Source organism: Oryza sativa, chromosome 1 (assembly GCF_034140825.1).
Source record: "Oryza sativa Japonica Group chromosome 1, ASM3414082v1".
Classification (NCBI taxonomy): domain Eukaryota; kingdom Viridiplantae; phylum Streptophyta; class Magnoliopsida; order Poales; family Poaceae; genus Oryza; species Oryza sativa.
This window is the reverse complement of record NC_089035.1, coordinates 5,128,455-5,200,000: the sequence shown is the minus strand read 5'-3', so window position 1 is coordinate 5,200,000 and position 71,546 is coordinate 5,128,455. Positions and strand designations below refer to the sequence as shown.

The window sequence follows — 71,546 nt, the reverse complement described above, 5'->3', positions numbered from 1 at the left end:
CCTGCCACCGTCGCCATCACCCGACGTACGTCCATGCTGCCAGCACCAGAGCCAATAGCATTCTCTAGGAAATCCAGACCCTACTGTCTTAAGGAAATCCAACCCATCCACCTCCACCCAGCATCTCCTGGCCTCGATTTTGAATCTGATGACTATTGGGTGTTTCTCTCTTATTTGATTCCTTGCACAAGGTTTTGTCTTAGCAACCGAGATGGCCATGACAAAGCTTGGAGATTCCCACAATGCAATGAGTGGTGGGCTGAGCACTTCCTGAAGTTGTGGACGGCTGGCGCAGTGCTATCTAGGACATCCAGTCGTGAAAGATAACACGGAGACAACGACACTGTTGAGAGAAAGGAGTGGGAGGCATTGTGCTCTTGCGTGACGGGAGAGGGAGCAGCGGGGGAGCGTCCAATTAAGTGGATCAACCATCCTTATTTATAAGGGTGTATAACGAGACAACTCAGGCTCGTCTCTTTTGAACTCATTGTCTTAACGAGCCAGCTCTGCTTGACTCGTTAACTTTAACAAGCTAAAGTCTAGCGCAATTCATCTTGCGAGCTGGCTGCTAGGCTAGTTAGGCTTGTGAACATATTTATCCCTCCTTTATAATTTCAAATTTATCATTTTGTCATATATAAATATAGTAACACACACTAACTAATAAAGAATTCACAATGTAATTAGATGACTAAATATTAGTTAATATAAGCACTAACAAGCTAATTGAGCAGTTCGCGAGCTATCTTGTTAAGCTCACAAGCTGAAAGCCTAATTTGATTTAACTCATTAAGACTACAAGTTCGAATCGATCTGAGCCAATCGTGCTCGCTACGAGTTGATCCGAGCCACAAGATTTGAGCTTTGTCTATCCACCCGTACTCATTTAGGACCTCCCATCTTGTTGTAGCTAGTATGGTAAAATTCCTCTTTTCTAATACTCTAGTATTTAGTTACTACTCTTGCTGTCTCGCGAACGTACCCACGTACTATTCCTCCCATGCGTCGGACAGCTGAGCTATCTGAGCACCTACCATCTCAGCTTTGACTGATGATATGCTTATGGCTCATGTGTGATGTTAATTAGGCCGCACATGACACAAACCCCATGGGCTACTACTTTTGCTTTTAGCCATGCATGTGATTTAATTAGGCTCCTAGCTAGTTGTGTGTTGCATGGTAGTTGGGTACTTCATTTGGTTGGACCGATGAGAGGAGAGGAGATCATATTTGTGACAATGATATATAGGATAGGGTGTGTGTACTAGTGTATGTGCAGCAGTAGAAAACTCGTCTTCTCTTCCAACGGACGGGTTAGCCTACCACGTCTATTGGGGGTGCAGTGTGAGTATATCACCATGTAATTACCATGGTCTACATGTTATTGTCTCGTGGATTATCAGGGGGACATTCTCACAACGTATCAACTAGAACAGTAGAACTAGAGATTCTTTTGCAATGATTTTGAGTGGAAAACCAACACGATAAAATCGCAGCTCTAGTTACACCGATACATCAATTCTGTCATGGAAGAAAGATTGTAAATAAGGGCATGCACACTGACAATTAGTAGTGAGCTCTTATAGTTTTTAGCAAAGTAAGTTTGCTCATATAAAAAAATATTGGAATTATAGTATGGAATAAAGTCCATATGAGGTGTAATTTATATGAAAATCACAAAGGAATGCCTCACAGGAAGAGAGACATGTGAACTTTTAGTATTACCTTACCTTACTCATTCTAGGAGAGATCTCTTTAAAATGGAAAGGGCTCTCCTAGTGACTTGAGCCATGTATAATGGAGAGAATTAGAGGAACACGTGTGTATGCGCTCACTCGCCTTACACCTACATTACGACTTATGGAGATCATGTGCAGGCATTCTAATCACACATCTTGATATTTCCATATGATTTGAGTTGTCGTCTCTACGCAATACATGCGCAAAACAAGATAAAGTTTGCCTCCTCCTCTGTATTACGCTATCGCTACTCTACATTTGGGCGCTGCACATCGATGTCGACACCTGATACTGCACGGCTTATCTAGTTTGGTTTTATGACTTTTGGGGATCGTGCATGTGTTCTAATCTCGCATTCTGATATCTCCATATGAACCGAGTCAACACCTATATGCAACACACACGAAAACAATCTAAAGTTTGCCTCCTCCTCTATATTGCGCTATCACTCCTCTACATTTGGGCGCTACATGTCGATGTCGACCCATGGTACTGCACGGCTTATCTGGTTTAGTTATGACTTATGGAGATCGTGCATGTCTTCTGATCACGCATCCTGATATCTCCATATGAACCGAGTCAACACCTCTATGCAACACACGCAAAAATAATTTAGGGTTTGCCTCCTCTCTGTATTGTGCTATTGCTCCTCTACGTTTGGACACATGCATTTAGTTCCATGCACGTAGTGCGAACTTGTTCTTTTTTTTTTGTGTGTGTGGGGGAGGGAGCGAACTCACGCGCCGTCACGTGTTCGTATCTTCGTTCAGCGGTGATGATATATTTTTATCAATTCTTTCCAACTTATATATTCATGTAAAATCGTTTAAAAATATATTTTTAATGTTTTTCAACATGCTCTAATGCTTGTTTACATACTTATATTTTTCCTGGCAATGTGATCAGTTCTGTGGCTGTCGTTCGATACTTTTTGCGTTGCTTCATCAAGATAATGAGCCATCCTATTCTATGTGGGCACACCGTGTACTTCTTCTTTCCGATAATGCTTACCATTAGCCGTCCGACACGGAAGAAAAAATCGGACGCCTCAATCCAAATGCATGGTAAGTCTGAACGTGCATGCAAGCATATTTTAAACTTAAAATGATTTTTTCTCTCAAACTATTTATCTAAATTTCAAACTAATTATATCGTTGGATTTGTTATAGTTAAATCTTTATAACAAGATTTCACATGACTATATTCTGATGACCTTTTTTTTACTTTTTAAATGTTGCACACATTGTTAATGTATGTTCCAACAAGTATTTATTAATGTTTCACTAATGCATTAGCAATGTTGCACATTATTTTTTATATGTTTCAGCAAAAAAAAATTTTATGTTTCAGCGATTACAATTCGATGCAAGCTAAATACAAAAATATTTTAACAAAATCAAATATTTGCAAATGTATTGTATCATATGATTTTTTTTCAATGTTTCACTAATTGGGACATAATGTTTCATGCAGTGATAATTACCGTTGCAGTCAATACTTTTTATATGTTGCATCTCTGGAATATTTTATGAACTAGGTTGACGCATCTGCACAAGTGGTGAAACTTTTTTTAGACGGTGCAACATAAGTTTGATTTTTTAATAAATATTTTTATCAAAATATATCCATGTGAGATCTTGTTATAAAGATCTAATTATGACGAATAAAATGGTGTAATAGATTATATATTGAACACATATTTTAGAAAAAGGAAAAGAGAGAGAAAGTAGAAAAATACATGCATGTGACATACGCCATGCATGCGCCACAAGCCAACATGCAAACGGCATACGATGCTCATCCTGACGAATGTGCCAGACGCCAAGGATGGGCGGGCGTCCGATATTTGATAAAATATCCAAAAATGCTTGAACCCGAGCGCCCGATCCGTGCGCCAAACAATCGGGTGATACCTCCACGCGCCGCGCTTCCCGCCCGTGCCCGCGCCCATGCATGTGTCCCCACCACTGCGTCGCTCCTGCCACGTGTCCCCACCACGCACAACGTTGCAACAAATCAACCACATATTTTGGAAATACTCTATTAAGGGAATTCGTTTTATTTGTTGTTTCACATAAAATGTTTCACCTAGTGTACTCACAATATTTCACTATGTATAGATCTAATGTTGTGGTGAACTGAAACATTCTTTCGCTATTTACTGAAACATTGTTTTTATATAAGGTGAAACAACGCCCGATTTAAACGACTAAAACATTTTCGATCTACTTAGTGAAACAATTCCGTTATACTTGGTGTAACATCGTGCACATTTAAAAATAATTCAATAATAAGCTAATTTTTTTTCGTTGGAATATATCCATGTGTGGTCTTGTTTTAAAGATTTAATTACAACGAATTTAATGGTACAATTAGATCATGATTTGGATTAATAATTTAAGAGAAAAAATAGTTTAAAGTTTGCTTACAAAACATTAACTATCCCTGTCACATATGCAATTCTGTGCGCGGGAAAAGTTGCATGCATGCAGCTGCCCGGGAGAAGTTTGCATCGAACAGTGACGACGCGCTATCAATGGTCGAGATTTAATCCCTCGATCCGATGGCTGGGACGAGCGTCCGATTTTTTTCTCCTGATCGGACGTCCGATCCGTAGGTCTCTCCTCTTCTTTCTCCCTGTAAAGAGACCGCAACAGCTTCTGTAATAGTGTTGGAAAGTCTTCTCTTAATATAGTCAACTGTCGTAGTTAACAGTTTAATACGATTGGTGGTGGGGGGGGGGCATTAGAGCAAGTGTAATAGTAGAGCTAATTATATAGATCCACATTAGAGTTAATATGTACAGTAGATGAGCTATACATATTTAATGCATTTATCTTGAAATATAGTAGCAAAATACTCAACCTTTGCTTTGGACAAAATAAAATATATTATAATATGTAATAGACAAAAGAATTATTGTGTAAGAGGTAATTTTTTCTGGGCCTGTATTCTTTTTCTAGGTTCAATAGGATTCTTAGTGGTTGGGGCTTTCAGTTATCTTGGTAAGAATATTATATCTGTACTTCCATCTCAACAAATTCTTTTTTTTCTACAGGGGGTCGTGATGTCTTTCTACGGAATCGCAGGCCTATTCATTAGTGCTTACTTGTGGTGCACTATTTTGTGGAATGTAGGCAGTGGTTATGACCGATTCGATAGAAAAGAGGGAGTATCACCTGTTTGCATTTTTGAATATATGGTATTCACGTGTTTTAACTAAATATTTAGATTGTTTCATAATATTAGAAAATATCATTGGTAAATTTGTAAAAACTATAAACCGTGGTGGAGTGCCAGATTTACTATCACCACCACTAGAGACTTTTAAATGAGTATATATACGTAGAGAGTTAGCTTTTATATGAAAGCTAATCATTTTAATTTTTCAAGTTCTATTCTCCGAATAACTTTATAATTGATTTAGGCTTAGTACTCCATATTAAACTTGAACTCATCATCGTCATGTCGGCTGACGACCCAGCAAAACTCCGGTCCAAAGCCGGAGGGCATCCGCGACGACGAACACGCACTTGTACTTGCTACTATAGCTCATTAGCTTGTACTCCCTGCAGGGCTACAAGTACGAACATTTGGTAAAATCCTTATCAAACACGACGAAAAATCTCTTCCCTCGAAGGCTCAAAAATCCTCGATCATTGCCTATGTGATTGGTCCAAGCATGAGATTGCTGATCGACTGTGTGGGTTAATATCGTAATCTTTATTTATGCGACTATTAATTCTTTCGAACTTTTAATGTTCTGGCAGATGAACAGATTAATGAGCATCAGTCAACCACGTGTGCATCTTTTGTGTAGCAGAGCAAAATCACTGAAATTTTTATATTTTGGTCCTTTTTGAAAACTTATTTTACAAATAGACCCCTGAAAAAACTTAAACCGGAAATGGTCCTTTTTGGGACGCCAGAGTGGCTGGCGCCGTACCCCAACATGGCGGCGCCAGCCACACTGGCGCCGTGCCCGTGCCACCGTGGCAGTAGGGCTGTCGTGAAGGTGCTGACTAGGCCGAAGGGGGCGCCAGCCAGAGTGGCGCCGCCCCTCATACCACGGCGCCAGCATGGCTGGCGCGCCCCCCCTCTGCGGGCCCCACCAACTTTCTCCCCCCCCCCAAAAATTTTCGCCAAGTCTGTTCTGTCTCCGGGCAACGGCTGGCGCCCCCCCAGACCGCGGCGCCACGGTGGCTGGCGCCGCCCTCCTCCCCCAATCGAAGCCCTTCTGCCTCCGGGCCTCGGCTGGCGCCGCCCTCATGGACCACGGCGCCAGGGTAGCTGGCGCCGCCCTCCCCCCAGCCCGAAACCCTTCTGCCTCGCGGCACTGGCTGGCGCCGCCCTCCTCAACCGCGGCGCCAGGGTGGTTGGCGCCGCCCTCTGCCTCCCTGCAAATTGAAGATCCATATTGCACAAATGTACCAATTCACAGTTCGCAATTCAAATCACAATTCACAGATTCGTACAGACTAAAACTAGTTCCAATTGCACAAATCACAATGCCAAAAGTCCATCACATAGTCCTCACATAGTCCATCACATATTCCACACATCAAACAATGCCAAAAGTCCATCACATATCCCACACATCAAACAATGCCAAAAGTCCATCACATATCCCACACATCAAACAATGCCAAAAGTCCATCCTATATTTCACACATGAAACAATGTCAAAAGTCCATCACATAGTCCTCACATAGTCCATCACATTTTATATCACATAGTGCACCACATATGTCATACTACCAACCAATAGATTAACTTCATACAAATCACTTCTTCCGTTGGCGCCGAATTGCTTGCGAGCCCGGAGTGTACCTACATTTGAAAATCCAATGTTTAAAACATTTTAAAAACAAAATAAGGGAAATCAAATAACATTTGAGAATGGTAAGCTCATTTTACCTCTTTTTCGCTGCCCGAGTGGATCGCAAGTTGTATTGCGTGGGTTGCGTCCCCTGAGGCGCGTCGGGAAGCTGCGACATGTCTATCTCCTCGGCGTCTGGTGCGACGTAGTCCTCATCCTCCTCGTCCTCGTCGTCACTAGGTGGAGCCGGCGCCTTCCCCTTTCCCCTCCCTTGCGGAATGCGTGACGACGACGAGCCACCAACTCCTTCACGCTCTTCTATTCTGATGGAGTGTCGAGCGGTACTTGGACGCGCGGATTGAGGTAGTGGTGGTGGTAGTCTCCGCGGTTGGTACACGTCGTCTAATCCAACCGACCTGCAACCTAATCTTGCTGCAAGTTTCCGGCACCTTTGACGAACTTTCTGCATTTCAAAAAAAAAAGAAGTTTGTTAGGCATAACTCAAGTAATGCAAAGTGCTAAATAAATTTTACCTCTAAAACAGTGCGGAGTGTGTTCTCCGTGTCCTCACCACCCCTCGGAGCTTGGAGGGCATGCCCCATTTCATTCACACTCCTGAGGAGCTCTCTCGACTGAAAGCGTGAGAAGATATATGTTAGGGTCTAGGGTGCAAATGGAAATAACTTTGACAAATGCAAGAAAATTTACGACTCTGTCTCTAAGTGGGGCGTGCTCCATTTGATATCCAACTCTAGTCCGGACATCATAGGGATTCCGCCCCTCATCGGAGTCGCGGTCATCCTCTATGTCGGCTTCCGTCCAAGTAGGGCGGAGGAACAATCTATATGTCCTATGCAGCTAATGAAGGTACTCTGAGAAAAGATGATTTTGGTGTATAGTCTCGATGTACCTGTCGTTCCTTCCGGCTGTCCTCCATTCATCAATGTATCTGTTATGCTCTAGCCCCTAGTCTTTCACCTTCTTTGTTCTCACCCTGTCATACCTAGACAAGTAGAAGGTGATGAAACAATAGTGAGCATCGACAAGGGTTAAATGGTACAAAATTGAACATTGACAATGAAAGCAAACAAAGATAAGAAATATTTACTTGCGTAATTCAACTCCAGTTGAGATGTCCTCAACCGGCCAGTCTTGTTTCTTCCCGAACTGTCGCATGACACGGTGCGGAAGATGGTACTCAACTGCCCAGAAACAAATCAATGGGCACTGGTACATGAATTAGTCAGAGTCTTGATTGCACATCGAGTTCAGGGTCAGGCTTGAAGTCTCATTTGTGTGGTATGGTAACCACTCAATCTGCAAAAGTTGAAGAGATGTCGTTGGTTAGTATCTCAATTAAAGAAGTAAATGTCTAACTAGAAGTGATATTGGAAGTACTTACATGTTGAGGCTGTAAGCAGTCCATCTCATTGACATAATGCTTGTATGCCACATCCCGGTGAGCATGTGCAGTGGCAGTACTCTCAAAAAGGTAGGCCACTCTCTTCTCCATGTCTGGCTCATTGTAGGGCCAAGGAGTGAAGCTTTGCCTCCACTTAGGCCTTCCAACCGGTAATCTTAACCACATCCACAGCTGAATCAATAGCACACAACCACTCATGTTGGATGATAGTGCCTGACGACAACAGGCCTCACAGAGTTGTCCATATGTCCATGCCAACACTGCTGAGCCCCAACTGAAACGGCCCAGATCACCAAGGTTGGCGACCAAAGGAATCCATATCGCCGAAGCAATGTCACCCCCAGCATTAGGAAACAGAACCCCTCCCAACAAGTGCAAGATGTATGCACGAGCATAACACTCAACACGCCATGGCTCAGCATCGTCGTCAAGATGTGAGAAGTTCTAACTCAGCCAAGACAGGGGTATTCCATTCTGCTTCTTCTTCCCCCCTTGCCCCTGCTCAATGTTCAGTGGAATGCCAAACAGCTGCTCCACTTGTGCACGCCATCCAGGAGTCTCTGTCCTGCCCGTCACGGCATGCCCCCGTAATGGGAGGGCCAAGATCATAGCCACATCCTGTAGAGTGATAGTCATCTCACCACTGGGGAGGTGGAAGCTATGTGTCTCAGGCCTCCATCTGTCCACAAGTGCTGTCAACGCAGGAGCGTTGAACACTGGCATTCCTCTGCTCACGACCAAGGCCACCCCGAGCAACCCGGCCGCCCTTAGGTACGGGATGTACCTATCGTCGAACACTGGGGGGCATGAGCTCTAACTCGGAGCGGTTGAAGTACCTGCATTAGCAATTGTAAATCAATTAGTTAATATAATGTCAAATACACGCTACCGATACTTATGTACAAGTGAATCAATGCCGATTCATACCCTCCCCGCCTCGATCGCAGCCCCGCGATGACGGGCCTCGTAGTACGCCTCCAAGGCTGGGTAAGTCGGCGGTTGTCCCTCCTCGGCCATCCTACATGAAAAAGTAATAAATTCACCGTTATTTACCTCCCTAACACTTATATTTTTTTTGGACTTCTTCTTTTTTGGACGCTTAGGACACTTAGTTTTCTTGTGACCCTCCTGGTGACACAACGAGCATCTATTTTGCACCGGCGCAGCATCAAGTTGAATGCATGAAGGTGGTTTCCTTCCAGAACCACCCAGACCCGAGTCCATTTCGTTCTTGAATCGTTTCGATCTCCTCTTCCCTATTTTTTTAATCTTCAAATTTGGGTCAGCAACAAATTCTTCACCATCGTACGATGGCCACTGTGTGGGGTCGAGGTATGGCTCAAAGCGACTTGCCCATGTGTTCACAACGGCTCTTGAAGAGAACTGATACGGCATTCGGTTGGGAGATTCCTCATCAATTGCATGAATTAGATAAACGTGGATAAGATGTGAGCAAGGCATATGGTAGAGCAATGGCCTTTGGCAAGAACATGAGTTCACCTCACCTTCAACTTTGAAAGCTCTTGCGCCAAATCTAACACCACCACGCGTTATACCACCCCTCTCTGTGACCTCGTATGTCTTTTTCTGCTTATCGAAACACCTTGCAGTGTGTTTGTTCACCTTACTTTTTTGCACCTTCATCTTACTATCAACCTTGGTGGACCAACGCTGCCCTACCTGGACTCGCTTCAAAGCTTCATCATGTCTGTTCACAAAGTAGTCATTGCACTTCATGAACGTAAATGATACTATGGCCGTCACTGGAAGCTTACGAACACCAACTAGCACGCTATTGAACTGTTCGGCCATGTTGGTTGTCATGTAACCCCACCGGCGGCCATTTCTATCGTATGCACGGGACCAATTATCTTTATCCAACAACTCATCTTCAAGCCATTTACGAGGACCTTCGGGAATACGCTGCCTTAGTGCCTCAACGCATCCCTCTCAAATATCCACTTCTCGTCAATCTGACATATCCTTAGGAGCTCTTTTGTCTGATGCTTGTCCGCACCGGCCTTGTGGAAATTAGCATTGAAGTGCCTCATGCACCATCGGTGGTGAACCGGTGGTAATCCTGGAACAGGAGTCCTCATGGCATTCATTATACCAGCATGTCGATCTGAGATAATACAAACCTCCCTATGCGGCCCAACCACAACCCGTCGGACAAGATCGATAAACCAGCACCAGTCTCGTGAATTCTCTTTCTCCACCAAGGCAAAAGCTAAAGGTACAAGTTGGTCCTCCGCATCAGCTGATAATGCAGTCATCAAGGCACCACCGTATTTCCCAGTTAGGAAGGTTGCATCTATAGCTAGTACTGGCCTACAATGCTTAAAAGCCTCAATGGAAGGACCAAAGCACCAGAATACACGCATAAAAATTTTCTTGGTCACTCCATCAACGTTGACAACCCTATCAAGATGAGTATCGATGTGGTAGACCATACTGGGATTCCTCTGCTTAATGGCTTGCAGCAAAGTGGGCAAACGGACATACGCTTCACCCCATTCACCGTAAATGAGCTTCATAGCCTCCTCTTGTGCCCTCCAAGCCTTGCCATACTTCACCCTATACTGGAAAACCTCAAATATATACAAAGCTAACGCAGAAGCAGAGAGTGTAGGTTGCAGTTTTATGGCATTGCATAACCTATTTGCTATGAACTTTGATGTCAGCTGCCGGTGGCTCCCTGAACCTTCGGCAGTAGCACAACTATGTTCCTTACCTACCCGTGATATCCTCCACGTGCCACTAGACCTCTTAGTTGCATGGACCTTCTATTTGCACCGTGGGTTTTCACATTTAACAGTGTACCTCCTATTTGCGGCAGAATTGACAACACGGTATGGACGATGGTGCACGATGGCGTACTCCTGGAGCCATAGCTTCAATGCGACCATGGATAGGAACTCTAAACCCTTTCTGAGACCATCCACCTGGAATGGTTCTGGCAACTGATTTAAGTTGATGCCGCCATCTAGTAGTGCACCATGGGCATGTGTTAGGTCTCTAAACTCAGGAATGTCTGGCTTCCTCCCAAACACCTTCTCAAACGCATGACATTCCTCTAATGCTAACTTGTCATTATTAGTAAGTGGAGGGAATGGACGGTCATCATCAGAGTCTTCAGCAAATTCAACATCATATTGCTCAACACTTGCCTCCTCATCAACATCATCTCTATTGACTTCTACTGAGACAGAATCGTGACCACCACTCAATTCGACATCAAAGTAATCATCTGGATTCACATATTGGCCTGCTACTTCTGTCGGGTATTCAGGGTTGCCTCCATACGACGACCAATGAACACTCGCCGACAAATGTTCACTTAGATCAAGCCTCTCTTGTACTAACTCCCTTTTCATCTCCCTCACTGCATCCACATCATCAGTACCGCAATGTCTCTTTGATGGTCCTGTCTCCCATAAATCATTTCCAAGCAAAGGTCTCTTCTTCTCTCCTTCCCCCTCCAAGTCTTCTTGTACCAACTCAGTCTTACTTGCACCCCCTCCACGACGAGAATAATATGTCACAAAATTCTTCTCAACGTAATGATAAGAAGGAGATTTGTTTAGATCCAAATTTTCTACAGTACGAACTAACTTTGATGCAAACACCTCTAGAGATCTAAACTGAGACTCTTTTACCAAATCAAAGTAAACTTCCCATTCCAACTGACCTATCACATTTAATATATACTTATGCCCTTGACCAACATCGTATCTCCCATAAAAACGAATCTCCACATATCCTCGGTCCATCCAAGAACTTCTTTCACTCGTGACCTTAGTTCATCTAGAGTTGGGTGGGTGGGAAACAAAATGGTCTTCAATGACATATCCTCAAACTCAACATGTGCACCAACATAAGGTTCCACCACTCTACCACCGTAGTAAACACGAACAAGTCTATCCATCTACACCAAAAAATCAAATGTAACTTTGCAACAAAAATTAAATCTTCATTACTAAACGTAGTCCAAACCGACATATTATAACCAATGCATAACTTAAATTGTCCCAAAGCTACTACTCCAAAAAAATATTTAATCCACCTGCAACTATCAACAAGTTTACTAGTGCATTACACATCGAAATATTACAAATACTCCGTCATACAACCCAACCTAGTTCTAGTTAACTATAATCAATTTATATAATGCAACCAAAATTTTCTCACCTTCATATAATTAATGGTTAAAAGTTTAACCTATAGACTATAGCATCAATTCCATCAAATTAAAATTACTTTCATACCTCAACCATAATTTTTCATCCATCCATCCATCCAAACCATCCAAAAATCAACATTACCACATATATGGTTAAAAAAATCGTGACACCAATGAGTACATTGCAAACATGTAGCACTACAACAAACCAATCCTAAGAACAAATGCTAAAAATCACAAATTCGGGTAAAAAAGGGGTTCTAGGGTTACCCACCGATCTACAAATTCAACCAATAAAAACAAAAAAAAAGAGGGGTGAATGAAGGAGTCTACCTTTCTCTTCGATTTCCACAAAAAAATCCCGCGAAAAACGAGTTCAAATGGAGTGGATTTGAGGTGGGGAGGTGAGAGGGAGAGAGAGGGGGAGAGCTGCTGCTGCTCAGCTCGGGTTGGTGCTTGGGCGAAAATGGGAGTGGGGAGGAGATAGGTGGTAGGGCCCACGGGGTTTAAGGGGTCGGCCCACAGAGGAGGGGCGCGCCAGCCATGCTGGCGCCGTGGTATGAGGGGCGGCGCCAGTGTGGCTGGCGCCCCCATTCTGCCCAGTCAGCACCTCCACGACAGCCCTAGTGCCACGGTGGCACGGGCACGGCGCCAGTGTGGCTGGCGCCGCCATGTTGGGGTACGGCGCCAGCCACTCTGGCGCCCCAAAAAGGACCATTTCCGGTTTAAGTTTTCCCAGGGGTCTATTTGTAAAATAAGTTTTCAAAAAGGACCAAAATGTAAAAATTTCAGAGCAAAATCAAGCATGCCACATTCCAGCCTCCCAAGGGAAAGTATATGTTAATAACTATATCTTAAATGAAAACTTAAAAACCTTTTATGTAAAAGTTTTTAAATAAGTCTTTAAAAAAATCAGACATGTTGGTAATACGTAAATAAATAACCTTACAAAGTTGCATGAACAAATTTAACTTCACTAATGAGTTACAAAATTAACAAATAACACTATTCATTTTTTTCTTTTTCTGCTATGTTTCTCAATTTTTCACAGATGAAGTTCAGTTTATCCTTAAAACTTTACATGGTTGTTCAATTTGTGAGATTTTTTTTTCCAAATCTTTTGAAAACTTTTATATCTTTGTTTGAAATGTAAAAATGAGAAACATAGAAGAAATAATGATATTTTTTAAAAAAAATAAAAAATAAAATCTCATAGATAGCTAAGGTAATAGTACTTTGACAACCATGCAAAGTTCCATGAATAAACTTAACTTTATTTTTGAGATATAAAATTTGAGAAACATAGTAGAAAAAGACAAAAATAGGAATATTGTTATTTGTTAATTTATATATCATTAATGAAGTTGATTTTGTTCATGCAACTTTGTAGGGTCGTTCATTTACATATTACCTACATGTGTGATTTTTTAAAGAATTTTTAAGAACTTTTATAAAAAAAAAATTCAAGTTTCCACCTAGGATGTGATTTCCACCATATACTTTCCCCATCAGGAATAACACTATATGTGCATCTTCGGTAAGTGTAAGAGCATCTCAAAGAGAATGGCCAAATGGCTCTCCAAGCTAAAATTTGGCAAGTATAAAGAAAAATGCCCTCCAACAGCCTCTCTATTCGGTTGGCTAAGCCGTATGGCTAGCCAAATCACAGCACTCACTGGCCAAACTTGGAGAGTCATTTCGGCTGGCCATCCATGGGCTCCACCACTCCTACCATCTCTCTCTGCCCAAATAGCAGAGGACCATGGCAGTGGTGGTGTTACAGTAGGCTTCCTTGTCGTTCGCCGCCGTCAGCTCTCGCCTTGTGTGCGTGGGATCTGTCGCCTGCCTCACGCGTGGGGAGCCACAGTTGCTTCGCCGCCCGCGCGTCGCCGCTGTCACCGCCCGCGCGCGCGCGAAGCCGCCGCCGCCGTCGCCCCCCGCCTCTCGCACACGGGGGAGCCACCGCAGCCGTCGCTGCTCGCACGCGCGGGGAGCCGCTACAGCCGTTGCTGCTCACCTCGTCGCCGCCCGCGCGAGGGGAAGCCGCCGCCGCCTGCCTGGCGTGCGGGGGGATCCGTCGCCGCCGCAGTCGATGGGCTGATGCGGGAGAAGAGAAAGAGAAAGAGGAGGAAGAAGAAGGCAATGGAGGTTGACATGGGTCCCTTTTTTATTTTGGAGATGTAAATAGAGAGACTATTGGAGTGAATACCTAGTTTGACTGCCCAAATCAGTTAGAGAGTTGGCTATAAGAGTATTTAAAGAGTCTAATTTAGAGATGCTGTTGGAGATGCTCTAACAGAGAAGAAGGGAAAACGGTTCAAGATCCTAAGAGGTCACCGAAAGATGTCCTCTAGGATTTGAGGTCTTACGAAATATCCTCCTGATCTCCAACAGATCAGACATGTCTCCATATAGTGAAAAACTTCGTGAAGGCCCAACCCGACCCATCAATCATAAAAGGAATAAGTCCATCTTACCTCACTCATCTCTTTCACTTCGCCGAATAACATCCCTCAACCGCAAAACCGGCTATAATACCTCCCCCATCTCCGTAAACCGGTGCAAATCGACTCCTCCGGTGGTTTTGAAAGCGGTTTATGCTGATATGGCAGGTTGACTTGGTCCGAATGTGCTGATGTGGCAGCCATGTCATTAAAGGGATTGAAGATAGAAGTGGGTCCCACATGTAAGTGACAAATGCTAAAACAAAACGGGGCCCCCTGTCAGCCCCATTTTTTTCTTATCTTCTTCCTCCTTTCTACCTTCTTCTTGCAGCCGCACGCACGGAGGCCGATTCGGCCGGCTTCATCCAACACTGGCGCCAGTTGATATGAGGTGGAAGTCGCTGACATGTGGGCCCCAATTGCCAACTCAGCGAGTCAACCGCGGTCTAGCATCCATGTCAGCAAATACTGCTTGCTAAACCACTAAAGGAGATAATTTGCACCGGTTTTTGAAGATGAGGGATTCATTATACCCGGTTTTGTGGTTGAGGGAGGCAATTCAATCAAGCGCAAGAGATGAGGGAGACAAAATGGACTTATTCCATCATAAAAATAATGTGGCATCTCTAGGCCCAGTCCATTACAGTTCTTCACCAATATTTATTTTCCTTTTTGTTTTTTATCCACCTAAGAAAGGGGGAAACTACATCCAATTCGAATCCGATAAGAAGAATCAAATCCATTGCGTGTAGAAATGGAGAGGAACGAATTCGCCGGAGATCTCTGGTTGTTGTTTCCCCGGACCAGCTGGTGCATTTCTCCCTGATGGGAAGAGAAGCCAGCTCGGTTACAAGCCATGGCTCCGCACCGGCGCGTCCGGCTTCTACACCGGAGCTCCTCGCATCCTCCTCCTTCAGTAACGGCAGCGACAAGGTTCTATAAATAATGCTTGTTTGCATTGTTTGTTGATATAGAGGTCGAAAATAATGCTTCCATTATCGTTGTCTAGGGAGTGGATTTTGATATCCCGAGGGGACGACTTCTCGTTGTTTGTACGTCACTCAAATAATTATGAAAAAAATTTAAAAAATATATTAATATGTTATGTTATATTATATTTAACTTCTACATTTCACAACGAGAAAAACATATTAAACTACAGCTTGTTAACATATATTCATATGTCAAATTTATTTTTTTTCCGTTGCGAGATGTAAAAGTTAAATTTAAACTTGTATGTTTATGGATTGATATATCACATGCTAATACATCTTCTTAATTTATTTTTCATAATTATTTAAGTGACATCCAAACAACGAGAAAGATTCCACATTAATTATCTAAAGCCTCAATCTCTACTCACTACTGGAGAAACCATCTTTGGTCAGTTGCCTAAAATCCACAATAATCCTGGTTTGAATTTTAACCGGGACTAAAGATGACTTTAGTCCCGGTTGAAAGAGCTGACATCACTTTTTACTCTTTAGTCCCGGTTGGTAAAATCAACCGGGACTAAAGATCATTTTTAGTCCCGGTTTAAAAGAAGACAGACTGTGTCAGACCCTTCTATTATCTTTAGTCCCGGTTGGTGATCCATTTTTAATCTCGGTTCCTTATAACAACCGGGAGAAAAAATGAAAACGAAAAAAAAATCGCAGAGCAAGCGCCGCGCCTCCTCGTCCTCTCGCGCGCACAGCCTTATCCTCTCATCTCTCCTCGTCTCCCTTCTTATCTTCTCCAATCTCCTCCCTTCTCAACTCCTCCTCTTCCCCCTTCCTCCCCTTCACCTCTCCTCCCCCTCCCTTGCGGGCGCGGCGCGCGGCGGACGGTGGATGCGGCCGCGGCGGCGCAGGCGGTGGCGTGCGACAGAAGCGGCCGCGGCAGCGGCCAGGCGGTGGTTGGGATGCGGCCTGGCGGAGGACAGCAGCCGGGTAGCGGAAGAGGCCGCGACGGCGGCCGGGCGGCAGCTAGGCGGCGGCCCGGTGGAGGGCGGCGGCCAGGCGGTGGCTGGGCTGTGGCCGCGGCGGCGCAGGCAGCGGCGTGCGGAAGAAGCAGCCGTGGCGGCGGCTAGGCTGCGGCCTGGTGGAGGGCGGCGGGCAGGCGACGGCGGCAGTGGAGGATTTGTTTATTTTTTGGATTTGTAATGAATTTGCTTTTGAGAATTTGTGATGTATTTGATCTGTGTGCGATGTAAATATGTGATGTATTTATGATGTTTGTATTTGAAGATGGTGGATTTGTAATTGATCGATTTGAGATTTAGAGATGATGTTCTGTTATGTGATTCTGGGGGATGTGGTGAAATCAATATTCAAAGTAGAAAACAATACAAGAAAAGAGAAACTACCAATCAGATCTGACTTCATCTTTAGTCCCGGTTGGTAAATGACTTTATTTTTAATCTCGGTTGGTGTTACTAACCGGGACTAAAAATCGATCTTTAGTACCGGGTATTTGAACCGGGACTAAAGATAGCGATTTTTAGTCCTGCATTCGTAGTCTCGATCGAAAAACTAAGACTACAGATGGTTATAAACCGGTAGTAAAAAGCCTTTCTCTGCTAGTGACTTGATCCGATCCTCTCTCTCTTCACCTCGCCGCCAGCCTCGGGTGGCGCCGCCGCCTCCTCTTCGTCGTTCTTGGCGACGACGGCGGGGCTGCTAACTAGCCGCGCCTCCAGCTCCCGGTTCTTCTCCTCCAGCTCCGACAGCTTTGACTCGAGAAACTTCACGTACTCCCTTGCTCCGATCAGTATCGACGACGTCTTGTCTTTCTGCCATTAAAATGGATCGAGAAATAATTTAAGCAAATATTAGTGAAGATCAATACTAATCAATTAATACGGAGTAGAAGAAAATGTTCATGAATATGCATGTATGCATATGCACGTGTATACGTTCGTGTATAAGCCAGCTATAAACATATTTCGAGGAGATAAAAGAGAAGAGAGAATGGTAGCGAGCTACAGATTTGTAGCTAACTTCAGCACGGACTCCAAGGTGCAAGTGTATATGACATGTGGGACCAGATATTAATTATATAGTATATGTTTATAATTAACTATTATATTAGTTGGCTATTAAGTTGGTTATAGATAATTTGAAGCCAGCAGTTGACTGTACTACTGTATTAAACTTGCTCTAATTAATAATTGTACCTAGCTTGGAGCCGGGAGGGAGGACGTACGGCCTGGACTGGAGGGCGACGAAGCTGCCGTTGAGCTTCTCCCGCCGCTTCCGCTCCGACATCGTGTGCTGCAGCTGGTTGCTGGACGGCGGCGGCCGCTGTCTGCTGGTATTAGCACTGGCGTACGCCTGTACATTGTTGCCGTGTGCATCTTGGTCAGCACCGATTCTATGGCTGTGTTTAGATCACACTAAAATTAAAAGTTTAATCGAAATTAAAACGATGTGACGGAAAAGTTAAAATTTTGTATGTGTAGGAAAGTTTTGATGTGATGGAAAAAGTTGAAGTTTAAAAAAAAAACTTTAGAACCAAACACGCTCTGGCCCTGTTTAGTTCCCCAAAAGTTTTCGCCAAAAACATCACATCGAATATTTAGACACATGTATGAAACATTAAATATAGATTAAAAGAAAAACCAATTGCACAGTTAGGGGGAAATTGCGAGACGAATCTTTTAAGTCTAATTAGTCTATGATTAGCCATAAGTGCTACAGTAATCCACATATGCTAATGACGGATTAATTAGGCTCAATAGATTCGTCTCGCGGTTTCCAGACGAGTTATGAAATTAGTTTTTTCATTCATATTCAAAAACCTTTTTTTGACATCCGGTTAAACATCCGATATTACCACCCAAAATTTTCATTTGGCAAAGTAAACGGGGCCTCTATCTATAGAACTGGCACCTAGCTATAATCTTTAAAATAAAAAAATGTGTCGCCGCCGTCTGGTGGAGCTCCGACAGGAAGATGACGCCGCTGACCGTGACGCCCGAGAAGGCGCCGCCAGCCTAGCTTCTTGCACTGTTCAACTCATTATTAATCGATTTTGCTATATATTTGTCGACAAATTTTCCCCTAAAAATTTGACAGGTGTAATTACAGTACAATCGTAATATAATTACACTGTAACTTGCATGTAATTACACTGTAACTATAGTGTAACTTGTATGTAACTTTCAAAAATCTATCCGTAATATGTTATTTCGGTAAATTGGAGGTCGTGGGAACAAATTCTTTCACATATGTGTGTGCTATGATTTATTTTCTTTCTCACCAAAATAAATCTTGTAATAGATCTAATGATTTAAAATTATGTGAAACTTACATATAAGTTACACTGTAGTTACATGCAAATTACAGTATAATTACATATAAGTTACAGTGTAATTACACTACGATTGTACTATAATTATATCTATTAAATTTTTAGAAGAAAATTTATCGATAAATGTATAGGTAGTCTCTTATTAATTAGCGTGCCTCTCCGGGCTTCTCCCCATCCCCATGTACGAGTACGACCACCTCCCGCCCCCGGCGCGGTGGCCATCCAAGCGAGAGCTCGAATCAACCGGTCCAAGAAGGAGGCGCCCCACACCAACTTTGTCAGCCCGCGCCGCTGGCTATGTCACCACCGGCCGTCTACATCTGCATCTCGTTATAGTGTAATTATGTGTGGATTACACTCTAGTTAATTACATAGTGTAGCATTTAGATTGTAATTTTTATTATTGTTCTATAGTATAATTTCTACTTATTGTTTATACATGTGCATCTCTCCCTGCTTCACACAATCCTGGTCTCCACAACCACATTGAAATAGTGTAGTAAGCCAAATGCGTCCTTGGCCCGAGGAACCGAGAAAGTTGCAGCTAAACACAAGAGTAATTAGTGTGCTCACGGATAACGAATCAACAGAGAACGTGCCAAAGAATCACATATCTCAAGATGGGATCTGATGGTAAAAAAAATCGTATGATACGGTGGAAAAAAATTCTGTCAAATGATTTATAGCAAAACCGATAAAATATTATAAATACCGGTTTTCCCTTTAAAACTGACACCTATAGTTAATTAAATATATCAGTTTTATATATTTTTATTCCGTGAAGGTTAGAGGTTTAAATGAGAGAACTTTTATGTTACAATATACTACAAGTATATACTAGCAGTATAAATGATAGAACGATATAGATTGTAGCTGCAATGGCTTCAACTGCGAGCTTCTTAGCCTCATGATTATGCGCTCTGCTTGCTGCCAACACACCCACCACCGCAGCTGCGCCTCCCGCTATACTTGGCCTCCCCGCCGTGCCGTCGTTGCCTACACACCGCCGCCGATGTTTGTCGTTCGGTCAATGCCATGGGTCGTCTCTCTGCTCCGGATAGATTAGGCATCTACGATCAATTTGACAATTAGAATGAAGATGAATCACGAATTACTAAATACCCCTTTAAATTTGGCAGGGAATTCCAAATGTGTCCTCATTTATAATGTTAGTATATACTATTAGTATATATATTGTACCGTAAAATTCTCTTAAATGAACCAACACCTATAAACCGATAATTATTAGAAGTGTTGTAGTAGTGCGTATTGGCTGAACGCGCCACCGATCGCTGGCAACTCCATCGCCGGTGACGGTGGCGGTGGCAGGCTAGCGGTGTAATGGTTGTGCTGGGGCTCGCTCGTTGCACACCAAGGGTGGTGGTAACGGCACCTGCGAGGAGACCTCCAGCTACTGGAATCCCGTCACCGCCACCACCGCCGACAAGGTCTTTGGGCTGTATGACCTATTAGGGAAGAGATTTGCTTCAGTCCAACAAAAAGTATCTCGAGGTACCAGTACCTCACGGTATCAAATCGTTTCCGATCGTTGGATTTAAGAATATCTATCTTGCCTAACTAGATCCAACGATCGAAAACGATTTGATACTGTGAGGTACCAGTACCTCGAGATACTTTTTATTGGACCGGAGTAAATCTCATTAGGGAAGCTACCGGCGGCGACAGCATGCATGGTGCGTCGACGAATGCATCAGGAGGTCGTCCACCATGGCGGCGCCGTACACCGCGGCACCGGCTCACCGCGGACTGATCATCGTCACATCATCCATGCTCAAGCTCATGCTGATCTGCATGTCATAATCCAAAACCCAACAAAGTTAATTCTACAATATATTTCTTTGATCTTATATGCATTGATTGTTCATGATCGAGCTAGTTAATCAATAAAAAAAATTGTGATATAAGCTTGCCTGGTTGAAATGGCGCTGAATCTGCGAGGAGCTGATGAACAGCCGCTCCTGCTGCTGCTCCCTTTGCTGAAACTCCCGGGGGCTGCAGCTGCAATAATAATATGCACGACAGAACAGAGGAATTCACAGACCATATATACATTATCGTCTCGATCAATCGTGATTTGTACAGTGGTGTAGAATTCCTTTACCAGTTTGACATCATGGTCCTTTACTTTTCAGAGAATCTTGTTATAATATTTGTGTCTGCTAGCTATGACTGACGACGAACGTTACAGTAGTATTAGTCAACTTTCACGCTTGATTCTTAATGTTGACCTGAAGTTACTAAAGTACCACGTTAATTAGCCCTCCATCATTATCGATCGGCCATCATGCAGACTTTTGGGGCTCGCAGGATCGTCAGCAGAGTGAAGTAATTAATTGAGGTGTCAAGGCTAATTAATTCAAGCCGTCAAGAACATTGCATGCCCACGTATTCGAATCAATTTGTTTGGAGAGCAGTTCAGTTTTTATTTAGTTAATTTATACCTTCTTAGAACCATATCTAATATGTTTGATGGTTGGCTTTTGAGGGTTGACAAGTTCAGTTCTCATCTGATCTATACCTTTCTAGAACCATATCTAATATGTTTGATGGTTGGCTTTTGACGGTTGACAAGAAAAAGAGTAAACTCATACTTGTAGGAGCATCTGCCATATGTTGGGCTCTGTGGTTGAGTAAAAATGATATGGTATTTGACAAATCACCATCTATCTCATATTTACAGGTAATTTTCAGAGCAACATATTGGCTCCGATGTTGGGTACAACTGCAAAAGTATGAAGATGATGGAGAGCTTATGAAGGTTGCATGTCTTAGGCTTGAGACGACAGTTATGTAACTTTCTGCAAAATATAGATGGAGATTTATAAATAGATTTGAATAAATGTGTACTCCTTATCTTGATTTGGTCTTTTATTTTGTTGGGTGTGTTTATTTTTATTTTGAACTACACTCTTCGTTAGAGTGATACTTTGCAAGGCCGGAATGTTTTATTCCATTATCTAAAAAAAGTATGAGTATGTGTATAAGGTTTTCCATTATCTTAGAGAGAAAAATGTGTACAATCATACCGTCAATAATGTACATGAAATTTCTTCTTTTCTTTTCTTTTTCTTTTTTCTGATCAACGAGGTGTGAGACAGCTTTGGCGTTTGACTTCAATAAGAAAATGTTTAATTAGTTAGTTAGTTATACCTTGAGCTGTAATGTTAGGTTTGCACTAGGAGGGCGGCCGCCGGAGCCGGCGCTGGTGCTCATCGCCACGAGGCTGGCGCCGTCGCCGATCTGCTCTCTCAGGCACTGCAGCGTCCGGAGCACAACGTCCGTCGTGCTCATGCCTCCGCCGCCGCCGCCGCGCAAGTCCACGTTGAGCGTGCAACAAGTCTCTTGATCTCCTCCTGTCGCCGCCGCAGCCGCCGCTCCGCTGCCGCCGCTCGTCGTCGTCACCTCGATCTCTACTAGGTCCTCTCGCTTCGTCTCGTCGCCGGCTTCCGCCGCCGCCGTCTCGCCTTTGTCGTTCTTGGCGGCGGGGCGGCTGGCTAGCCTCGCCTCCAGCTCCCGGTTCTTCTCCTCCAGCTCCGACAGCTTTGACTCGAGAGACTTTATGTGCTCTCTTGCCCTGATCAGTATCGACGCCTTGTCTTTCTGCCATTAAAAAAGAGAAATATTTTAAGCAAATAGTACGGTTTTTTTTTCGGTCAGATAATACTTGTCGTTTTGGATAAGCGTGAGATCAAACTTTAGAGTATTTAATTATGAATTATTTTTAAAATATTTATTTTTTAAATATGGTAACTATAGTAAATATATGTATATAGAGTAGTCTTAAAAAGTACTTTAATAAGGTTATATATTTGTTAACACTTTTATATATATTATAATGAAAAATAATGGTTAAAGTTGTTTATTTAAGATCGTGCCTTTTACAAAACAATAACCCATATTATGGAATTGCTACGTATCTGTCGACAGATTTTCTATTAAAAATCAGTCGATTTGTTGACCGCATGATTTACTTTGAGATACGTGCATGTGCCATTGAGTGAAAAAAAAAAGTCGCTAGAAAAGGGAATCAAACCCATGACGTCGGGATGCCACAACATGCACTCCACCAACTGAGCAAGCAGCGGACAACAGCTTTATGTCTATACTTAACATTTTTAAAACTTTCAATGCAGTTACACTACACCCACTCACACCATTGTTATACCACGATTAAAATGTAAGTGCACTACAGATACAATGTAATTTTTAAGTACATGCGGGTGTAGTTTTTGTTTTACATGTACGGATTTACTCATCGTTGTTTTGTTGCATTGTAGTTAACTTAATTGTTTGAGGTGTGATTTGATATTTTTGGGACTATATATACCGTTGTATTTTTCATAAAAGAAGTTTTACATTGCAAGTACCCAAAGTTACATATGTAATTTTAATGTATTTACACTGTAAGTTTTAAAATTACATATGTAAGTTGATGTAAATAGGTGTAAGTTGCTTGTTTTTCCTTTTCTTTTAGCATCATTGAAGTGATTAACGTCCGGTGACTGACGTACGTTGATATGTTTTCATTTGAACCGCACGTGGGGGTGGCTTGAAAATCCGACTAATTTTCTACGAAAAATCTGTCGAATGATTTTTAGTCTGTCTAAATATTATTAACCCGGAGAGAGTATTAGTCAAGGTGGTGAAGAAAATGTTCATAAAGAAGCTTTGCACATATATATATGCACGTGTAATACGTACAAACTAGCATGATGGCCCGCGCAGATTGCGCGGCTAGCATCATTATATTTTCTCTCATATAATAGCATATATGTTTTCTCATTATATTATTCAAATATATTAAAATAACAACATAATTTTAAATTTTGCAATAACTTTACAAAACTACTAATGTGTAATATTCATATTGCATTTTATATATGTGTTAGTTATTAATTATTTTTAAGATAAAATTTTAGTTATTTGTAAATTATATATATTCCTATATGGACTCTAGACTCGTCTTTTAATATTTCTTTTTTCTGTAAATTGTATTTCTATATAGACTATATGTTCTTCTTCTAATATTATTTATTTTTATTTCTGAAATTTTATTATTTCTAATTATATTTCTATGTGGACTCTAAACTCATCTTTCAATATTATTTAATTTTTAATTTCGAATTTTAGTTACTTCTAAATTGTATTCCTATATTAGCATTAAACTCTTCTTCCCATTTTTTCTTAATTTCGAATTCTTTTTTCTGTAAATTGTATTTCTATATAGACTATATGTTCTTCTTCTAATATTATTTATTTTTATTTCTGAAATTTTATTATTTCTAATTATATTTCTATGTGGACTCTAAACTCATCTTTCAATATTATTTAATTTTTAATTTCGAATTTTAGTTACTTCTAAATTGTATTCCTATATTAGCATTAAACTCTTCTTCCCATTTTTTCTTAATTTCGAATTTTAACTATTTGTAAATTGTATTTTTATACGGACTCTAAACTCTACTTTTAATTTTATTATGTTTATTCCAAATTTTAGTTAGTTTTAAGTTTCTATATAGACTCTATACTCTACTTCTAATATTCCTTATTTTTAATTCCGAATTTCAGTTATTTCCTAATTGTATTTCTACATGGACTCTATACTCTACTTCTAATATTCCTTATTTTTAATTCCGAATTTCAGTTATTTCCTAATTGTATTTCTATATGGACTCCGGTCTCCTCTTCTAATATTCCTTATTTTTTAATTCCGAATTTCAGCTATTTCCTAATTGTATTTCTATATGGACTCCGGTCTCCTCTTCTAATATTCCTTATTTTTTAATTCCGAATTTAAGCTATTTCTAAATTGTATTTCTATATGGACTCTGTTTTTTCTTTTTCTCCGATTAATGTGAGAATTTCTAGGCCATGAGAGCGAACGTGGAGGCTCCTTTTTCTATTCCTTTAATTATATAATAGATAGATGTACTGGAGTACGTATTAATTTTACCTTGGAGCCGGTAGGGAGGACGGCCTTGAGGGCGACGAAGCTGTCGTTGAGCTTCTCCCGCCGCTTCCGCTCCGAGATCATGTGCTGCAGCTGGTTGTCGGACGGCGGCGCCGGCGCCGCCTCGGCCGCCGCCGCCGCCGCCGCTTGCTGGTAGTAGTACTGGCGGCGGTACGTCGCCGCCACGTGCATGTTGGCGAGCACCGACATGGCCGTCTTGAACATCCTCTGCCCGCACGCTCCCGGCTTGGGTGGCCTCCTCGGGCGGAGGTGCCGCGCGTAGCGACTGAACGCGCCGCCGGTTGCCGCCGGCAACTCTGGCGCCGCCGCCGCCGAGCTCTCCGGGTTGCACGAGACGGAGGCGGAGCGGAAGGAGGCGGAGGAGGACGTCGTCGACGAGGAGTACTGGAAGCTGCCGGCACCGGCGTGGTGCGCCGACGAGGAAGCCATGAGGAGGTCGCCCACCATGGAGGCGCCGTCGTACACCGCCGACTCGTCATCCATGCCCATCTGCATGCTGATCTGCAAACCATATATACCTACCAAATTAGATTAATCCTATCATTTTGATTGATTTTATGCATTGTTGTTGATCGATCAGAGCAAATTAAGCTTGCCTGGTTGAGGTGTTGCTGAATCGGCGAGCTGACCAGCTGTTGCTGCTGCGGAAACTCTACTGGGCTGCAGCCGCAAGCACGAACTTAAGTAGGTAACTAACTGATCAGCCAAAACCACTCAAGAACAGACGATTTACAGAGATGATATTGTCGTTGATCGATCGTGTCATGCACGGTGATCATCTCATCAAGATGTTTTAATTCAACACATATATACCTGGCAGCGTAGCCGCACATGAAGCCGCTGTTGGCGCCGGTGGCGTTGGCGTTTGTGTAGCCATGGATCCAGCTGCTGCTATCCATGACTATATATGATCACCAGATCAGTTGCTCTGGCTAGCTCGATTGATCAAACTATATCTGGTTAAATTAGTTCCAGCTAGCTATGAGTTGCACAGTTGATGCGCTGCTTATCACTATACATTCATACTAGTAGTATTTATATAGTACAGCTAGTACGTTAAGATCGATCAGGAAATTAAAGGAAGCTAGTACAACACCGATGTGTTGTATAGAGTTGAAAAAAGTTAGAGATGCACGAGTGGTAGCTAGGTAGGGTGAGTCTGCAACTGATCTATCTAAACTATTTTAAATGACTCTAATACCACAAGCTAACATGTGGGGCTATAAATACAATGCTTTTGCTTTAGATATGATATTATATATCTAATCAACTAACTATATATGCTGTAAATTTGTAATTGCTTTTACTTTTGCTTTTACTTTTGTTTTTATCTCTTATAATATCTGTTGTAACGCACGGGTCTTTAGCTAGTGTATATATATATAGCCAACGACGAAGCCGCAGCAACAGGAGAGCAACAGATCGATCGATCAATTGACCAACACAATGACTTGTACTCCCTCCGTTATAAGTGTATATATATGTGTTTAGTTTCATTAACATCTATATGAATATGGACAATGTTAAAAAGTCTTATAATATGAAACGGAGGAAGTACTAACCAATTAATCCACGTGCTAATTAAGTTCGAAATTCCGGCCCGATCAGCATGCAGCTAAGCTAGCTTGCTGATGACTCTAACGAGTAAGAGTAGATTAATTAGTGACAAATTGGGAGATGAATTTTTGCCGAGCGAGAGGATATCTCCTATTTCTTGCATGTCACCTAGATTTAAGTCATATTTATTTTTTAAAAGAAATTAACTTTTATAAGTTGTAACAAAATAAACAAATTACTTCTAACTAATCCTTATGAGAATCTCTAGAAAACTTGGGTAAATATATCTTGATAATGACAAGTCATCATGGGTTACTCATTGTCAAGAGTACATTGCCTACCACTAAAAAAATAAATAGTCATAAATACGAGCACCAACATTATCAGTAGATACAGGTTTTATCAATAGGAACCTAATTAGTTGAGCTACACTTTCTACTTTACGAAATCATAAATATTTAGGTAACATAAAAGAAAAATCATTCCTCGAGGGAAAAAATATTTTATGGGCAAATTGCTAGCGAGTACGCACATCTCGAGACCAGCCAGTGGCCTGACTGCCGTAGGATGTACATCAATCGATTATAGGATCTTTTAAGTGCTCCTATGTACCCACTCCATTATATTTTAACTGTTGTTGTGGGTTTCTGTATTCGATATTTGACCGTCTATCTTATTTAAACTTTTCTTATGATTAGTATTTTTATTGTCATTAGATGATAAAATATAAATAGTGCTTTATGTATGACTTTTTTTAAATAAGATGGACAAAAATCTATGATTACATTTAAAATGGGACGAAGTATCAATGAAGGATGATGTAATGTAATATGATCAGTCCACGGTCAATTTGGTTTGGCTGGATGCATGCGAAAATGGAGAGAATTGAGCAGCTAGCGTCCGGAGACGGGAAGCTTTTGAATTAGACGACGGATCAGATATTCAATGAGAGAGATCTCACATCATCTTCGTCGACACTGCCTAGCTATATATAGCTATCCGGCCCCGTTCTAAATATTTGACAAAACTTTTGGATCATTGTGGTAGCTAGCTAACGAAAGATTGGAGAAATATTTCCAGTCTAGGTTGAATTTCCGGCGCAAATTTTAGAAAACAAATATGATGATCATGATGATGATGAAGAAGAATTAATTGATGATTAGCCAGTTGGTTGCTAATTAGCCGATTAATTCGTAAACCTAGTTAGAATAGCTTAATCTGCGCATTCACGCATCTTGATGATTCATTCATTTAATTTAGAATTCATTCGGAGAAGTTAAGATGAATGCATGGAGAGAATCTACAGTACTACATATATATTTGTTTGCTTGGGCGACGACACAAAGAGAGCAAATCAGATAATAATGAGTTTGTGCCAAGTTGTAATACATGATAACTAGCAAACAAAATTAGCGAACCAACTAACCAATCATATGAAATATTTTCTAACAAAAAAACCCATATGAGATACGTACTACTGTTTTCTTTCAAAAGAAAAGAATGTGAAACACGTGACTAGTAGTGCAAGCAGGATCCGGATCATCTACAGCAGAGGAGTATTGTTCATGTGAGAGAACAATGAATTAACACCATGAACAGTGCCGATTTACTGCGGTTACATGATCGAAAATATTGTAGCACACTGTTAAGTAGTACGATATCCGAAACTTCCGTTCTCGATCGGACGGTCTACAGTATTCCAGTATTCCTATTCCGCTGTACTATTCATCCTTTGCATTAGTACCTTCAATACAGAGGATCTGAATTTGTGCTAGCAACGTTATTATTGGAGAGACATGGGTCATAAGATCTCTTGATCGCATCCAACGGCCAAGATCGATCAGATTATTGGCCACATACCTACCTATTTTCCATATATAAAAGGTGTTTTACATTATCTTTAATGATTTGAATTTATTTAAGTTTAACTAAATTAATAGAGAGATAGAGCAATACTTATATTACACAATAGGCACCCCTATCTCTAGGCTTAGACTCTTTCAGAACACAAGATTGTAAAAACATATATAAATACTGGAATGCGAAAATCACAATAATAGAATATAGAAATACATGTATAATAAATAGAAAATTGAAAAACACATGAAACCAACCATAAAAAATAAAATAAAATAAAGAGGTTGGAGTGGATGATTTTCTTCTGTCACTGGAGTCTACAGGAAAGATAATATTTCTTAGGATTTTCAGTCACAGAATCCTTAGAAACTAGATGAAACCAAACGCATTGCCGCGGGAGCTTATACAATAATAGTAGAAATAACATGTAACATAGCTAGATGTCATAAGCTTAGAATTTTTTTTTATTTTTTGATCGATCATTAGAAAAGGCCATTAAGTTGATGTGGTTTATGATATTTTAAATAGTATATAGATTGATAATCCAAAAGTAAAAAAGTAAGGTGATGTGGCTTCATGAGAGAAAAAAATGAGGGAAATAATTTGGACTATAGATTAATAATCTAAAGGTTAGGAACAATTGAAGTGATAAGGTTTAATGAGAGAAGATAAAAGGCATTAACTAGTGGAGATGAACGGTACATGTATATAGAATATTGTAGAAAACGATAGGGAGATATATATTGAAATATTATGTAAATTATATGGGATGATGATTGAACATGCTTGTATTTTAAAACTTTTAAATATAACAAAATATAGATGATATAGCATGTTTACATGAGGTTTAAGATGTAATAATTGCTAATGGATGATAATGTTGCACTTTTGCATGTTGAGTTTTAGGATTTAGTTGGTTGTAGCTTTAGGGCAGTCCCAACCCTCCACATAGGATGGTGTCTATGGTATTAACTACATTGCCATGTAGGACTTTTAACTTATGTGGCACTATATTAATTAAGAGAGAAAGTGAAGAGAGGAAGAAACTGGGTCTCATGCAAGACACAGCTTCAACACGAGAACCTATGCACTAGACACTATTAAGTTTTGCATTGGGAGATAATAGTGTCTTCATAATAGATGAAGAATAAATATGATTTGTAGAGAAGAGAGATGATGTATTTATTAATGGCCCACTTTAAGAAACCATGGGTTGTAAAGTGTAGTTTCTATTGTGATGTCTTATTGACATGGCACCATAGACACTGCTTATTGATACTATGGGTTGGGACTGCCCTTATAGATACTACATATCTATATCCTCTACTTGGCTCCGTCTTCTTCCTTAATATAATTCCAAGAGTACATGTACCCATATGTTGTTTTATGTTAAGATAATCTACAACAGCAAACCATTTTCATTAAATACACCACATTTCTTCTATGTTGAAAATGTTACTTGTTTTTCTATAAAGTCGGCTAAACTCGAAGCGGTTCAAAAGCAATTAATTTAACTTATAATAAACTCCTTAAAACATCTCCAACGGCCTCTCCAAATCTAGCTCTCTAAATTTATTGGCCATCTTGCCAAAATATTAGAGAACTAAATTTATCTTTCCCTCCAATAGTCTATCTATTACACTCTCCAATCTGATAATAGATCCCACATGTTAGTCTTACTTCTTTTTCTCTCTATTACACTACCCAATCTTTCCCTCTAGTTTCACCCCCTCCCCACTATCTTCTCTCTCCACACTGCTCAGTAGCAGGCTGTGGACGAGACAAGCATAGGATGGTAGGAGGCGACAGCGACGAAGCGACGATGGCGGACAAGGCAAGCACAGGTGGCTGACGAGGCGTGCACGGGAGGCGGCACAGGAGGATAGGGAAAGGGAAGGGAGGACAGTACCGTCTCCGCCAAGTGAGCCAGATCCACGTGAGAGCCCAAGGGGGTGAAGAGCTCTCCCAACGCTATTGTATGTCCCCTCTTTGCCAGATCAGGAGTCGACCTCACCGTCCCTTCCTACCTCACGCATATCAGGGGACATGGAGCTCGGTGGGACAGTGTGGAAGAGCTTGACAGCAACAAAGAAGGGGCAGTAGTCAACAGATTTTGGCTTGAGGGGGGCAGAGGACGAGTTCAATGGAGAAGGGGCAGTAATTGACAAGGTGAACAAACTAGGCGGCGCCAGGGAAGGGGCAACAATCGGTAGAGGACGAGCTCAATGGCACCGGAGAAGAGTCGGTGCCATGTTGGGAGGAGGAATAGTGTGTGGAGCCCACTATTAACATATTGTGTATTATCTTTTTATATAAGAAAATTACTTTTATCATATGTGTAAGTTACTTTTAGATTTTATTAAATTACTTCTTAGGTATTTATGAAAGTAAATTGAATAAAGCCTAAAATTAAACTACATAAATCAAATTTACTTCCAAATTTTATTCTTATTATTAAATCATCTTGTAGCGAAGGTATCTCTAGAATGGTACGGTTAGTCCTATTTTTTTTGACAATATCATGAAATGTTACTTCTACAGATGTAAAAAAGTCAGTTATAATACCGTGAATAGTTATTTTTATTTTTCTAGTCACTTCTCTACTATTATAAAAATTAAAAATATTTTTTCTGATACTTTGGTACGTCATCCGCATATGAGTTGGTTTTTAAGTTTGTTCGCTTTTAGAAATACAAATATGATTTTGAGTCGGCTTTTAAGGCCCCGTTTAGTTCCCCAAAAATTTTTCCTAAAAACATCACATCGAATCTTTGGACACATGCATGAAGCATTAAATATAGATAAAAATCCTAATTGCACAGTTATGGGAGAAATCGCGAGACGAATCTTTTGAGTCTAACTAGTCTATGATTAGCCATAAGTGCTACAGTAACCCATATATGCTAATGACGGATTAATTAGGCTAAAAAGATTCGTCTCACGGTTTTCAGGCGAGTTATAAAATTAATTTTTTTTTCGTGTTCGAAAAGCCCTTCCGATATTCGGTCAAACATCTTATGTGACAACCAAAAAATTTCTTTTCGTGAACTAAACAGGGCCTAAGTTCGTTCGCTTTTGGAAATATAGAAGGAATCATATAAGACATAGCTGTTTAAAAAACTCACATGCTAACTTGAGACGATCAGACTCCTAATTGCAACTCATGATTTTCTAACAAAATATATATCCAAGCGAATTTAACACAGTGAATTTCACCTTTACTAAACCATATAACAATAATAAGACTAAAATAGTCTTCACCCATTGTAATGCACGGATATTTTGCAACACATATTTTTTCTAGTCCCTCTAATAATGTACTTGCTTCTAATATTGTGAAGAGAAAAATAGACCTATTTTCCCTAGTGTAATTATTTTAATAACGTGAAGGGTCACTAGCTTCTATTCTTTTAGAATAACTTCCAATGATGAAAATTACTTTTTTTAAAGAAAAACATAGTGATTACTTCAAAAATATATAAAATAAATGTATTTACCCATCAATCTTCTCCATATTTTACTTCGCATAATTTCTTAATTCAACATCTTCTACTACGTTTACTTTCGATGATACAGAAAGCTACTTCTATTGTAAACTTAGTTACTTATAGGGTTTAAGTAAATTACTTTTGACTGTTTAAATATATTTAGTATTGGACTTGTTTTGTCACATATTTTGAGTGGAGTACGATGGTTCAAATGGATTTAAAAAATATAAATCATCAAATGTTCTGTACTTTAAAAAAAAAGGAGCTATAGTGCAAAGGAAAGGCTAGTGAATTAGTTGGTATTAAGGAAAGGCTAGTGAATTGGTTGGTATTGAACCCAGCCACGTGAATAGCGTTCTTTTTCATACAAGAGATTCTTGGTACGTCTGATCGGACTATCTGCACATGTGTCGCTCGATAAGTCCAACATCGAATGTCCGCACGAAATAGATTTCATCACTAAAACAAGGTGACCGCGCATATGCGCTAGGTAACTTCCTATTTGGACTTAAAAGAAACTTCCTAGTTGGACTTAAAAATAAAAATTTAGGCCGTGCTAAAATTTTTTTAATGTACGGACAAACATTTGACGTATTAAACATAGACTAATAACAAAACAATTGCAGATTCCGCATATAAACTGCGAGATAAATTTATTAAGCCTAATTAGTTCGTTATTAGTAAATGTTTATTGTAGCATTACATTGTCAAATCATGGCGTAATTAGGCTCAAAAGATTCGTCTCGCAATTTACATGCAAACTGTGCAATTGGTTTTTTTTTCTCGTTCACAATTAATATTTTATGTATATGTTCAAACATTTGATGTAACGGAATTTTCGAAAGTTTGAATGGAACGCCTTAGCTCGATCGGTGCAGTACGATGAGGAATACTGTGGTATATATGTACTAGCACACAGTAGCTATTTTACCCGGCCATCTCCTGCATTGTGTGTACTACTGTGTACACACACGGTGATGCATGGCACCGTCCTCCAATCCTACAGTAGTCTAATTTATTCAAAATTCCAAGCCGTACGTGACCGGCCACGTACGTCAGGTATAGCAGCTGCCACAAAAAGACCGCCGTTTAAGTTGAAAGAAGAAAAGTCTCTTGTAATAATATTTACGCCAATGCTTGTCCCGCTGCCACGCATGCACATTCATGGCTTTTCTGATTGAAGATATATAGATTTTACCTGAACATTTTCTTGCACGTTTTTTTAAGTACTAAAGGTACATCTGGTACAAAAATTTTCTATATAAAATTTACTTTAAATATCAAATATATTTATTTTAAAATTTATAATAATTAAAACTTAAGTAATTAAGCACTGAATGATTTCTCGTTCTACGTATCCTAGACTTTATTTTCATCTCAACGTATCTCGAGCACCCCACCTGAGGACTGAGCTAGGTACCCAAAACATCATTCGGTGATGGTCACGGCGCCGTCCCTTTACTCGCGCACGCAGGATCGATCGATCGAACCCAAATCAATTTTTAATAAAAAAAATTTAAAAGTATATGTTTAACGTGATAACGTGTTATTTTTTTAGATACAAGACAACTCACAAAACCCTAACCACGAAAGTCTTATTTTAATTTAGTTTATTTTGGAACGGAAGGATACGTAGCAATGTGATCAGTGTTGTTACGTCCTTTCAAGAGAGAGAGCCTTCCTACTATTCCATCCTATTTTAAGTGTTGCGATGAGTCTCCGTGCCTAACTTTAATTGTCCATTTTATTTAAAAAAATTTTAAAAAAATTAAAAATTCATAAGTCACGTATAAATTATTATTCATGTTTTATCATCTAATAACAACAAAAATATTAATCATAAAAACCTATAAACTATTAAAATTAGACATGAAAACTCATAGTTACGCTTAAATTGTAACGGATGGAGGACGTGTACGTACGGGCACAACACGTAGTGCTTTTTTTCCGTAACAATGGGTTTGTGAAAAGTCTTCTCATAATACGGATCTAATACTTGAATTGGTACGGAGGAATTAAGGCACCGTCTTGTCTCGGCTGACCCAGCAACTCCGGCCGAGCGCCGGAGGGCCAGCCTCCGCCATGAACTGATGAACTCATGAACACGCACTTGTACTTCCCTACAATATTGAACTCGTTGGAAATTCTTCTCAAAATATATAGGATGATATCTCAATTGGAAAAGTATTTTCTATACCTGGTGTAGGAACATGTTAAATACCTCTTATTGAATTTGTTGGAAATTTCTCTCAAGATTATGCATAGGATGATGGGACAGTATTTTCTACACCTTAATGCTATGACACCTGAGTTATATAAAAATTTCATAAAATTTAATAAAATAGATTACAATAATCTAAGACACTATACAAACATGTAAATCCAAACTCAAACTACGTATAAAAAACAAATAAAGGGTGCCATGACCCTTATATTAGAAAAACCTTCTATGAGGCCGTCTCTGTGTCCGTTTGAGAGAAAACGCCGTGTCGCACATGAATGTGTTTTCATTGGACTTCCTTTCCCCCGAGTCCCTTCCCCGTGAAAATGGATCAATCTACGTAAGAGGAACGTTCGACGTCGCTAGGCCGCTCGTTCGGCATCGGACGGACGCAAGCAAGCACGGCACACCAACAGGCACCTTTCTCTCCGCCCACGCTAGCAATATCAGCCCATCAAACAAGGGAGGATTTACAGTGTAAGCATCGGTGTCGGACGACACCGACGACTTTCGATAAAACCTATGGTAAAACTGCTTATCTATATATCATAACACTATTAACACTATAGTCTAAGTGTAATTAGCATGCTATGACACCGATAGACACATTATGACACCAACAAATCAATTTTCTAGATCCGCCGCTACCATCAAACAGCCTCGCTCTCGGCCACTTCGCTCGCCAACGCATGGCCTTCGCCGACGGTGCGGCAGCGCATGCATGGCCGCCGAGTGCATGCTCCGGCGGTGGCGGCAGAAGGTCCTGCACACCTTCAAGTCTCTCGATCTCCTCCGTCCCGGCGGCCGGCGAGGGAGAACCCATAACGAACACACCAATGCGGCATAAACATATCATGAATATATTAAATTGGTAAAGAATCAAACCCTGGAAATATCATAACTGTTTATCACTGACTTTATGCCTGTGTCAAACTATGCTTCCTTTCAGGCAATCGTTGGACTGCGTGCAGGGTTGCAGCTGTTATTGGGGGTTGGTGCAATTTCCTAACTGTCATTTACATTGGTAAGAGGCTGCTACTTCAAAACTTCTTCCCAAAATCCCTCTCATTCAACCTCTGAACGTCAGAAATTTCATGTCTGTCACTATTTTCTGAATGTACGCAGTCCACTGTATTAGCGACAAATGTCACTGATATTTCATATTTGATTAACTGGAACAGGATTTGTTAGTGCTCACACACTGCCCGTCCTCTACGAGAAGTATATATGAAGATCAAGTTGATGATTTCCTCTGCAATATTCTTGGCCTGCTGCGTAACCAGTATCAGAAACTCGATCAAGTTGTGTTGAGCAAGAAAATTTTGCCAAATTAATTAGTTATATTAAATCTAATTTAATATCACAAACATACTTTGTGGTCACTATTATTATTGAGTTACAGTGGTATATGTTTGACTGTCTTGATGTGTGATCACTGATCAAGTTCTGTTGAAACCTTCAGCATATATTTATATTATTCTTCCATTATATCATCACTATCAGATTATCAGTGCCCCCTTTGTCAGTAGTGGCTATATAAACGTTGATAGTACTATTTTTTCCCACACATCAGCATATCTATTTTGTTGATTTTTAGCTTCAATAATCTTATGTGTGCTGCTTAGTAACAAATTGTGTTTACGGTTTGTTTGCATGTTAGTGGCCTGGCCGCAAATAGCCCAGTGGGCCAGCAGGACGTGGGTTGGCGGTTGCCACAATACACCTCGCGGATGCTGCGGGCAACCGCAACGCGTCCCACCTACGTACTCCACTAAATATTCGACACCATTAACTTTTTAAAAGTTTAACCATTCATCTTATTAAAAAAATAAAAATAATTATCAATTCTTTTTCTACCATTTGATTTATTGTTAAATATACTTTTATGTATACATATAGTTTTACATATTTCATAAAAGTTTTTAAATAAGACAAATAGTTAAATATATTTTAAAAAAAATCAACGGCGTCAGACATGTAGAGATGGAGGGAGTATATCCTTACCAATACCGCCCACGGGCCACCATCTATCGTCTACCGGCACACCACACGAAGGCCCCTACCCCACTTCGCTCAGCACGCGGGAACAAGTCAAGACGGCGATGCCGCGCCGGACGGACGTACGCCGACGGTGACGCGACGACCACCACCACGGCGTACGGCCTCGATCGGTGGCCCGCGTGGGGCATGTACAGGTCGGCTTTCCAGGGGTTAAATGTGGCCGTGCCGGACGATCGATATATATCCTGGCCTCCTTTAAGACGAGTCGACGTCAATGAGCTCGATCGATTATGTCGCTGTCTCCACCACTGACCGGCTAGCTGCTCACCGACCTGCTCACTTAATTAGGTCCCTGTTTCAGATCAAATCTGATCAGACTTTATGCCAATGTGATGGGAAAGGGCTGTTGATTTTGATGCCAATTTCAACCATAATATTTTTTTTTAGGCAAAGTTGCTAAAATTTTAGTAACGTTTAGTTTGTTGCCAAATTTGGTAAATACATAAAAAAATCCTGTTAAAATTTTGGCATATTACCATTGCCAATTTTGGCAATGCCAAAATTTGGTAATGTTTATTTTGGCTACAATCTGAACAGGCCCAAAGTATGCCTAAATTATCTATGTATATGTGTATATGGTTGATCTTTTAAAGATATTTTTTGATCTTTTAAATTATCTATATGTGTGTATTTTGGAAAGTTGTCCTTTTGTTTTTCTTTTCTTTTTTTTTTTTTTTTTGGTTTTGCATCTAGAAGTAAAGGACAACACTCGTTGCTTGCAAAATGCAGGGAGCGAGGGAGCCTGCAGGGAGAGTGGGAGGCACGGCTGCATGTGGCAGTGTCACTGCTGCCGCAGTTGTATACTCTGGATGCTGCCCCAATATACTAAAAGTATTTCACTATATATGTTTTTAATTTATAATTAGAAATCGCAAATATTGACAGCATATTCTTCCCACAGCATGCAACTGGATCATTAGGAAGTAGGAACACATAATTAAATAAGGACTGCTTTAATTAGTAGGTTAATAAATGGAGTATTTATTACTGGACTAGAAAATTCCTATGCATCGCAACGAGTGGAAACAATTTTAGTTATACATATCTGCTCCGTACATGCGTGATTTTTTTAAAAAAAATAACATTTTTGCAATTATATATATAATTAAATTCATCAACTCTCACAACTAATTCATCAACTCTCACAACTAATTATATATGGATAAGGAGCCGGGCTCTACTGACGGTATTGTACCGCGATGTCCTCCCAGAGTACGGCATTGAATTCAAGCGCTAGGAGATACTCCCTCTGTCCCATAATATAAGAGTTTTTGCTTGCAACGTTTGACCACTCGTCTTATTTAAAAAAAAATTGAAATTATTATTTATTTTATTTGTGACTTACTTATTATCTATAGTACTTTAATCACAACTTTTCATTTTTCTATATTTGCAAAAAAAATTTAATAAAACGAGTGGTTAAATATTACAAGCAAAATCTCAAAATCCCTTATATTGTGGGACGGAGGAGTAATAGACATGGCTCTGCTGATGCGTCAGGCATCTACCCCAACAAGATCTTCACGTCCTCGCCCCACAGCAGCGACATCGACATGGTTAGGCCATTAGCAGGACAAGCTACGCAAATTGAATGGCCATGTGAAAAGGGGGCTTCCACGTTGCATGGAACTGCTTAAAGAAACTCATTCTACAATGCATGTATCCTAACAGTACTAACACGAAATTTTCTATTTCACCCCTTATGTTTTTATTCTGTTTTTATTCTAGTCCGCCCAAATCTAATAAATCCAGAATTTATTAGATTTGCGTCTCCCACGGCGACGAGCTCAGTGTCACCATCGGTGCAAAGCCGCTGACAGATGCCTTGACCACCGGATCTAGCCTGGTGCGAGGCGACAAGGCCGGAGATGGAGCTCGGCGGCGTAGATCCGGTCAGCTCCTCCGGTCCATGGCGGGACGCGATCTCCTCTCTCTCTCTCTCTCTCTCTCTCTCTCTCTCTCTCTCTCTCTCTCTCTCTCTCTCTCTCTCTCTCTCTCTCTCTCTCTCCATTTGGTTGCGAGGGACTCGACATATGCATACATGGAAGGGAATCTCCTTGGTGGCAGGTTGGGGCTGGATGCCACCTAAGAGCATTGTGAAAGGTCTTAGATAGTGGCTTCAGGACATCGAGATTTCCTCTAGCCGATGTTTACACCTATGCAAGTTAGCACATTTTTGCGATTCGCTAAGTACTCTTTCTATTCCAAAATATTACAACCTAGAAATTTATCTGTGTATTACAAATCTGGACAGAGGTCCTATCCATTCTAGAAGGATATGGATTTTCATCCATCGAGAGAAATCCCCTCGTTACTTATAGGTCATCTAATATAAAAAAATTTTAAAAAAAGTTGACAATATAGATTAATATGAAATATATTACTCCACAAACATACAAGCTCAAATTAGACTTCTACAAGTTACAACAAAAGGAACAAATTAAACTGAAAATAGTTATCGTACGCTCGTAGTTATATTTGTTTTTTTTTTAGAACCTGTAGAAGTTGATAACTAGTTGATAACTTGCATGTTTGAGTGATACATTTTATATTAATCTATCTCATCATTCCTTTTTTTAAAAAAAATGACTATTTAGGTGACATAGATAAAACGAGAGGATATCCTTTTTGATTGATGAAAATGTCTCCTTCTTGTGGCTTACGTATCATCTTATAAAAAAATTATCTAAAGCCTCGATCTCTACCGGATCCTCTCTCTTCACCTCGCCGCCGGCCTCCGGTGGCGCCGCCACCTCCTCTTCGTCGTTCTTGGTGTCGTCGGGGCGGGTGGACAGCCGCGCCTCGAGCTCCCGGTTCTTCTCCTCCAGCTCCGACAGCTTTGACTCGAGAGACTTCACGTACTCCCTTGCTCTGATCAGTATCGACGTCTTGTCTTTCTGCCATTAAAAACGATCGAGAAATAATTTAAGCAAATATTAGTCAAGATCAATACTAATCAATAGAAGAAAATGTTCATGAATATGCACGTGTATACGTTCGTAATACGTACAAATGTACGTATTAATAATTGTACCTTGGAGCCGGGAGGGAGGACGGCCTTGAGGGCGACGAAGCTGTCGTTGAGCTTCTCCCGCCGCTTCCGCTCCGACATCGTGTGCTGCAGCTGGTTGTTGCCGGACGGCGGCGGCGGCGCCGCCTCGGCCGCCGCCGCCGCTTGCTGGTAGTAGTACTGGCGGCGCCTGTACGTCGTCTCCATGTGCATCTTGGCCAGCGCTGACATGGCCGTCTTGAACATCCTCTGCCCGCACGCCCCCGGCTTGGGCGCCCTCCTCGGGCCGAGGTGCCGCGCGTACCGCCTGAACGCGCCACCGGTCACCGGCGGCGGCGGTGGCGGCGGCAGGCCGGCGGTGTAACGGCCGGGCTGGGGCTCGTTGCGCACCAAGGGTGGTGGTGGTAATAATGGCGCCACCTGCGAGGACAACTCCGGGTAGAATCCCGTCGCCGCCGCCGCTGCCGCCGACGACGAGGTGTCCGGGCTGTACGACACGGAGGCGGAGCGGAAGGAGGCCGAGGAGGATGACGAGGAAGGGAAGCTGCCGGCGGCGGCGGCGACGGCGTGGTGCGTCGACGGCGAAGGCGTCAGGAGGTCGTCCACCATGGCGACGCCGTACACCGCGGACTGATCATCGTCATCATCCATGCTCAGGTGCATGCTGATCTGCACGTCATAATTAATTAATCCAACGCCTACCAAATTAATCCTACAATTTCTTTGATTTTATACGCATTGTTCTTGATCGATCGGACGCTCGAGGCCTCGAGCTAGCTAGTGAATCAATGTACAATTAAACTGCAGCAATTAAGCTTGCCTCATTGAGACGGTGCTGAATCTGCGAGCTGATGAACTGCTGCTCCCTTTGCTCGAACTCCCAAGAACCGCAGCTATAACCATATACGTAACTGATCACCAGCCAAACAACGCAAGAACAGTGGAATTTACAAATTACAGAGACGATATTATCGTCGCGATCAATCGATCGAATTCCTGATCCGAGAGATGGAGTAGCTACCTGCTGGCAGCATAGCCACAGGTGAAGCCGTGGTTGCCGGCGCCGGTGGCGGTGGCGCCATTGGTGTAGCCATGGACGATCCAGCCGCCGCTGTCCATGATATGATCAGATAACCACCACTTCTGTTGCTTTGCTACAGCTCGATCGATGATCTAGCTATGTGTTTGATCGGCACAATATCGATATGATACAGTTGATGCTGAACATGCAGACATATATAGTTATATACTAGCAGTATCTAATTAATAAAGTATAAGATGAGGAAGCTACGAAGAGCACAACTCCGAATGTGTGTCCGAATACAAAAATATAGCCATTGAAGGCAGCCGTAGCATGGAGCAACTGATCAACTGAACCAGTAGCAATTAATCCACGTGGGAGATATATAAACACATTGTCTTGTAGTAGCAAATATATATTACTACCACATATATAGTATATATGTAACGTACATTTAGTATCTGGAATCAGTGATTGATTAAGAGATTCATGTGGAAAAAGAGAACTAAAGGCGCCTGATGACTATCATAAGCCATTAGTAGATTAATTAGTGGCAAACTAATTGCCTGAGTCTGGAGTATCATACTCCACGGTCAATGACGGAATCTAACTAAGATATATCAATGGAGGATGGATAGATGATAGATCAGTCCACGGTCAATTTGGTTGGCTAGCTAGCTGGATCGATATCCATGAGAGAATGTGGGAAAAAGAAGCAACTGCTAGCGGCCGGAGCCGGGAAGCTTTAATTTATTCAGAGATCGATCGACAAGAGAACAATCCTACGAAATTTTAGGTGTTATCTCAATTCTACGATCCCTACGATACTACAAAATATTATTTAAAATAAGCTGGTTTCAAAATATTATAAATAAATATGCTCAAGTTTATATAAAAATCAGTTAAATATATCAAAACCAACGTGATTCCTGTTGATAAATGTCCCTATTTGCATGACATATATTATTACTATATTTTTATATAGAATGGCCATATGTAAATAATATAAATATTAATTAAACTTTAAAAAAAAATTTCATAGTATCCCGGTACTACGATACGATCATACGATACGATATTACTTTGAGCAAAACGATACTGTCTAGGATCCCGATCCTGACAACCTTGATAGAAATAGGCGGTTTGTATGAGCGGATTGTACATCGGTGTATGAAAATCCATTTTTACGGGCCACCTCTAAAAATAAATTTTATCTTTTCAAAAAATAATTGTTAATTTGCAAAAGCCTGATAAAATATTTTGTATTTTACTAGAGGCTCTATATACACTATGTGCATGTGAATAGAACATTTCACATTTTAGTGGGTGCAAAAATATTTTCATAAGTTACATGATTTTCCATACGAGATATGTACAAAGTTTATCGACTACAAAGCTATAGGTCTTGTCGAACTCTAAAATTTTTATATAGAACTTGTATTAATCTAAGGTCTCAAATATTTGTATTTCAAAATAGACGTAGGACCTTGTAACGAATATACAGAACACTAATCGATCTCAAATAAAAAAAATAACTACAAAGCTGGAGATCTCGTCAAGAGCTATACTTTCATATAAATATGTCTTCATCTGACTTCATATACGAAGTTTGAAACTTTTTTCTTAAAATATGTTGTTTGTTTCAATTTTTAGAGTCTGTTCTTTAAGAACCACCTATGAAAAACATTTTTTCATTATTCTTTGAAATAACTAAAGTTAATAAAAATATTTTTAAGTTCAATTGAGATGAATCGATCTCTATGATCATTACAATGTTTTCTTTGTTATGGCCAGGTCCATATTTCTATAGATTATTTGGAAAAGGATTGATCACTTACGTCATGTTTCCTCCAATATGAGTTGGCATGTTATCTATTTCGACATTAGTAAATGACTATATCTCTACTATTATAAAAATTGAAGTTGTTTTTGCCGGTAGCTTGTTACGTCATCTGTGTATGAGTCGGTTTTTAACTTCGTTTGCTTTTAGAAATACATATCCGTATTTGAGTCAGTTTTTAGGTTCGTTCGCTTTTGAAAATACAAAAGGAGTCATATAAGAAATGTCTTTAAAAAACTCGCATATTAACTTGAGATGATCGGACTTCTAATTGCAGCTTATGATTTTCTAAAAATATATATATATATTCAAGCAAATTCACATAGTAAACTTCACCTTAATTAAACCGTATAACAATGATAAGATTAAAATAACCTCACCCATTGCAACGTTGCAACGCACAGGCATTTTTTCTAGTTATAGTAAATATTTTAAGAAAATATTGCCCAAACAATGTAAGGAAAATACTGAAAGAATCTCGGAGAACTTTGGTTCACCTTAATTAGACTTAAAATAACTTTTCAAAGTATGGACTTATTTTCTTAGTGCTTCAATAAACTTTTTTTTCATATAGCAAAATTCAGTGCGACAACGTTTAACCTCTCATCAGCAATTCTATTTGTGAAATCTCCATAAAAGTGTCAAGACTGTACTCCTAAAAATATTTAATTTTGGTAAAGACCACACTGACATCTCACAATTTATGAAAACATGTCGATTCGGTTAAGCACGTGCGAACTTGAGTGGTTTTTCAGGAAAACTAAGTAGGTAGGGGCGCATTTGTAATAAAATGACTTGTGGGTGAAATACTGAACTTCATGCGACTTATGGGGTGGATTTTACAAAATTCCCAAAAATTTATCTACATTGGACTTGGTTACAATTTGTTAACGACAGTTTCTTATGAGAACCACCCTTAAAAATTTGATTTATACTTAAATCTTGCCTAAAAATTGTGTAAAAATATTTTCCTAAGAAATTGGCTATAAAAATGATATTTGCAGGCGGTTTTTTTTTAGGAAAACCACTCGTGGAAATAGACTAATTTCTACATACAGTTTCCTTAATGAACCGACCGTAAAAATATGTGTTTTCACGGGTGTTCTATAACCCAGAGACAATCTCAATTATTTCGTACTCCCTCCGTCTAAAAATAAACCAAGACAAAACCTGGTACAGTGAATCTGAATAAGCCCGATCTAGATGCTTTATTTTGAGAACATAGGAGTAAACGGCTTTAAAAAAAAAGATAGTTGTCTAGGGCATCCATAATGTGGCTGGTGAAATAGTGGGAAATAAGCATTGAATGCATCCCTATTACTAGGTAATATACATTGTGGAGGTGGTAACAACTACTATCAGGGTATAAGTTTACTACTAGGTATTAGCACTTCATATAGATCTCGTCTTTTTTTTAATTGTGGCATTACACATGTTTGAAAAAAAAATTTAGATGGGTCATATCTTACTACCCACTCTACGTATATATATTATAATACATCTTCAACCTATTTATTATCATCTGACACAGATCCATCTTATTACCTAGTTTTACAATAATAAATATTGACAATGTCAAAAAAACATAGCATAAGTGAAAACTGTTTTTTTAAGTAGTGTGTAGGCCACAGGCTGCTGGGCTAGGCCGTGGCTGCCAGGAAGACGGGGGTGTCGACGTCCCTTCGACACCGCCGCCGAATGGGAGAAAAGTCCCCGTCAAAATTAACACTCCGCTCGCGTACGTGAATGCGCCGCCGGTAGCCGTCGCCGACATGCCTGCACTGCATGCGCAGCACATCGATAGCAACAGTACCTACCCTAACTACCCCGGTGGTCAATACTACCATTTCAATAGCTAATCATAATCGCACGTTTCGCAAATCGAGGCAAAGCATTTTAAATTCGGAGTAATTCCGATCCATCGGTTTGGTTTGACGCATTTGTGGAGGAGCAAGAAAGAGTGTAATACTTCGTAATAGGATAGGGTTAGTATGGTCCAATATATATGTGCAGCCTGCTATCCATGTTGATTAATAATTGATGTACTGACGTATACTCCATATATCTATACTACTGAAGAAAAAAAAACAAAGTGAGACAGTGAATCTCCTACCACCTTCCATATCAATGGCATGTGGGTTCTTATCTAGTATTCCCTCCATACTCATAAAGGAAGTCGTTTAGGACAATGTTTAAGTCAAACCTTGAGAATATAAATCATGAAAAACTCTCAAGTTATTGAGTTTGAAAATGTAAAAATTATATGAATAGATTTGTCTTGAAAAATACTTTCATAAAAGTATACATATATCACTTTTCAATAAATATTTTTAGGGGCAATTGCTTATTTGACCTCGTTTTGAATTGTAATTACCGATTTGACCCTACTTTTTGAACTTTGCTTATTTGACCCTCATTTTCGAGTACGAAGCTCTGGTCTGACCCTATTCCGTTTGTGTGAGGTGACGGTGTTAATTTTGGGGTAAATAGTCCATTTTGCCCTTGCTTATTTGGCCCTGTTATATCTTGTTTGTTTGCTTGTTTGACCTAAAGTTTGGATAATATAAAAAAAAATCTCTTTCCCCGGCGGCGGCGGCGGCGGCGCACCCGCAGAGGAAGACGGAGGCCGGCGCGCGCTGGGGGGAGAGAGCGGCGCCCTGTGCTCTTCGCCACAGCGGCGTCGTCGTCGTTGCCGACTGGTGGCGGCGCGCGCAGTAGAAGATTGAGGCCGACGCGCGCGGGGAGGGAGGGAGCGGCTCCCTGTGATCTTCGCCGTGGCGTCGTCGTCGTCGTTGTTGCTGACCCGGCGGCGGTGCGCGCGCGGAGGAAGACAGAAGCCAGCACGCAGATGGAGGGAGGAAGGCGCTGGAGCTCGCCGGCGTGCGGAGGGCGGGCGGCGGCATCACGCGCGCGGAGAAAGGAGGAGGCTGGCGCGCGTGGAGTGGTGACGGCGCGGCGCCGAAGCTCACCAGCTCGTGGGAGAGAGGCGCCGCCGCCGCCGGATCTGCGGCTCGTACACTCAGCAGCCGCCGGATCCACCGCTTGCACACCGCCACGGCCTGAGCTCCACCACCGTTGCTCCTCTTCCTCGTCATCGAGCTCACCGTCGCCGCCACGACAGCTCGGCGCCACCGCCCCCACAGCTCGGCGTCGCCGCCCCCACAGATCGGCGCCGCCCCGCGCCCCATCAGACCGCCGCTGCCGCCGCCGCCCTCCACCTCCACAGCGGGCGCCGGCGGGGCTGTACATCACGCCGCTGCCGCCGCCTCCTCAGCTCGCCGTTGCCGCCCCCACAGATCGTTGCCGCCGCCCCCTCAGATCGGCGCCGACTCGGACCCCCTCCAAGCGCCGCCGCCGCCGCCCTCCACCACAACGAGTGGGCGCCGGCGGGGCAGTGCTTGACGCCGCCGCCGCCGCCCCCTCAGCTCGCCGCCACCGCCGCCCCCTTAGCTAGCCGCCGCCGCTGCACGCACGAGTGAGAGAGAGGTGAGACCGTGAGAGTCACGCACGATTGAGAGAGAGAGAGAGTCAAAATAGGGTTTGGAGGGTATTTTCGTCATTAGGAACTCTTGAAACATTTTCTTTTTAAAAAAAATCGAACCCTAACGGAGTTATCAAAAGAGGGTCAGACGGAAGCTTCGTACTTAAAAAAAGAGGGTCAAATAAGCAAAGTTCAAAAAGTAGGGCCAAATCGGCAATTACAGTTCAAAACAGGGTCAAATAAGCAATTGTCCCATATTTTTATAGAAATAAGAAGTCAAAGTTATGTTTTGAAGATCATGTCGCTGTCCTAAACGACTTCCTTTACGAGTACGGAGGGAGAAATAAGAAGTCAAAGTTATGTTTTGAAGACCATGTCGCTGTCCTAAACGACTTCCTTTACGAGTACAGAGGGAGTTCACCTTAAAGTACATGAAGAGAGTTGCAGGAGCAATTATTTTTCAACTAGACAGAGAAGTGGGTGCCCGCATCCATTTTGAACTGTATGGTTTAATTTTAGAATAATGTAAGGGTTTTGTTTGCAAATTTTAACTTTTCCAATCTCCTTTCATGCTTATTAAGAAAAGTGGAAAAAAAAATCTACATACAACTATTCTTAAAAAAATCAAAGTTCAAAACTATTATATTTCGTCTAATGTACAATGATGCATCATATTAATTTTCCCCAAGTCTAATATATTCATTTAAATCTTTTACGGCGTTTCAAGGCGTTTGAAAGTTTTGCATACATTTCCATTTTTTTCAAAAAAAAATGTCCTGTTTAGTACCCTTAGCAGCGTGCCGCATCGAACTATTTTTCCATTCCTTCAAGAGGAACATGCCCGGAGGGTGTTATCAACACACTCACAACCGTCGTATCGCTAGGGATGCAAGTGGATAATCTCACTACCCGTATAAAAACCTACTTGCTAGTTCATTTTCTATATGGTAGTACAAAATTTCAAAGAAAAAATAAACTAAAAGTGAGATAAGCGGACAAAAAAAATCCGCTTGCCCGCCCCGCTTGTATCCCTACGTATCGCCAAGGTTGTCAGGATCGGGATACTAGGTAGTATTATTTTGTTCAAAGTAATATCATATCGTAGGGTCGTATCGTAGTATCGGGATACTAAGAGATTTTCTTTTTTTAACTTTAATTAATATTTATATTAATTATATATAGCCATTTTGTATAAAAAAATATAGTAATGATATATATCATGCAAATAGAGACATTTATCAAGAGAAACCACGTTGGTTTTGATATATTTAACTGATTTTTATATAAATTTGAGCATATTTAGTTACATTATTTTCAAACCATGTTATTTAAAATAATATTTTATAGTATCGTAGGGATCGTAGAATCGGGATACCACCTAAAATTTCGTAGGATCGTGTAGTAATGAATAGTAGGATCGAGATACTATGAAAATTAAGATATTATGTGGAATCGGTATCGTTTCGGCTTGGTAGGATTGTAGTATCGTAAGATACTAGGATACGAATCGGGATACTGACAACCTTGCGTATCGCCCGGCTGACCAAGCAAACTCTATGAATCATCACTGTCTTGTATTTGGTTTGATGAACCTCCTATCCTTTCTTTTTTCTTTCTGGGTATAATCTATGGGATGATGCAATTATTGTGTGATATTAATAAAGCTTGCAAAAGGAAAAAAAACTTGTACTCATATGAGCATGTTGTAAAATATTTTGTCTGTATCGAACGCAAGTTGGAAAAATCGATCTCTCCTGCCAATCTGATATCTGTATTTGTACAGTTAGTAGCAGCATTATATTATTGACTTTATATGGATGAATAATATATTCATATATAGTTCACTGCCTTGCTTAACGCAATTGTGTTATGAAAAATATGAATTTTTTTCTCCTATCTTCGGTTGAAACAATGAACAAATACTCTTTACCAATAGCAACAACAGGAATATTATTTTTTTATGTACCGAAGAAAAAAACCAAGCACGTCATAGGTCGACGTGTATATGTTCGTCTTTCATATCTCTGCTCTATAAAATCGTGTATATAGGCTCGATTATACTCCTAATACATTTGAAATCAAGACAGGCATAACTCATCCCCAATTATATATAACTGTATACGGAAATGCCCTGCGTCGGGCGCCCGATGGGCACCGTGCCTCCGGCGCCTCCGTGCCGTCCCCACCACACACACCGTTATAACAAATCACCCACATAATACAAAAATGTTCTATTAAGGGAATACCTTTCATTTTTTTTCCACCAACAATATTTTAGCAAGTATACTCGTGTGTGTTTCACTATGTATAAATCAAATGTTACATTGAATTGTAATATCCTTTCGCTATTTTGCTGAAACATTGTTTTTATATATGGTGAAACAACTTCAAAAACCATTGTTCTATACATTATAGCAAAATGTTTTATGAGGTGATTTGGTTGTGTTTCAACTTTTTAAACGATTGAAACATTTTCGATCCACCTAATGAAACAATTCCGATCTATTTGGTGGAACATCAGATTTTTGCAAAAAAATAAAAATAAAAAATAATCGGACGTGTAGGTGGCCCCAACTATATAAGCACATTTGCAATACAAGAACGTGAAAAAAGAACAAAAGCAATCAACCTCCCAAAAGGCCCAAATAGAGGCCTGGCCCATCAACCCACGAAGGCCCAGCTATCTTCTTTTCCTTTTTTTTTTTCCTTTCCAGTTCCACTTCAGAAAAAGGGGAAAAAAATCGCATCCGATCCGAATCCGGCGAGCCGAATCAAATCCTCCCCTCGAGCACCAGCGGAGCGGAGGAGCGAATTCGCCGGAGACGAGACCCCTCGCCGTCGTCGATTCCCCAGGCGAGCCCGTGCATTCGTTCCTCCGCGGCGAGCAGAAGCGGTGCGCCTGCCTGCGATGGCGGCGGAGAAGCCGGCTCCGGTGAGGGTGCTGTACTGCGGCGTCTGCGGCCTCCCCGCGGAGTACTGCGAGTTCGGCCCGGACTTCGAGCGCTGCAAGCCGTGGCTCCGCGCCAACGCCCCGGGCGTCTACCCCGACGAGCTCCTCGCCTCCTCCTCCTCCGCCGCCGCCGACGTCGACAAGGTCGGGGAGCGGCTTCAGGGCGTCGGGATCTCCGCCGCCGATGGCTCCACCAGTGCAGGTTTTTTTTTCTTCTTCCCCCCCGCTACTTCTTTCGTGATGATTCTCTCTGTTGTATCAGTAGGATGTCAGACTCCGATCTGGGATGGGATGGTGCACGAGAGAGAGAGAGAGAGAGAGAGAGAATTGAATCTAATCTTTGTGCTACAACTGTGCAGGGGATGCTTCTGCGTCGAAGCAGGAAGAGGTGAAGCGCTTGCCTGGTGGTAAGGTCAAGAAGAAGGTTGGTTCCTGCAGCACACTCACTTGGTTATCCTACAACTCAGTTATTACTGTCGTTTGCATATGATGTCTAAGCCATAATAGTTAGTTTAGTGTGTGGTATGGTGATTATTCGCGTACTGAGATACTCAAAATGTTAAATGTGCTACTACAGTAATGGTTAGTTCAGTGTGCTGGAAGAAATATATTTTTTGCTGGAAGTTTAGTGCGTGGTATGGTCATTTTAATACACATGAGCTATTGTATTGGTGCCTTCTGGTTTGAGTCCAAGCGAGTCAAAGTCCACGTGTATGAAATTTTGGTTGATAATAACATCGTTTATGATGAGTTACCCTTTTGTCTTACAGGATAAACAAGAGGTTGTGATTGAGAAGATTGTCCGCAACAAGCGCAAATGTGTTACTGTGGTGAAGGGTCTGGAATTATTTGGTAAGTGTTGTTTTCATAAACAATTAAATGACTGTTTACAAACTGAAAGCTAAAACCGGTAAGGTGACCAAAATGAACATGACTGTATTGTTAACACTATAGAAGAAGATGTATTTTCAATATTGAATCCCCGTTCATACTGAAGCTATGGTATATTTTTATGAATTATACTTTGTTTCCTGGACAATTAGGTGTCAAGCTGAGTGATGCTTCAAAGAAGCTGGGGAAGAAGTTTGCTACAGGAGCATCTGTTGTTAAGGTATACCAGTAATCAGGGCTCATATAGTACAATGGCCTTTGATATCAATGTAAGCATTTTTTTAACACCTGTTCTTTATTGCCTTTCTTAGGGCCCCACTGAGAAGGAGCAAATTGATGTGCAAGGGGATATATCGTATGATATCGTGGAGTTCATTACAGATACTTGGCCTGATGTAATTCATCCATCTTCTCTTCAATTTATTGTGGTTTAAAGTTTTCTCTCTTTTTATTTACTCGCATGTTTGGTATCATTTGTGATATTCTGTCCAGGTGTGAATTCATTTAGTTTCATAACAATAGATAGAAACCTATTCAATTGGATTATAACATTTAGTTTCACATTTAAAAATAAAAAAATCGAGTAATAATATACTTCTCTAGTCCGTCTGTATGTGATGTTCCTTGAATGTATATAGGAGTAGAGAACCATGGTAACATTTGGTGACTACATATTCAGTGAAAAGTTATATCCTGTGGAGGTTTTGGTTTGTACATGGAGTTCCTAACTCCCATTCATTAACTAACTGGGAAGGTCTAAAGTTGAGTCCCAAGGCCCAAGGGCAAGGAGGAAGTCCTATGGACCAACAGAGCCTGATATACCTCTCTATAACACAAATTTGGAAAATTGTGACCTGGGAGTGTTGTTATCACCACCATTTGAATGCCTCAGCTGTTAAAATCGTAGTATCTTCATCAAAGATGTATCTATGCTATTTATTGAATTATTGTCATTCATTCATACCTTTCAGGTACCTGAGTCAGCCATTTTTTTCATTGAAGATGGAAGGAAGGTTCCTGCTGCTTGATGTTTTATGGCCACAAGGCAGAATACCAATGGAGTTACAAATATAGTAGAAATATAAGACAAGAGTATGCCTGCAGCTAAGGCATGGGCCTTGCATGAGCTCATCAATGCTACTACTCCTTCAAAGACAAAAAACTGTTTTCTTTCATTTCTGGTCTTAAGTTCATCACAACTGGTGTTTTATCGAGGACTGGTCCCATGTGTATCAACTTTATCCTGCAAGTTAGTTTGGTATTGCTAAGCCATTGGAAGTGGCAAATGTTTTGTGCGAGCATCAGGCTTCATATTTAACGACATGCAAAGAAGAGTGCAAATTAGTAGTGTCTCTGCCCTTTCTGCTTTCACAGAGAGGTTGTTTCACACTGCAAGTTTGGATTTGAATTTGATCTTTCGTTGAGTTCTCGTTCATCAGGGCTACTGACTGCGGTTTGTAATTGGGGTTGTAATTGTAGAATTCAGGATGATCATAATAGGGTGTTTTTGTTTGCAAGAACTACATATCATACGGGCTGTAGAATAGGCAGAGACGAGTCTGATGGGCTTCTATTAGGCTGTATTGGGTCGGCTTCTATTTTACTTTTCCAGCTAACCAAGCCCAAATTACGTCTATTTAGAACAGAAATTCGGCAGGCAATTTTAACAGCGATTTTTATTTCAAAGTGCATTCCTAGAGGAGCTTCGCAATTGTGATCTACCTCAAGTCATAAAGAAATAAAATAAAAATAAAACATGTTAAAAATGGTGAAGATAAATAAAATGTGGTTTTAAAAAAAATTATCTTCACCGTTATAAGTATTTTTTCTAAAACAACCCACAGAAGATAGTGGCTATAACCAGGAAAATAAAAAAATAGCGACAGCTCGCATCTACAACCGAGACCCACTATTGAGAAGCAAAGTAGGAGCACAAACACCCCTAAGGGAATGGCAACTTCAAATGACGTCTCCAGGGAGAATACAACGTCGAGAGCGCCACCGCCGCCCATCCTAAGAGGACGTGGTTTTCGCAATAAATCTATTTAGGAGAGGGAATATTCCGCGACAACGCCCCCATGCAGCGCCCGCAAGCGTCGCCGTTATCGGCCCAAACAGGCTAGAATTTCGCCCGTAATCTTTGTACCCTCCCATGCCGAAGTGCACCTCCTAGCCTCAGCAGCTACTGCCAACTAAACACCTTCAACACGCAGCCACTGCGCCGGCGCCTTGTCGACGGTTGGCCAACAAGTAGGAGCATGACATCTGGCGCACTCAACCTCCATCCACGTAGTTGGATTGGATGGAGAGAGAGAGATGTTTAACAAAAAAGAAAAATCAAATGCTCCTTTTCGTGTACGTTGTAGAGTAAAACTGTGTGCAAATTATATTTCAGCATGCACACGACCAATTGAGATTTCAAAACATAAGTGAGATCAAGATTTTATCTCTCTGCCATCTCCTATACTCCATATCCCAACCACTGCTGCTGTTGGCTGCCTAGCTGTAAGCCGTTGCAAGTACCCAATCAAGCTTCCATTTTGCTTGGTCAGTATTTAATGGCCACGCCATGGGATCAATATGTTTTATGATATGACTAGGCAAATTAAGAGGCTTGTTAGTCACAAATATCCATTGCTGGAACACAAAGTTTTGGTTTACAAGTAAAGTGTAGGAATCGACAAGGCCGTGTTTGGTGCAGTTCGAGTAGTCCATCGTTTTCACAGCGATTTCTTGTTTATGGAGAAAAGGAGGGAATATAAATGGTTGGGGCCGTGTTTGGTTGGTCTCAGGTAAATAGCAGATAGCCAGCTACACTCACGCACTCTAACAAATAAAAAATAAATAAATAAAAATCGTTGTAGAATCAAAACTGGTAGAAAATGAGTGGCAATGTGACGTGTAATTTAATTTCAGCCGAGAGTCTGAGCACCTGTTTGTAAGCAGCACGTTAATTATTGACTACATGGTTGAGTAGCGTAAAATTAGCAGAAAAAACATGCACAAGATATGTCCACAAAGCTTAGTTTAATTAATCTTTTAATTTCACGATCGATCAGTTGATGAATATTACATTTCTTTTAGTTACTTTTACGATGGTCTTTACTAATTCAATTGTCAGCATCATCACGTAGAGACGATTTTAACTGCTAATTTATAAGTTCTGTACTACCAATAAAAGTAACCGTTCTACCAGCATAACGTATTCATCAAATTGACAGTACAAACAGATATAATTCATTAGATCAAAAAAAAACATAAACGACCTATATTAATCATACCACATTTATACATCATCATTATGAAACATCCCTACATCTCGCGGTCGACGAATCAGCGGCAAGTAGAAGAATTCAGAAAGCAAACGGCCCCCACGGGAACGAACGAAGGAACGGATGGATGAACAACTATGCTTGGCTAGCTTTCTGTAATACGTACGACGTCAGCGTCATCAGCAGCCAAGCCAGCTCAGCCAGCTACAGGGGAATGCGTTGTGGTTTTCAGGCGCAGGAAATTGCTGGAGCAACAGCCACAAGTACGCAGTGTACTCATATAGGCTGTGTTTAGTTCACTCTAAAATTAAAAGTTTGGTTGGAATTGAAATGATGTGACGGAAAAGTTGGAAGTTTATGTGTGTAGAAAAGTTTTGATGCGATGAAAAAGTTGGAAGTTTGAAAAAATATTTTGGAACTAAACACGGTGATAACCTAACTAATCTAGCCCCCTCGTTTATTAAGCCAATAATTAAGACCCCACAAGACTATGATAATTCATGTGGCCAGCATTACATTTAGGCTCCATTCTTTTCTGGCTAACATACAGATTTTTAGGGTTTCTTTGGAACACATGATTGAGAAAACGTAGAATTTTGACAGGATAAAAGTATAAAACAGAAAATTACAAAATATAGGAATTAGAACAAAGATAAAAGACTCAAAATAAAATTTCCATGAGGTTTTACCTAATGTTAAATTTTCTCCAAAACTTATATGGTAAGAGGCATTCAATAGGAATTTCAATGAATTCATTTGTCTCATTCCTTTGATTCAAAGAGCTTTCTATGAAAAAAAAATTCTATAGAAATGAATTCCTCCCAAATTCATACAACTTTTCTTTGAATCGAAGGGGGCCTTATCTTGGTTTTCATTGGCATGTTTTCAAACTGTTGATCAGTGTATTTCGTATGAAAACTTTCTATATAAAAGTTGCTTTAAAATATCAGATAAATTCACTTTTCAAGTTTAAGATAAGTAAAACTTAATTAATCATATGCTAACGGTTTTCTTGTTTACTGAACATACTCAATCGTGAAGCAAACCCTAAGGTGTTTGCTAGCCTAGCTCAATCTGGCCTTATTATACACGTTTTGATATAGAGGTTGGATTCAATTTTATTATCGAAAAAGAAAAAGTTAGCCTAGCTCTCTCGCCTTCGGTTTTGGCAACCTTCTCTCGCACTCTCTCCAAGCCAGATTTCTGATGACTAATAACTCTCGCTGGTCAAATTTATTTAATATTAGAAACTCAGAATCTTATAACGCTACTCAGGTCACTGCAACCACTATACTAGATGTCTTTTTTTAAGAGAGTACTTGCTCACATGATGAATTGGTTTTGTCCTTAGCTTTTGTACAGCTTGTGCATCCACTAAAATCCATGGGGGAGATGCACACGAGATTTCTCTCGTCACCGTTTCTGCATTCAAGTGATTCAGCCCCAACCACCGTGCTCTGAATAATACTACTAGCTAGTACATGGTGAACTACTACTGTTATAGAAATTAAGGGAGAAGATTAAACCGAGTAAAGTATATATGTACCTGACGACAAAATCTTGTCATACAGCTCCTAATAAATCTGCTGAATAATGACAAAAGCTTCACGTACTTCAGTTACGACATTAATTATACAGTGAACAGTACATCGACAAATCATGAACTTGAATAGGAGTATTAGTACCTACAGCTAACAGCCTTTCTGATGGATCATCAGCTCCTAAAACTGAAAAAACCTGCATATAAGAGACATGCGGCACAGTGAATAATTAAACAACCATCGATCACATGATCCCATTTTTCTGCAATTATTAACGAAAATCACATGTCATTAAGGCTCTGTACGATTCCCTTGATCAAAACGTCCACGAATGCTACTGCCATTAGTTTTGGCATTAGTCAGAGCAGGTACAATAGCAGGCTATAAGCCAGATGTAAATATATTTTAAAGAGAAAAAAAGAGAGAGAAGAGCAGCGGGCTACAGATATGTAGCCAGCTGCAGCACAGACTCTAAGACATAATGTGTGTATGACAGATGAGACCAGGTATTAATAGTATAGTAAGCAACTATTGTATGAATTGATTATTACATTAACTATAGATAATTTGAAGATAGTAGATGGCTATCTACTGATCTTTAGAGTCTGGACTCTGCAAGTCAATAGGAACAGGGAACTTGCAGTCCTATACTCCTATACTAAAAGTGGCTAATCTATTGTTTACTACGAGTGGTAAGGTTATGCTCAGGAGTCAGGGCATTACTAATTGCAACTAGTTAAATATGTTTAATTCGTAGAATAATAGCATCAGTGGTAAGATTATGCTCAAAGCATTACTAAATAAATTAAATAAGCATCTGTGGATATGATAATCTCATTTGGTGAAGTAGTTTATTTTTATATATTTTTGTTGTTTGGTAATTTTTTTGTGTAAATCTTTGTATTCGATAATATTATTCATTCCTAAATATTAACTGGCATTGTTTCCACTTTGACTGCTAGTAATAATTTTAATTTGAATGATTAAACTTCGATGAACGAGAGCTTAATAATTATATTTAAGGCTCAACACACTTTTTAATAGTATGATAATATGGTATCCTTTTAAATATTTTAAAATTCTTATAGAAAACACAAGAAGTTAAAGTTTAAATATGAATAATATTTGTTACTAATATGAGGAAGTATTTTGGAGCAGGGGAGTATTATGTTTAGAAAATATGAAACAATTAGAGAAGATATGAGAGTTGTATATCATATTGTATATAACTGGGTTATCCTTTATAAAAGAAAGCATGTGACGTACCTATAATTCAATTAATAAAAATAAAGTATAATAATTATATATTTCTATTCTCTGCAACAACTAAAAAAATAGGAAATGAAAAGGCGTAGTTTGGTTTAGATTATTGAGCTTATTAGTACCGTGAAATATCTATTTGCATTATAGTAATAAATTAAATATTATGAAAATAATCTTATCAAATTGCTTAAAATAGGTGGTATACGGTCTATGTAGCGGTCGAAGTTTTTTTTTTTTTTTAAGTATGGAGGAAAGAAATTCATTTCAGTAATCTGATGAAAATAAACTAAAACGATTAAAGGCATTAGTATCACAACCAAAAACCGTCTAAACATACTTAATTTAGCGTTGTATGGAGGTTGCACCTAGATTTGTACTAAAAAGTACTCCCTTCGTTTTCATACATACTACTTAGTTTGAATGAAAGTGTTGCAGATGTTACTGTTTTTTTTTATAAACTCTATCAGACTTAAAAATATTTAATTAGAAAAGAAGTCAAAACAATACCATTTTTTTAAGAAGGCGAAATACCACTGCACCCGCCAAATCTCCTCGCATGGAGTGGCGCCAGCCAAGCTTAGAATTTCCCGGGAAACACACTGTCACCTCAGCTGACCTCTGATGATCAACGAAAGGTTAATTCCCTCGATTTTTTTTTCCAAAGAAAAAGAACAGTGAGAGAGAGCGAGTGAGAGAAAAGGCAGCAGCAACAAATGATTTGGTGAGCTCGAACCATCCGTAAGGTCACCCGTCTCTTTTCCCCCTCACCTTCTTCCTCCTCTCGCCTCCTATAGATCTCCTCTTCCTCCTCTTCCTCTCCACCACCGCCGCGCCGCCGCACCATCCTCCTCTCTCTCCGGCGGCAATGTCTTCCAACGGCAAGCCCAACCCTCCCCCTGCTGCTTCTGCGGCGGCGGCGGCTGGCAACGGCGCCGGTGGCCCGCCCAAGATGTACCAGCGACCCATCTACCGCCCCCAGGCGCCCGCCGCCAAGCGCCGCCGCGGCGGGAGGTCGTCCTGCCGCTTCAGCTGCTGCTGCTGCTTCTTCTACGCGGTACTCGTCGTGCTCCTCCTCGCCTTCGTCGCCGCCGTCGCCGGCGGCGCGTTCTACCTCCTCTACCGGCCGCACCGCCCGGCGTTCACCCTCTCCGTCGCCCGCGTCGACAAGCTCAGCCTCTCCTCCTCCGCCACCGCGCCCACGCTCACCGACTCCATCGACGTCACGCTCACCGCCAAGAACCCCAACAAGAAGCTCGTCTACCTCTACGACGACTTCGCCGTCACCGCCGCCACCGCCGCCAACGCCGTCCCGCTCGGGGAGGGATCCGTCCCTGGCTTCGTCCACGACGCCGGCAACATCACCGTCATCAAGGCCACCGTCTCCGCCTCCGCCCTCGGCGTCGACCCCACCACCGCCGCCACCGACATCAAGAAGTCCGGCGAGTTCACCATCACCCTCGACCTCGAGACCAAGGCCGGCGTCAAGGTCGGCGGCCTCAAGACCAAGAAAATCGGCGTGCTCGTCCACTGCGAGGGCATCAAGGTGGCCGCCCCGGCGCCGCCGCCGCCGCCGGCGAAGAAGAAGAAGGGCGGCGTCAAGCTCTCCGTCTCCGACGCGCCGTCTCCCGCCGCGTCCGTCGACGACACCACCCCCTCGCCGCCGCCGGCGACCACCGTCGCGCGCGTGTGCCAGGTCAGGATCCGAGTCAAGATCTGGAAGTGGACCTTCTAGTGACGTCGCCCAAATCCTAGGGGCCGCATTGCAAAATTTTCGGGGGGCAAAAAGAAAAGTTGCTTTACTTCTTTTTTTTTTTCTTCTTCTTCACGTTGGAGTGTAGTAGAAATTCAGACCAAAATCAACCGTCGGATGCTGTAAAAAAATGGTTTCTGTTTGAATTTGACGAAATTTGGCTGGGGGGAGGGAAGAAGCGACCACGCCGACAAGTGATGCGAGGGAGGAGTCTTCTTTGGAGTGTGAGGCTTGATTTTTTTACTTTTTGTAATATCTTGGTGTTAGTGCAAGTACAATTTGGGGATTTGTTATTTTTAGTAAATTTGTACTCCAAATTTATCTGAATGTGGCATCGCACGAGTAACATAATATTCCCAGATACTCTTTCTTTGAATTACTTTTTTACTTTTTAAAAAATGTGTAAATGAGATGAGAGAGAGGGGTGTCGGTGAGGCTCCATGCTAGTAGCTGAGTTTGACTGAATTTTGTACGCAAGGGAAAGGTGTGAGATATTAAATTCATGTGTAGCCTTTTCATGTGAAGCAAGCACAAATGTAGAGCACAAATGCGGAGGTGCCGGCTGCAGCTGTGCAATGAATTGCGTGACATTTTTAATTCCGGGCGTTACGTGACTTGTGAAGAATTAGTGGGTCACTAGTCATAACAGTGGCAGTAGTGTAGTAGCAACCGTTAGGCTTAATTGTGTAGTACTAGAAAATTAAGAGTTTGATGTAAACTAATCAGTACTGGTACTTAAATAGAGTAGGTGTTGAGCTGAGCAAGCATACAGTCAGATATATGAGTATGCAACAACATTAATTAAGCTTTAATATATGACAAATATTTCACTAGCTTTATCATGAAAATTGCTTTCATGTTTAACATTTTCTTGGTACTACTCATATATAAGTGGTACTGTGGTAGAGAAACAATGATCAAAACATAGAATTGCTCATATGTAGTTTTAATATATGAAAATGAATCGGAGCATAGTTTGTGGTAATGAGTGAGGAGACGATTGTTTACCGGGATTGGTGAGGCCTTAACATAAAGGTCAACACAATCATTAAAGCGGGTTGCATCTTTTCCCAACACGTCAAAGTGACAAAAGAAGCCATGTTGTAGCAAGCACAGTACCGAAGTACTTCATCCGGTTTATTTTAAACGCAATCTACAACTTTGATCATTCATCTTATTTAAAATTTTTTATAATTAGTATTTTTATTATTACTAAATAATAAAACATAAATAATATTTTATACCTGATTTATGTTTGTTTTTAAAAATAAAACAGACGATTAAAGTTGGACATAGAAATTTATGACTGCGTTTAAAATGGGACGGAGGGAGTACTTTGCTGTTTACTCTAACACAATCGACAAGAAGCCACTAATTAATTGTGTCAGTCGTGTGAGATGAGAAATGAAGTAGATGAGATGCCAAACCGTAGACCAACCGCAACGAGGGATCCTCGGCCGTGTGTCTGATTCTCTCAAGGACGAAACGCTAGCTTCTTGACAGCCTACTTGTAATTTGACAGCAGACACTCCACCTGTCTTTGCTAACACTGATCGTGCATACTAGTCGAGTGATAAGCAATTCACCTCTCAGAGATACTGTAGTAATTATGGTTGTAAACGTGAGATACCTGTACTTGTCTGCTGTATCGGTGCAAGCCATTTCCGACCTTATCGAAGTTTCATGCTAAGTTGTAACTACCGTGTCATGCAATGAAGAAACTCATTATCTGAAAACAAAAAATCATGAAGTGAAGAAAATCGTAACTGCGTGTTTCGTCCTGACCATATGGGCTTATTCATGGTTTGTAGACAGGCCCAAATGGTATTGGGGGTAAGAGGCCTTGTGTAGGCGAAGGTTTGTGATTGGTGTTGATCAGGCCAGCGGCCCAGCTACTCTCGGTACCGTAGAGACAAGGAATGAAAGAAGGAAACAACCTGTTTTTTGGTTTTTTGTATGCCGTATACGTGACGTGGAGCGCATATATCGGTGTACCAGAAGAAACTACGAGCATTGTTCAGATTGTTGCCACATTTAACACTATCAAGCTGTGTTTAGTTCCACATCAAAATTAGAAGTTTAACTAAAATTAGAAGTTCAAAGAAAAAAGTTGAAAGTTTATGTATGCAGGTAAGTTTTGATATGATGGAAAAGTTAAAAGTTTAAAAAAAAATAGAAAACTAAACTCGGCGCAAACTTTCGTCAATGTTATAATTGGATAGGGTATCAAATCAAACATACTTTAGCCAATATTTTCTTACCAACATTTAGTAATTTCAGAAACTTCTACTATTAAAAAACTATCGAAACTTAGGCCTCGTTTAGCTTGCGAAAAGAAAATTTTTGGGTGTCACATCGGACGTTTGACCGGTATCGAAAGAGGTTTTAGGACACAAATAAAGAAACTAATTTTATAACTCGCCTAGAAACCGCGAGACGAATTTATTAAGCCCGATTAATCTGTTATTAGCAAATCAAATGTAGGTTACTGTAGCACTTTGTAGCTAATTATGGACTAATTAGGCTCAAAAAGTTCATCTCGCGATTTCCATACAAACTGTGTAATTAGTTTTTTTTTTAAAATCTATATTTAATGCTCTATGCTTGTGTCAAAGATTCGACGTGACGTTTTTAGAAAAAAAAATATGAACGAAACAAGGTATTAGCAAGGCATCAAACCAAATGCTTCCAACCTTATCAAAATGTGACACTAAAATTAGACGACAATCAGAACAAGCCCTACAGCTCCGGTCACGGTGTGCCTCGGGACAGGAACGACGTAGTAGTACGATCTACTGTATACTCCAATATATCGGCAGAAACAAACAACGCCGAAACCCCTGCTTTTTTTACTGCCCCCAACGTCACGCACTTTTCTCTCGCAACAGCGGCGCGCGCCTTGTGCTACACGACGCGCCTCGCTTCCGCCACAAGCAAACCACACCCCCACCCACCCAACCCAAGCGCCCAAGCCACACACACTGACACGAACCGGACCACGACCACGACCCGAGCCCGAGCGTGAGACCTGGTCAGTCAACGAGTCAACCGCCTTTTCTCTTTCCCCTTTCCCTTCTCATCTCCTCCTAGCGGCCAAAAAACCCGCGCCTTCCCGAAGCGCGCTACCACCACTACGCGGCGAGGGGGGGCCCCCGGTCCCACGCGGCGCCACGTGGCGTCACGCCTGACGCCTCGGCACGGACGGATGCGCGGCACGACGCGCCGCGCCGCGCCGTCGCCATACTCTCCGCATCCGACGGTGGTGGGTGGTTACATATACGTGCCCTCCCCCCGCCTACGTGTCCGGCTCAAACCAACCACCAGTCCACTACTCCACTCTCTTCTCCACTTGGCGGCGCCGCGGCGGTGGCGGCTCGATCGATGGAGGCGGAGGAGGCCGCCGGCGGCGGCGAGCGGAAGCGGAAGAGGGACGGGGATGCGGTGCGGGATGACGAGGAGGAGGAGGAGGAGGGGGTGTATGAGGGCATTGCGGAGGAGTCGGTGGCGGAGCTGATGCGGTGGCTGGAGATGGAGATCTCGGATGCGGCGCCGGAGACGGAGACGAAGACGGAGACGGAGTCCGGCGACGATCCTGCCGGCGCCGCCGCTCCGGGGTTCGTCACCATCAACGGCAACGAGGAGAGCTGCGGGCCGTCCTTCTCCGCCGCGGCGTCGACGGTCATGGCCTCCGTCGACACCCGCGCCGGCGCGCCGCCCGCACCGCCCGTCCCCTGGCCCCTCCCTCCGGCGGCGGACGTGGTACCGGCCGAGGTCGTCGTCGACGGCGTGGGGGAGGAGTGGCTGGTCGAGCTACTGACAAGTGGGCCCGCGGTGGCCTAGGGAGTCGTGGCGTACGTACGCGTGTTTTTCCTTTTGCCGTTTTGGGGTTGTACAGTGTCAGGTGTCAGAGAAATGGTAATCGTCAAGAATGGAAAATGGGGATAGAGTAAAGTCCATCATCGGTCTCTAAACTTGTACCGCTGTGTTATCCCGGTCCATCAACCGTTCAGGTCTTACTTGTAGATCACTCATTTAGATCTTCCAACTTGTTCAGTTGTGTCACCCCAGTCCCTAAACAGGATGGTCTAAAAATTTTATATCAAAAAATAATTCATAAATTTTTCATGTGAACTCTAATGAAGACAAATTTTATATCAAAATTGTAGCCCTCGACGCGACATACAACTTTGTAGTTTGAAAAGTTTTTGAATTAAAACTGCTTAGGGTCCCAAAATATTGTTGCATGTTTATAGATTTTGAAATTTTAATATTAAAATTACATTTTGGGACAAAAAATGACTTAAAATAAAAAAAAATTCAACTACAAAGTTGTAGATCGCATCGAGGGCTACAAGTTTGATATAAAGTTTGTCTTCATTAGAGTTCACATGAAAAAGCTATGAATTATTTTTAGATATAAAGTTTTTAGACCGTCCTATTTGACCCAGATGATATTCAAATCCAAGTTTAGAGACCGGGGTGACATAACTGAACAAGTTGAAAGACCTAAACGAGTGATCTGCAAGTTTAGGGACCGGGATGACACAGTCGAACAAGTTTGAGGAACTGAACAGTCGATTTACGAGTTTAGGGACCGGAATGATACAACGGTATAAGTTTAGAGACCGGTGATGGACTTTACTCTTAATTCTTCATCTTTTTTTTCTTTTGTAATTTTGTTTGTTTTCTTCTTGGATGATAAATGAGAAATGTCCAGGGGTCTTCCGGCTAGCTCCACAAGGTGGTGGGCTAGATGACCTGGGTTCAAAGCCTCACCCCTCCTAATTATTTGATATTAGGTCCTTCTCTAATATTCTAGTTTTTTTTTTCTTGGATGATAAATGGTGGCTTGCTCGTGTCGGTGTCAGGTTCCCTTGGTTGGCTTTGGTTTAGAGGGAGGGACTGTGAACAGAAAGAAACGTCGTCTCGTCGGGATAGAGCCTAAGGGTGTGTTTAGTTCACGCGAAAATTAGAAGTTTGATTGAAATTGGAACGATGTGATGGAAAAGTTAAAAGTTTAGTTATGTTTAGTTCTTTCCAAAGTTGGAAGTTTGGGTTAAAATTGGTACGATGTGACTGAAAAGTTGTGTGTGTATGACACGTTGATGTGATAAAAAAAGTTGAAAATTTGGATCTAAACACAGCCTTTATGTGTGTAGGAATTTTGATGTGATAGAAAAGTTAGAAGTTTAAAGAAAAAGTTTGGATTTAAACAATGGCCAAGGAGAAATGCTACTAGCTGTATACCTGTATGTACGTAGCAGAGCTTCCAGATTCGGTTGCTCCCGCCGCACTTGATTAGTGTTAGTATTTCCCTTGTATACAAGGGAGCAAAGCACGCAAGCAAGAGCTAATCCAGCACCGGCCATCAACACGTACACGGTACATTCGCCGTGTGCATTGTCAAATGGTATACTCCCCTCTTAAAAAAAAATTAGAACTAAATATGATATATCATAATAAAACAAATCTAAATAGGGATATGCCACATTTTGGGGGACAAAGAGAATAGACACAGTAGCAAATTGTTAGGGATGCAAGTGGATAATCCCGCTACCTGTATAAAAACCCGCTTGCTAGTTCATTTCCCACATGATAGTATAAAATTTAGAAGAAAAAATAAACTAGAAGTGAAATAAGCGGGCTAAAAAAACCCGCTTGCACACCCCGCTTGCATCCCTACAAATTGTATGTGAGTGGGTTTTTTTTCCCAATGTGGACCTTCAAGCTTCCGGGGCCTGCACATTCATACGTCTGTGATGTCACATACTCTTTTCATCTAAAAAAATCCAATCATAAGAATAAATCTCGACGAGCACTATGTCCACTGTGTTCGAATTTTTCCTTAGAAATTTTTTTACAAAGGGATTAAAAGCAATAAAGGATCATTTTGGACCTTTACCTTATCAAATTATTGGCCATGGACATCACATTGAGTTGACCTGTGAAAATTTAGCTTCAAACCAAACTCTATTAATGTAGAAGTAATATTGAAGTTATCGATGGATTGGTAGGGCACATTTTGTAAAAACTCAGAGTGACCTACGTTATTTTTACTTATATTTCTTTCGTCCCAAAATATATTAATCTAGTATCAATATTAGCTTGAACATAACGTAGTACTGTAAATCTAAACATGCGCTATATCCAAATTTAAGATTATCTGTAATGTATAGTCCAAGGTTCATGTGAGAATGCACTCGGTTGAAAACTGCTCACAAATGTTTAAACTAGCTATGATGAGGCCCTTCTTAGTAAAATAACCACAACTCTTCTCTCTACCCGAATATCTCATGATGTTAGGCCATGGTATATCCTCTCTCGTATAAAGACATGTCCTTTGCCTTATACTTCATCCAAAAGTGATGCTACATAGTGTTATATGGGGCATATCCGCGATACCCTTGTCCAAATTCATAGTACAAGATAATAATATTTTGGGATGGAGAAAAGATGTGCAGTGTGTAACACCGGTCTTAGCTACTCTATCTCGGTCTCTCCTCTTAAGGCCTTTTTGAATCAAAGGATTTATGTAGAAATTTCATAGGATTCAAATCCTATAGAAACTTTTGTATGCGGCTATTTGATTAAACAGATTTATGCTTTTCAAATCCTATGAAATGACTCATTGCATATAGATTTTAGAGGAACTTAGTAAGAGCTCCAACCTTTTGGAAAATTTGCTTTTATGCTATCTCTCTTATCCGATTCATACGGTTTTCCCGCAGTTCAATAATACAATCATTCATGTGTTTTGTATTAATCTGCTTTACATTTGAACTTGTCAGAATCTTGATTTTTTTTTCTATTTATCCGTTTTTCCAATCATGCAATTCAAAGTGGACCTATATATCTAAGGGCCTATTTAGTTCGCGAAAAGAAAATTTTTAGGTGTCACATTGGATGTTTGATCGAATGTCGAAAAGGGTTTTTGGACACGAATGAAAAAAACTAATTTCATAACTCGCCTGGAAACCGCGAGACGAATCTTTGGAGCCTAATTAATCCGTCATTAGCACATGTGGGTTATTGTAGCACTTATGGCTAATCATGGACTAATTAGGCTCAAAAGATTCGTTTCGCAATTTCCCTCCTAACTGTGTAATTAGTAGTTTTTAAAATCTATATTTAATGCTCTATGCATGTGTTCAAAGATTTGATGTGATGTTATTGGGAAAAAAAATTAGGGAACTATCAGAAATTTAATACGATATAAGTATATATTGCGTGTGCTCTCCTATTGGCTGCATACATCATATTATGGAGGGAGTAATAATTTATTTTTGAAGGGTTAACCTACGAGTACTACAGTAATGTATGAACAAGAACTGTACTTTCCCGGATCTGCAGCTCTGCGAGCGCCATAACTTTTACTACTACACAGTCCCACTACAGTACTCGGTACTGAACTTTAGCTTCAATTCAGAGAAAAAGGTCGTCCATCCAGACTTGCAGCAGGCAGGCATCGATGGTGATCGATCGATCCATTGATGGCCGATCGGTAGAGTAGAGGCAGCAGTATCAGTATGGCTACATCTGCATAGCGATAGTAACAGATCTCTGCCCTTTTTATAATCGTAATGCAAACGTTGGCAGGCTACACAATACACAATGCAGTGCTCGCAGGCAAAGTATGGCCAAGCAAACACATGCATTCGACTCCTCTGCTAACATCTGCTACTGCACTGTTTTTTTTTTCCAAATTCTATAATGGTATATCCTCCGTCCCAAAATAAGTTTATTTTTTTTTGGACAAAGGCCAAAGCCCAGCTTTTATAGCAAAGCATAACAGAGTCTTACAACCGCTGGGACTGCCAGCTCGAGATGCACAGGAGTTTAAGTAGGACAGAAATGCTGCTGGCACAGCCATAACAAGTCAGGGATAGAACAAAAAGGCGCTGGGAGTCTAAAAGAGAAGAACACTACTGAGGGGGGGTCACCATTACGGTGACATTAGGCGCTTGAGTCTCCTGCCGCTCGGATATTGGCAAGCAGTAATCCGTGTGCCTTCTCCAGCTCGCCCCTTAGTTGAGATGATGCCAAAGCTTTCCACTGTAACATGAAGGACATGGCTTTGTGAGGCAGAGAAACAACATTTCGCAAAAGAATATTGTTAAAAACCCAATCATTCCTCACGCGCCAAATAGCCCAAGCTCCTGCAACAAAACAACACCACAACACTCTCATATCTGATCGCCTCATATTCTGAAAAAGGTTTAGAAGATCGTTTCTAGAAGTAGGGATCGAATTCCACCCAAAAGCATCTCTGTAGCAGCACCAAAGAAAACGTGCCGGAGGGCATATAAACATTAGGTGATCTGTATCCTATTCCAAGCCACACAGCTTGCAAAGAGGGCTACCTGACCAATTCATTTTTTTGAGCTTCTTAGCTACTTGAATTCTTCCTTGTAACATCAACCACATGAACACTCTCGTTTTTAGGGGGGTAGGGGCTTTCCAGAGTTCCTGAAGCAGAATGTCTTTGACTCCCCCAAAAACAATTTCCTTGTAAAGAGATTTTGTTGTAAAATTTCCTTGTAAAGAGATTTTGTTGTAAATCTCCCGGATGGATTCAATTTCCAAATCATAATATCTCTCTTTGTCGTCAGTTGGACTGTACCAAGTAAGTCCTACAACCTTAGCCAATCAGGTAATTCGTCTTGACCTAAAGATCTCCTGAGATTAATTTCCCACTCCCCTCCAGACAACATTTGTTTCACGGTTTTGTCAGGGTCACTGCAAACACTGTGAATGTAAGGACATTGGATTTTCAAAGGAGACTCCCCTAACCAGATGTCGTCCCAAAACTGTACAGAATCCCCACAGCCAATTTTGTATGCACTACCAAACTTCATCCACCTTTTTACTTCATGAAGTCCTTTCCAAAATTGTGATCCCCCATCAGTAGAAGACTGAAAGAAACCTCCCCCAGCTGAGAAGTATTTTTTCCTTAGCAATTCACAGCAGGGGCTGGTGTTACCAGATTCTAATTTATAGATCCATTTGCAGAGAAGAGTTTCATTCATTACTCTGGTGTTATTCAACATTTGATCATCCGTTTTTTTTAATATTTTTGTTATTAGTATTTTTGTTGTTATTAGATGATAAAACATGAATAATACTTTACGCGTATTCTTTTTTTACTTTTTTCATTAAAAAAATTAAATAAGATGGACGGTCAAACGTTGGATTTAAAAACCCACAAGTAAATTTATTTTGGGGCGGATGGTGTAGGCTGATCAACTCAGATGAACTGAATGAATACTCTGCTGATGGAAAATCTGGCACAGATTGAACGCAACCACAGCTGCACAGGCAAAGCCCTGAATCCTGATTTGTCTGTCTGCACCTTTATTGGGCCGAGCCTGAATGGGCTTTTAATCTAACAGCCTACTTTGGACCAGGAGAACGAGAAGGCCGGCCCACTGTTCATTTGCCGAGCAAAGTATAGAGATTTCTCTCCGTTTCGACGCCTCACCACGGAGACTGAAAGCTGAACCCGATCTGCATCAGAATTCAGAAGTCAGAACAAACTGACTGGCTGGCTGGCTGTTCATTGAAAGATGGACATTACTCTGATACCATATTCAGTTATATACACGGATAAAACTAGTTAGTTCAACTCAAAAGCTTAAGCTGATGAGAAAACACTAGCGATTCACATATACTACTACCACGATTATCACGGCCCTGTGCAATTATCACGGTCGTGTGCTTCAAAAGAGAGAGAAAAGAAAAGGAAAAATAAATACAGTGGTGGTCGTGCCAGAAAAATGGAAGCCTTATCGAAGTATGTGCCTGTGCAAGTGCAACTCCATTTCTCATCCATTCAGGGCTTCAGAGTTCAGTCTAGTTCAGGCAACTCGGTTCTTGAGCGCATATGAGCAGTGCAGCAAAAGAGCAAAGATAAAAGATCACTGAAAACCTTTTTTTTTGCTGAAAAAAAAATCCATCATCATACTGTTCTTCAGTTCTTCGTTTTGGAGGGGCCTGCAAAAAGGAGTGCTATCAGAGACTTGCTGGTCAAGCCCCATGGATTCAGGATCACTGTCTGTTTTTTCAACCGATGCATCATTGACCATCCCGTTCATGATTTCATACTTCTAGAGAGTAGAGAGAGCTGCTTGCTGCATGAGAGATTTTGCGATGAGGAACAGAATTGCAACGCAAGGCAGCCTGAAAACTGTAACCTAGGCAGTAGCTAGAGAGGCAACGGCAAAGCGGTTTGCAATGATCGCCATGGGCTGCCTGCTTGTGTTCTTTCTTTGCGAGTGCAAAAAGGAAAAGTTGCTGCTTTGGGCGCTGATTGATTCAGGCAAAGCGACGTCGCGTGTACATGCCTGCCTGCCTGCCTGCTCGTGCCAGCGTTTGCGTCGCCTGCGCTGCACTGCACTGCACTGCAACTTCGTTGGATTCGGTCACTTTTGCTGCTGCTGGTGGTGGTGGTCAGTGGTCACTCCCATTTCAGAATTCAGAATTCAGATATCTCTCGGTGTCTCTCTGCTAATGTGGGCGTCAACAACGACGAGGAGATGTGGTGTGGCTTTTGCTTTCTGAATGATTGTTCTGAAGATAAACGTACTACGTTCAGTTAGTTGCATTGCATCCAGAATTCAGACATCATGCGGATATCTAACGTAAAAGAGCCATCCTTTCTTTCTCTGATGGTGTGTATCATCACAGCGAGTGATGGTGATTTCTGCTGTAATTAATCATTAATCCCACCATTGCCTGATCATGTGCTGGTAATTTTGCAATAACCTAATCAATCTGCTCGTGGTTGTTAGTACAGGAAAGAGGAGAGGAAAAGCATCATTGGCCTGTGTTCTTGCTAGGGTAAGGTTGGTGGAGCCTCGATCGGTTGCCACATGCAGCTCAGCAGAATGCCTGCACTTTTCCCCTTTACAGCACCATGCATTCATGCAACTATTCGGATCAAAATTTCAGTACTGATAAACACTATGGATCACTTGCTGCTAGTCAGTTTACATGTTCAGATAAATTTTCGGATCTTAACAAAATTCAATAACATATATTAATTTGTCATGAAGATTTTAGTATGATGTTGTTCTTGCTGAAGATAGCAAATATTCCGATCACTTTCAGAAAAAAAAAGGGGGGGGGGGCAAGATCGAGTTCAGAAAAAATGAGAAAAGTACAGTTAAACATGGTTAGTGCTAGCACAAATGATTAATCCATGAAACTGATACATAAACATTAAACTAATGATGAAATTAAGATCATCACTGTACCAGAGTACTACCTTATCCTATCCATCTTGTTCAGTACTCCTAACAAATCGATCACGTCATCAGGTATGGATCGAATCCATCACCCAAAATCCTAACCAATTAATGCCACGCACGAACTCAAATCATTACTACGCTGTTTCTCAACTATGCGCATGCAGATCAACTGTGATTGGCTTAAAATATACACAAATTAAATGGCATTATCCATTTCTCTTCTCCCCAAGACGATCCATCTCACGAACCAAAACTAATTAATATTCCTAGTTGCATCCGTGCCCCACGTACTAATTAAGCGGCAATGAATTATGCTGTCTTGTCCCTGAATATTTACTTGTGTTCTTGGCATTTGCTTCCATCAGGTATTCAGATAGATATTCAGACATTGGGTATAGATAGATCTTTGCATTAAGGTTTGTGAAGAGACAAGAGCATGTGAGCCCAACTGTCTTGATGGCTTGTTAATTTTGTCAGGTCCACGTACGAACAGCAACAAACAACGGCTCAACTAGTGTAGCTGTGTATGAGTAATTTATACGCGCGTGAGGATGAGGAGAGTACCGAGTACAGGAGATGGACCAACTAACTGGAGGCAGGACACTTCCATTAATTTCTTGGCTCCTAACTACATTTTGAAGAAAGATGTTCAGACAGATTTTAGATCAAGGAAACAAATTTGGGGGAATTTTAGGTTCAAGCAGCATGGAACTTTATTTGCTGTTGTTGTCTGAATTGTGTATGGACACATGGTTTGAGAATTTTCAAAAAAAAAAAAAAACAATATTGCGCTGTCAGAGGGGACCGATACTAAGAAATTCAATAATGGAAATTTCAAGATGATTAGAAATTCCATTTCAAGATCTGTACCATGGCTCCACCCGCATCTCACCACTTGCAAAGCAATCCTAAGGGAATATGAAAATGGTCAGAAACGATATCATTTCCATGGAAATGATTCTCGGTTGGTCAGAATTTTCCGTACCTAGCACTTCAACTATCTAATGACGAATTCAAACAACGCTCTCAAAAATTAGAATTTTTTTTCATACACGGTCAGAATAAAAAAGATACTGAGTTGGTCAGGAATCTCCTCCACCGTTTTCATCCCTAGCGTCTATGTTTGTTGACATATACACGATAGAATTTTGATGTTATCACAGGGATTGAAAAAAATATTTTTTTTATTAGCAAATATTCAACGTAGTTAGATTTACCCAGGCTCTTCAAATTTATTGGCTCTGCCACTACCAACCAGGACGGCCCTGCAGACACTTTGGTTAATTTTCTTGCCGACTACAGTTAGATGATACTTGGATTGATCTGGAAAAGTATATTGAGCTGGTACAACGTCGTCTTTTGTATCGCTGTGCAAATTAAGCTAACCTACCACTTCATTCGGCATGCATTGTATGGTGATTTTGATGGCCGGGACGAATCAACAGATAGACCTGGGTAAAAGAATAGGTTGGTTGCTGATACTTTACTGCACACATACACCTGGACCGCCCTATTCTGACTCCTGCTGAAGAACATAATACAAGAGCAGTAGTTGGGTTGGGTCTTGGTTTTCCAATCTACTAATTAGCATTACCTTAGTCATTGGACCATACTCATTTAAAAGATCTAGTGGCAGGTTTTATTTAAAGATGTCTACTCTAATCATAGAAGTTCCATGCAGTCTGAACAAGCCTTTATAACTTGCAGGTTCTGTTGAGGGAAATACAAGGTCAGATGTATTCTCATTTCTTATTGACATGTACTCCCCCAGTTCCAAGACATAGGCGGTGTTTGAATCTGATGAAGATTAAGTGTTTCACGCAAAACGAAGTGATAATAACATGTGATTAATTGAGTTTTAATTATTACAAACTTGAAAAATGGATTAATATGATATTTTAGAACAACTTTCACATACAAAGTTTTCGCACAAAACGCACCATTTAGCAGTTTGAAAAGCGTGTCACTTTAATCCAAAATTTAATCCACACTTTTAGGTGGATTCGAACGGGGCCATAAATATTTTTAGTTTCGTCATAAGTTAAACTTGATCAATCTTAAAAGAGTTTGACTTAGAACAACATATAAATGCTTATATTCATGGACTAGGCGCAATAATGTAGTACAATTTTTGCATGTGTTCTTCGGGGGAAAAAAACAAAATACCATCGTTTCACACAAAAAGAAATTTGAAAACAAAAATGGGGATGGTCTACATATGTGTCCACGTAGGATCACCACGTGGTCACGTGGATGAATGGCAAGTTAGCAAGCAAAGGTGGCGATCGAGAGCGAGCACACCGGTAACTTTCAGCTTTGCATGTCACGCAATCTCAGGAACAAATGCCATCTCGATCGATGCCAAAAGCGAAAGCATGAGAGAGTAGGTCAAGCGACCACGACATATGGAGACAAGCATATACACTACACATACTTCCTTTTTTTCTGGATCGATTTAATTTGTTATGTACATATATATGGGTTGATGTAGCCTTGATGTCTTCAGTTCATGCAGTGCAAAGAAAGAAAGGGAAAAAAAGTTTCCTTCAGTTTTCAGGGTTGATACATTTTCGGTTGTTGCGTGTATATAAGCTTCTGCTCTAGAAGCTTTATCATCTTTTTAGTTTTTACAGGTTGAAATATGACATGGCATCATTCTAATGTTGCTGTTGCTTGATGCTGAATTGATCGAGTTGCATATGGATAAGAGAAGAGATAAGATGAGATGATATGGTGTTTATTGTGGTTGCAAATGTTGCATGGTTTGCTTGCTTCAAGAACTGGTCGAGCATGAAGTGAAAGACAATTAAGCTCCGAGAGTAATTTGCTACTAGTATTGTATTCCAAGTTGTATAATTCTTTTCTTGTCTTTGATTAATTAACTAGAGGATCTGACAGTCTCCCACGGGCGCAAACCTATTTTGGACTATCGATTTTCGTAATCTGGGCTCTTGGAAGGGCATTGCTTGCTTGTCTGTTACCGTGATCACGAGCAGCTCAAGTATGATGACAAAAGCTCCCAATTTATCCGAGTAAACTAATCGACTATCGCTGTTAATGCTGTTCTTTTTCTTGTTTTTGCCTCTAACCAATGATTACCTCAAGAGCACCATGAACAGCCCGTGATTAGCTACTAATAAACCTGTTGTTTGTGATTTTTTTTTGCCAAGATTAATCCCATTTTCTTTTGGTACGTGGTGCAT

General features: G+C 41.0%; 5 protein-coding genes across 7 annotated transcripts; 3 read left to right on the top strand and 2 right to left on the bottom strand.

Annotated features, from left to right (window-relative positions):
* Positions 1 to 19,644: 19,644 nt before the first annotated feature.
* LOC107280684 (uncharacterized) lies at positions 19,645 to 25,905 on the bottom strand. Of its 3 annotated transcripts, XR_010740485.1 has the most exons (7): positions 25,708 to 25,902; positions 25,491 to 25,554; positions 24,877 to 25,395; positions 22,074 to 22,523; positions 20,834 to 20,921; positions 20,577 to 20,710; positions 19,645 to 20,368 (listed from the first exon to the last, which is right to left on the bottom strand). XR_010740485.1 is itself a non-coding variant. In XM_015779670.3 (5 exons), exons 1-5 carry the CDS (start codon positions 25,791 to 25,793, stop codon positions 21,710 to 21,712), a joined length of 1,131 nt encoding a protein of 376 aa, XP_015635156.1. In that variant the 5' UTR covers positions 25,794 to 25,902; the 3' UTR covers positions 21,579 to 21,709. The 3 variants fall into 3 exon arrangements, 2 of the variants coding, with proteins under 2 accessions (XP_015635156.1, XP_025879409.1); XM_015779670.3 differs by lacking the exons at positions 19,645 to 20,368; positions 20,577 to 20,710; positions 20,834 to 20,921 and adding an exon at positions 21,579 to 21,721; XM_026023624.2 differs by lacking the exons at positions 19,645 to 20,368; positions 20,577 to 20,710; positions 20,834 to 20,921 and having other exon boundaries at positions 21,897 to 22,523; positions 25,708 to 25,905.
* Positions 25,906 to 38,439: 12,534 nt separating this feature from the next.
* LOC4327324 (putative transcription factor bHLH041) lies at positions 38,440 to 40,304 on the bottom strand. Its single transcript, XM_026025081.2, has 3 exons — positions 40,110 to 40,304; positions 39,113 to 39,981; positions 38,440 to 38,975 (listed from the first exon to the last, which is right to left on the bottom strand). Exons 2-3 carry the CDS (start codon positions 39,749 to 39,751, stop codon positions 38,745 to 38,747), a joined length of 870 nt encoding a protein of 289 aa, XP_025880866.1. The 5' UTR covers positions 39,752 to 39,981; positions 40,110 to 40,304; the 3' UTR covers positions 38,440 to 38,744.
* Positions 40,305 to 48,184: 7,880 nt separating this feature from the next.
* On the top strand, positions 48,185 to 50,612 carry LOC4327323 (translation machinery-associated protein 22). The gene is made up of 6 exons (XM_015766608.3): positions 48,185 to 48,582; positions 48,740 to 48,804; positions 49,151 to 49,232; positions 49,424 to 49,491; positions 49,583 to 49,666; positions 50,243 to 50,612. Exons 1-6 carry the CDS (start codon positions 48,339 to 48,341, stop codon positions 50,297 to 50,299), a joined length of 600 nt encoding a protein of 199 aa, XP_015622094.1. The 5' UTR covers positions 48,185 to 48,338; the 3' UTR covers positions 50,300 to 50,612.
* A 5,458-nt stretch (positions 50,613 to 56,070) lies between these two features.
* Positions 56,071 to 57,460, top strand: LOC4327322 (NDR1/HIN1-like protein 6). Its single transcript, XM_015771888.3, has one exon. The coding sequence runs from the start codon at positions 56,213 to 56,215 to the stop codon at positions 57,077 to 57,079; it is 867 nt and encodes a 288-aa protein (XP_015627374.1). The 5' UTR covers positions 56,071 to 56,212; the 3' UTR covers positions 57,080 to 57,460.
* Positions 57,461 to 60,402: 2,942 nt separating this feature from the next.
* On the top strand, positions 60,403 to 61,159 carry LOC107278163 (uncharacterized). The gene has a single exon (XM_015788826.3). The coding sequence runs from the start codon at positions 60,479 to 60,481 to the stop codon at positions 60,935 to 60,937; it is 459 nt and encodes a 152-aa protein (XP_015644312.1). The 5' UTR covers positions 60,403 to 60,478; the 3' UTR covers positions 60,938 to 61,159.
* The last annotated feature ends 10,387 nt before the right edge of the window (positions 61,160 to 71,546 follow it).

Bases quoted from the DNA above. Each gene is read 5' to 3' on its own strand.
- LOC107280684 (XM_015779670.3), bottom strand. From the start codon at position 25,793: ATGGATAGCAGCAGCTGGATCCATGGCTACACAAACGCCAACGCCACC. The intron at 25,396-25,490 runs GCAAGCTTAATT...TATGGTTTGCAG, and splicing joins TTCAGCAACACCTCAACCAG to ATCAGCATGCAGATGGGCAT. The intron at 22,524-24,876 runs GTAAAATTAATA...TTTTAATGGCAG, and splicing joins TCCTCCCTACCGGCTCCAAG to AAAGACAAGGCGTCGATACT.
- LOC4327324 (XM_026025081.2), bottom strand. From the start codon at position 39,751: ATGCACCTGAGCATGGATGATGACGATGATCAGTCCGCGGTGTACGGC. The intron at 38,976-39,112 runs GTACAATTATTA...TTTTAATGGCAG, and splicing joins TCCTCCCTCCCGGCTCCAAG to AAAGACAAGACGTCGATACT.
- LOC4327323 (XM_015766608.3), top strand. From the start codon at position 48,339: ATGGCGGCGGAGAAGCCGGCTCCGGTGAGGGTGCTGTACTGCGGCGTC. The intron at 48,805-49,150 runs GTTGGTTCCTGC...TTTGTCTTACAG, and splicing joins GTGGTAAGGTCAAGAAGAAG to GATAAACAAGAGGTTGTGAT. The intron at 49,667-50,242 runs GTAATTCATCCA...CATACCTTTCAG, and splicing joins TTACAGATACTTGGCCTGAT to GTACCTGAGTCAGCCATTTT.
- LOC4327322 (XM_015771888.3), top strand. From the start codon at position 56,213: ATGTCTTCCAACGGCAAGCCCAACCCTCCCCCTGCTGCTTCTGCGGCG.
- LOC107278163 (XM_015788826.3), top strand. From the start codon at position 60,479: ATGGAGGCGGAGGAGGCCGCCGGCGGCGGCGAGCGGAAGCGGAAGAGG.